Genomic DNA, 72,089 nt, shown 5'->3' with positions numbered 1-72,089 from the left:
GGAGCGTTACTGGAAGTATGGGAGCGAGGCGCCTTAAGTAATATAGAGTACCAGTCGGAAACTAGAAAACGGAGTGTCGGGGTTTATCCGGCTGCCCACCGAGTGGTATCCCTAAGATGGTAGGTTTTGTGTTGCGGTGCGCCAAGATCAGGAACTCGAAGGTGCAAACAACACAAGATTTAGACAGGTTCAGGCCACAATATGCGTAACGCTCTACGTCTTGTATGATGGTTTCTATTTCCTTGGATGGTGATTGATTTGAGGGGGTCCCTGTCCACCCTTATATATCCAGGTGGGCAGGGTTACATGAATCCTAGCCTGATATTAGCCTACGAATCATACTCAAATACAACTCGAATAGTTTCCTTCTATATCGACTAGTCCTACACCGCATGCGGGTAGAATACAGTACTAAGGTATAGGACACGTCCTATCCCCTGGTCCAATATGGACTCCTTGATGTTCACAGCCCCATGGCCCCGGGTCTGACAAGCCCTCGAGCTCTTCGTAGCTGAGTACCGTAGGCTCCTCGAGTACTTTTGAAGCAATCTTCGACTTCTTTTCAAAACTCCATCTTGAAATTCCTCTTCGAGTACTCTTTTGGCTGCATCAAAGCTATGAGGTGCTCATGCCCCAAATTTCTTCTTTTTGTATGGGGTCCGACGATTAGTCGCACTCCATATGGAGTAGCCCCCGAGCCTTAGGTTGAATCGAAGAATCAGGCTGAGGGTCAAATTAGTCTTGAGTCTTCTTTTCTTATCCTTCGAGTACTTTTGAAAAATAAGTAGTCGATACCACGTGTCCCACAGCCCCCGAGCCTTGAATCCAAATCTCTGGAATTTTGGAAAAAAGGATCCAAAGATCGTGGCATGCAGTGAAAAAATGTTCCTTTTGAGAAAATATGTAATAGGATGGTGTAATCGGTAGAATTTGAACTTGAAATTCGAAAAACCCCTTTTTTCGGGACAATTAACCCTGAAAAAATGGTTAATCAAATAACTACCCAAAAATCCACCAAAAAACCGCTCGTATTCCGAATATTCCCCTTCGACAACGCTTCATCTTTCGCACAGTGAACCACTGCCTTACCGCTGGCTATTTAACCCCGCAGTAAGTTAGGGTTTCACCCGTGCCTTCAGTCCTCAATCCGCCGCCGGAGAAAAATCTAAATCCTCAATCTGCCGCCGGAGAAAAATCCAAATCCTCAACTGAAACTTCGCCCATCCACCAATCCTCCGTAGCCCAAATTAGTCGAAATCCTTCAAGCCCATAGCTATAGCCCCCGAGCGTTCACGAACAACTCGTGGCATAACAGATCCGAAATGGCGCCGAAGAAAATCAACCAGAAAGACCTGAAGGAAGCGCAAGCAGCGACCAGCGAATGGACAATCAGTAAGTGCTCCCGCAACAACCTCACGCATCTGGTGTCGGAGGGTTGCTGCAGGACAAAGATCTTGTCAACTGGAATCCTTCTTTGCGTGACCCCTTCCCGATGGAAAATATTGATGAAATTGTTTTGTTTTATGCTTTTGCTGAACGGGGTTTGGCCCTCCCCACTTGTTCCTTCTTCCGAGGCCTTCTCTACTACTACGGGATTGAGCTCCAACATCTCAACCCGAATTCAACCTGCCACATCTCCATCTTTATCCACTTCTGTGAAACCTTCCTTGGAATTGAGCCCCACTGGGCTCTCTTCCAGTACCTCTTCCGCATGAAACCCCAACCCACCGCAAAAAATCCTTCTACGATAGGGGGTGCTGGCATCCAGTTGAGGCAGCATGCCAGTGACAAATATATATCTTACAAATTCCCATCCAATATCCCCGGGTGGAAAACCCAGGGGTTCTACATCGCGAACCATGCCCCCCAACTCCCAGTGCGATCAGGCAAGCTCCCGGTACAACGCTCTGAATGGATTTCAGAGCCTGTTGCCGCGGACATGGACCAAGTAAAGGAGTTGTTGGACCTGATTGCCATGCACAAGGAGGCGGGGGTAACCGGGGCATCAATGATGATGTCATTCTTCAAGCGCCGAATCCAACCCCTTCATCTGCGTCATGCCCCGGGTTTCGAGTACAGGGGTACTGAAGACCCTTCTCGGATGTGCGCAGAGCAGATGGGAAACAACGCCGCGCTTGTCTGAGTCAAGCGGATACTCCTGGATGTGGAAATTGTCCCATACGTTCCGGCAGGATTCACAGCCCGGAATCGTCCACCACCGGTAAATCTTCGACTGCTCGACTTCTTCTCCGATATAGCGAGTTGCGGCTGATTGGTAAATTCTTATGCAGGATCATACGGCATTGTACCATAGTTATCCGCCACAACCCGAGGTTCCGCGACCATATCATCTACTCCCCAGCGCCACGGCCGAAGCGCAGAGAGCTGAAGCCTTGGAAGAGGAATCGACCGAGGACGACAGAGCGGCCGAGGACAGGGCAAGGGCGAACAACTCCTCCGAGTCGTCCGTGGAGCTATCCGACGACATGCCGCTGATCCCTCGGCGGCGTCGGGAGATGCGGAAGCACAAAGCAAGCGTCGCTGATCTCGCCGGGTAAGTGCAACTCAAGCCTTAAAAGTATTGAGTTGCTTTCAGAGTGCTAATATAAAATCTGTCTTGCAGTCCTTCGACTTCTTCTCCCCACCCCCAGCGACAAAGGGTAGCCGAGACACCCTCGACCAGGGATGATGTGCCAGCAGCAAGGTCCACGGGAGCTGCTGGGATGGACCCGTCTTCGTCTCCCACAAATGTCATAACCATCACCGTGGCGGGCACCGTGCCGGGGCAACTCTCGCCCTCGGCTGGGGGCACCCTGCCACCAGTGATGAGTGCTGTGGCGATCGCTGCAGCGGGCACCACGCTGGGGCCACTCATGCCCTCGGCTGGTATGCCCTTGCCGCCAGCGATAGGCACCACGGTGAGGAAGCCACGAAAGCTGATGTTGAGGGGACCAGCCACAACTCGATCCAAAGTGTAAGTATTAATCCATAGCTGAACTGCAGTGCACGACTTGTTTTAACAGTAGAATAAACTTATCTTGAACAGGACGACGACGGCGGTGGCGTCGAACGAGCCAGAAACCGAGTTGGCACTCCCAGCCCCCGAGCCATCATGCGAGCAGGCCGGGGCAGAGGAAGCACCACCAGCGCCGTTGGTCAAGGCAGGCGCGGCCTTGCTAGACTCACCACCTCCCGAGCCGCAGCAAGCCGAACCTGAGGCCGGTGGTGGAGAACAAGTCGAGGCCCCCGATACTGTGCCCGCAGAAATTGCAGGTAAATGTCCAGCTCCCGCCTATTGTAGACTTCATCAGCATAACACTTGTCTTCTTGCAGGGGCCTCGCAGCCACCAATCGTAGAGGCTGCAGGTACGTGTGGCGAACCTGGCGTGCTGTCGACCCTTGGAGGAGAAGTCGATGACATCCGCAAGATTATGCTCCTCCCAGGGGACAAAGTAAGCCGCATGCGGCAAGTGTTCAAAGCGCTCGACGAGATTGCCCTAGTAAGGCTCGACTGCTCCACTGATGTTTGTGTGGTCGAGCCATCGTTCTCAAGTTTTCACGTATGTGCAGGATATGAGCAGGAGTGCCGAGGACAAATCCGCAAGGCTGGAAGAATCCGCAAAGCGCATCGACTAGCTGATGCAGGAGCGGATCAGCTTCGAGCAGACCATTGCCGAGCTCCGGGGCCAACTCAAGGACCAGAAGAGAACGCATCAAGGTACGCTGAATCTCATATTCGAGTTCTTGTCCTTAGTCGATGGCCTCGTGTTCTGAAACCTGCTCACCAATGCAGAACTTAAGAAACTCTTAAGTTATAAAGAGGAGTTACTTATTGATGTGAAGAATATGCTGAATCGCCGCACAGATAACGTCAAGAAGCTGCGGAAGGTAGTCACCGACACAGAACAACAGTTCGTGGACTGCCTTCAGCAGATCAAGACGCTTGGCGAGGAAAGAGAGCAGCGCCAAAAGGAGCTGGAAGACTTGAAGGCAGCAGCCCAAGAGCTTGTCGAGATGGTGGACCCTCAAGAAGACGACGCAGAAGGCGAGCCACCACTGCTGGATCGGCTTCGCGGAGCACCGCAGAAGATTCTCAACTTTGTCCCCGAAGCCATCACGACTTATGTAGGCCATGCGCTAGGCCTTGTAAAATCCTTTTGGCCAAAGACACAACTAGGAGTACTCGCAGGAGGTGTAGCTGCCGACTGTTCAGATGAAAGTTTCCGCGAGTACCTGCTAGAAGCCCGGCCAGTAGCCGAGAAAATTGTAGAAAACATGGTCCAAGACTGAGTCCTCGAAGGAACATGTACTTATGATCTTCTGTAATATAAGTAGCCATGTTGCTGTTTATGCAGCCTTATGAAATCTGCGAATACCTTCCACATAAGAGTGGAAAGATACTACTCTGAGTGTGGAGACTCAGAAAGTAGTCAAAGTAGCTCTTGTACGTGAGCTCATCGGGTAAGCTAGACAGGACCTGATCGAGCGGATCCAACTTGCCCGGAACACGCGGTTCGCGGCGCGACGACTAGTATGCCTATGGCAAATAGCCGAAAACCACCCTGGGTACGGTGACTCCAGGAGTAGTCGACATAGCCCATCATGTGGACTCATCAAACGAGTTAGATAGAATCCAATCAAGTCGGGCCTAACCAGTCTGGAAACAACACGATTATCATCATGACGACCCAAATGCGTGTAGCAAGAAGTCGATTTTGAATAAAACTTGGGCGTGGCCATAGCCTCCGCACTGTAAGAATGTACATTTCGGGCCATGTGGCACAAAGCCGCCATATTGACCTAGGAAAGAAAAAAATGGCCTTGGCGCGTACAGGAATTAGAGGCAAAAACAAGTCTTCCTAAGGGTAGAACCGTCGCAGGTTTTCAATATTCCATGAATTGGGCACCTCCTGACCGTCGGAGTATTGTAGTCGATCCTGGTCTTGTAACCCTCTTGATGATGAATGGTCCTTCCCATCATGAATTAAGCTTGTGTAAACCCGACTCGTCCTGGACACGACGAAGGACTAGGTCGCCTATGTTGAACGACCGTTCCTTGATATTACGATCGTGATATCTCCGGATCCCCTGTAGGTATCGAGCTGACTGAACGAGAGCAGAGCAGCGAGCCTCTTCGACAGAATCCAGCTCAAGCTGTCATGCTTCGTCTGCCTCACCTTCATTGTACATCTCAACCCTTGGGGATTTTCACATGATGTCGGCTGGAAGAATCGCCTCGGAGCCGTAGACAAGAAAGAACGGGGTCTGTCCTGTGGCCTTGGACGGTTGAGTCCTGAGCTCCAGATGACATGTGGTAATTCGTGTATCCACTTCCCGCCATTCTTGCTATTGGCATCGTAAAGTCTTTTCTTAAGGCCGTCAATTATCAAGCCGTTTGCTCATTCGACTTGCCCGTTTGCCCTTGGATGTGCCACAGATACGTACTTGATGTCAATGGACGAATTCTCACAGAACTCTCAGAATTGGTTAGCTGTGAAATTTGATCCCAAGTCTGTGATGATGGTGTTGGGGAAGCCGAAACGATGCAAGATGTCGGAGATGAAGTCGACCACCCTATCCGAAGTAAGCTTAGTGATCGGCTTGTACTTGATCCACTTAGTGAACTTGTTGATAGCCACCAGAACGTGAGTAAAACCTCCTGGCACCATTGTAAAGGGCCCAATCATGTCAAAGCTCCAGCATGCGAACGGCCAGGAAGGTGGTATAGTGATGAGAGTGTGAGCCAGTTCTGACATCGTCGCACCAGATCCTCGGCGTCGGACATGGGGGTGGGCCACCAGAAATTGGCTCTGTATGCTTTGCCGACCAAGGTCCTTGACGCTGCGTGGTTGGCGCACACTCCTTCGTGTATCTCCCGCAATATGTCCTGGCCTTCGTCTGTTGTGAAGCACTTCATGAGAACTCCAGATCGTGCGCCGCGCCGATATAGCTTGTCTTCGACTAGGACGAACCCTTTGCTCCGTCGCATGACGCGGGCAGCAGCAGCACTTTTGGGATCCATCCCCGCCGGCAGTACATGGTCCCGGATGAAGTCGATGAACGGCCCTCTCCAGTCATCACCAACCAAGAAAACCTCCCGGTCGGGCTGCACAGAGTCAGCACCGGTGGTAACTTGTGGTGAAGACCTGATGGAAGGCTGCTTTAGCTCCTGCACAAAGACTCCTGCTGGGACTTGCGCTCAGGTTGAACCCAATTTGGACAGGGTGTCAGCAGCAACGTTATGCTCCCGTAGCACATGATGAACCTCTAAGCCAGAGAATTTATTTTCTAGCTTGCGTACGTCTTGTACATAGGCTTCCAAGGTTTTCTTGATGCAGTCCCACTCCTTGTTGACTTGCTGGACGACCAATAGAGAATCGCCATAAACAAGTAGTCGCTTGATCCCTAGTGATATCGCCAAACGAAGCCCGTGAAGCAAGGCTTCGTACTCGGCTTCATTATTGGATACCTCCCAGAGGATTTGGAGGACATACTTGAGTTGTTCGCCTCTTGGGGATATGAATAACACTCCAGCGCCACCGCCGTCGAGCTTGAGAGAACCATCGAAGTACATGGTCCAATGCTCTAGCTTGTCGACTGGAATTGGAACTTGATTTTCCCTCCACTCTGCCATGAAGTCGACTAGAGCTTGGGACTTGATCGTAGTGCGTGGCTTGAAGTCTATCGACAAAGCCCCCAATTCCACTGCCCACTTTGAAATACGGCCCGTGGCATCCTGATTGTGTAGGATATCCGCCAACGGGAAGTCTGTGATCACGGTGATCTGGTATTCTTCGAAGTAGTGGTGTAATTTCCTTGAAGTAATTAGTATGCCATAAAGAAGCTTCTGGACCACCGGGTACCGCACCTTAGACTCCGAGAGGACCTCGCTGATGAAGTACACAGGCCTCTGCACGCCAAACGTGTGGCCCTCCTCGGAGCGTTCGACGACAATGGCACTGTTGATAACGTGAGTTGTCGCCGCAATGTAAAGTAAGAGAGTCTCACCCGGCAATGGTGTTGTGAGGATCGGGGGCAACTGTAGGTGTTGCTTGAGATCCTACAGGGCCCGCTCGGCTTCCTCTGTCCAGTGAAACTTGTCCTAGCGCTTCAAAAACTTGAAAAAAGGTAGTCCTCTCTCCCCGAGTCAGGAGATGAACCTGTTAAGAGCTGCCATACAACCTGTAAGTTTCTGCGCATCTTTGACTATGGCAGGTGCCTCCATATCAGTGATGGTAGTGATCTTTTCAGGGTTGGCTTGGATGCCCCGGTTACTGATGATGAACCCGAGCAATTTTCCCGATGGTACGTTGAAGACGCACTTGGTCAGGTTGAGCTTCCATCAGAATTTCCTTAAGCTAGCAAAAGTTTCTTCCAGATCCGTGATCAGGCCCTCGGGATTTCTGGTCTTGATGACCACGTCGTCCACGTAGGCCTCCACGTTCCGGTGTAACTGATCAGCGAAGCACATCTGGATTGCACGCTGATAAGTAGCTCCTGCGTTCTTCAACCGGAAGGATATAGTCTTGTATGCGTAAGTTCCAAACGGGGTGATGAACGCGGTCTTGATTTGATCTTCTGCCTTGAGCACAATCTGGTGGTACCCTGAATAACAATCAAGGAAGCAGAGTAGTACGCAACCTGCAGTTGAGTCGACTACCTGATCGATGCGAGGTAGCCCAAAGTGAACCTTCGGGCAATGCTTGTTGAGACCGGTATAATCGACACACATTCTCCATTCATTATTTTTCTTTTTTACAAGAACGGGATTAGCTACCCACTCTGGATGGATCACCTCTTTAATGAATCCAGCCACGAGGACTTTTGCTATTTCCCGTTTTATTGCCTCCCGTTTATCAGGGGCAAAATGATGAAGTCGTTGCTTCTTTGGTACAACTTGTGGATATACATTAATACTATGCTCGATCAACTCCTTGGGCACCCCTGGCATGTCTGATGGTTTCCATGCGAATATGTCTCGGTTAGCCCTCAGGAAGCTGGCGAGTGCGAGTTCCTATTTGTCACCCAAGCCCGCGCCGATGATGGCGGTCTTGGATGAATTGCCCTCCTGGAGCTGGATCGTCTTGATAGCCACGTCGCCCGTCGACTTGACGCTTGACTGGCTCGCCTTCCTCATGGGGATGTCCAGCTCGGCCTGGGAAAGTTGCTACATGGCCGCGAGTACTTCTCCTGAAGCATCTGGCACGCGTGAAGTCGATGCATACTGGATGGCCTCTTGGTTGCAATCATAAGACTTCTTCAAGTCGCCCCAGAGCGTGAGCACACCACCGCATCCTGGCATCTTGAGAAGTAGATAAACATAGTGTGGCACTGCCATGAACTTGGCGAGCGCCGGCCTCCCCAGTATAGCGTGATAGGAAGATTCGAAGTTGGCCACCTTGAACTTGATGAACTCGGTTCGGTAGTTCTCCCTCGTTCCAAAGGTGACTCGGAGAACAACCGTTCCAAGTGGGTGCGCGGCATTGCCGGGGACAATACCGTACAAAGGAACTTTGCTCGGAACGAGCATGTTGGTCAGGTCCAAACCCATCTTCCTCAGAGTGCTAGCGAAAATAAGATTAAGTCCACTCCCGCCGTCAATGAGTACCCGAGTGAGCTTGACCTCTGCTACCACGGGATCCAGCACCAGTGGAAATTTCCCGGGCTCGGGAAAACTAGTCCACTGGTCGTCTCGGGAGAACGATATGGAGACCTCCGACCATCGGAGTGGTCGCGGTACCGCCGGCTCGATGGATAGAATCTCCCGTAGCAGCAGCTTTTGTTCTCTCTTGGAACAAAATTCCTCATCACCACCAAAGATTACGTTGATGGTCTTGGAGGCGTCCTGGAACTTGGCTGTGTCGAATTTATCTTCTTGATCATCATCTTCGGGCTCCTTGCCCGTTGACTTGTTTGTCTTGCCGTTGCCAGGAGTACCAAATGTGCGCCAGAGCTGAAAGCAGTTGATTGCTGCATGCTTGGAGTTCGGACACCACGAGCACTTCTTCTGCAAGAGCTTCTCGAATTGCTCCTGCGTGGTCGACTTCTTGCCCCGCGGAGGATGTTCCACAGCTGTGATGAGATTGTCTGGCTTGCGTTTCCGGGAAGAACCCGAAAAGTCCCGCTGGCCCTTGTCAGCCCGGTTGTCATTGTTGCGCTTCTGGTTAAGGTCACTGCGCCTTGGAAACCTCTCGCACATCTTCTCTTCTTGCTTGGACCAGTCGTGCATCATATCACGTAGTCCGGCAACTATCTTCGGCCTGTTGCGCCCAAAGTCATGATAGATACCTGGGTTCGTGAGGCTGTTGTAGAAGCAGTTGATGATGTCCTCCTCGAAGATGTTGGCGATGGTAGCCCGCACGTCGAAGAAACGGCGAGTGTACGACCGAAGGAGTTCGTTTCATTCCTGCTTGCATTGGGCGAGGTCGTGTTGAGTACCTGCACGAGTAATCGCCCCCTGGAAGTTGTCGATGAAAACCTTCTTGAGGCCCTCCCAGGAGTCGATGGAGTCGTTGGCGAGGCTCTCCAGCCAGGTCAGCGGCGCAGGCTCTAAAGCCATTGGGAAGTAGACGACTTTGGTAGTGTTTGAGCCGCCTGCCACCTCAATAGCGGTGGAGTAGCAGCGAAGCCATTGTTGAGGTGCCTGCTTGCCATCATATTTGGTGATGCCGATCGGCTTGAAACCATCTGGGTACTTGTAGCTGTTAAAGTGCGTAGTGAACGCCAGAAAACGATCACTGTAATCAGTATCATCTCGCTCGACTACTTCACGCTCCCGTCACCTGGAATCGATGATGGACCGGACATCACGCCCCTCGTTTAGCTTCTGGCGGAGGTCCGGTTGTTGATTTGGACGGTTGGCTTGCCTCGGATTGTTCCCCGGAGGTGGCAGCTGCCTCCCTCCGGTGGCCTGGCTTCCACCTGCACCATCATTGTTGTTGTTCTGTTGGGGCCGTGGGTGACCGCCTGTTGTTCGACTAGGGGCCTGGCTTCGGCTTTCGCCTATGCGCTCATCCCCAACGAGTGACGCCGAGACTTGCTGGTCCAGCTGGATCCATGCCCTTTGGGCGTAACAAAGTACCTGTCGAACGGTTGGGTCGTTGCTTCGCTCGAGTAGTACTGTTACCCGAGCAATGTTGGCCACGGGAGTCCTGAAGCCTCGTTCGCTTGCAGCAGCGAATTTGGCGTTGAGCTCGCGCTGCGCAGAACGCATGCGCTCGTTGGCCCATCTCCTTCGGATTGCACGAGCCATGTTCCTTGCACGCCGCGCGTCGCGCTCGGCGTCATTCTCGTCGCCAGCGTCAACGGTGTCTTCATCTTCGAAAATCCTGTGAGTGCACCGATGGGGATGGGGGCGTCGTCTTCCCCCTCTTCTGCCATCAGTACTTGGCAGGTTGCGAGTTCATCAGAGGAGGCTTCGACTAGTTCAGTCAAGCCTTCCGTGATGGTAGCCAACGCCCTGCCTTCCTGGAAAGGCAAAGGCTTGAGGGGGAAGACTCAAATAAGGTAGTTTCCTTCTGTATCGACTAGTCCTACTCCGCATGTGGGTAGAATACAGTACAAATAAGGTATAGGACACATCCTATCACTGGTCCAATATGGACTCCTTGATCTACACAGCCCCATGGCCCCAGGTCTGACACGGAGCGCTATTGGAAGTATGGGAGCAAGGATCCTTTAGTAACATAAAGTACTAGTCGGGAAATAGTAATAAGTGATATACTGGAAGTATGGGAGCGAGGCCCTTTTAGTAACATAGAGTACTAGTCGGGAACTAGTAAATGGAGCGTTACTGGAAGTATGGGAGCAAGGCCCCTTTAGTAACACAGAGTACTAGTCGAGAACTAGTAAACAGAGCGTTACTGGAAATGTGGGAGCGAGGCCCCTTCAGTAATATAGAGTACTAGTCGGAAACTAGTAAACGGAGTGTTATTGGAAGTGTGGGAGCAAGGCTCCTTTAGTAACATAGAGTACTAGTCGGAAACTAGTAATAAGTGTGTTACCTGAAAGTATGGTAGCGAGGCCCTTTTAATAACATAGAGTACTAGTCGGCAACTAGTAAATGGAGCGTTGCTGGAAGTATGGGAGTGAGGCTCCCACAGTAACATAGACTACTAGTCGGCAACTAGTAAATGGAGCATTACTAGAAATATGGGAGCGAGGCCCCTTCAGTAATATAGAGTACTAGTCGGAAACTAATAAACGGAGCGTTACTCGAAGTATGGAAGCAAGGCCCCTTCATAACATAGAGTACTAGTCGGGAACTAATAAATGGAGCATTACTGGAAGTATGCGAGCGATGCCGCTTCAGTAACATAGAGTACTAGTCGGAACTAGCAAACTGAGCATTACTGGAAGTATGGGAGCGAGACCCTTTCAGTACTATAAAGTACTAGTCGGGAACTAGTAAACGGAGCGTTATTGGATGTATAGGAGCGAGGCCCCTTTACTAACATAGAGTACTAATCGTGACTAGTAAACGGAGCATTACTGGAAGTATGGGAGCGAGGCCCCTTCAGTAATATAGAGTACCAGTAGGAAACTAGTAAACGGAGCATTACTGGAAGTATGGGAGCAAGGCCCCTTTAGTAACCTAGAGTACTAGTCGGGAAGTAGTAATAAGTGCGTTACTGGAAGTATGGGAGCGCGACCCCATTAGTAACATAGAGTACTAGTCGAGAACTTGTAAGCGGAGCGTTATTGGAACTATGGGAGCGAGGCCCCTTGAGTAATATAGAGTACTAGTCGGAAACTAGTAAACGGAGTGTTACAGGAAGTGTGGGAGCAAGGCCTCATTAGTAACATAGAGTACTAGTCGGGAACTAGTAATAAGTGCGTTACTGGAAGTATGGGAGCGAGGCCCCTTTAGTAACATAGAGTACTTGTCGGGAACTATTAAATGGAGCATTACTAAAAGTATGGGAGCAAGACCCTTTTCTAACATAAAGTACTAGTCGGGAACTAGTAATAAGTGCGTTACTGGAAGTATGGGAGCGAGGCCCTTTTAATAACATAGAGTACTAGTCGGGAACTAGTAAATGGAGCATTACTGGAAGTATGGGAGTAGTAACAAAGAGTACCAGTCGGGAGTAGTAAACGAAGCGTTATTGGAAGCATTACTAGCAAGGCCCCTTTTGTAACATAGAGAACTAGTCGGGAGTAGTAAACGGAGCGTTATTAGAAGTCTGGGAGTGAGGCACCTTCAGTAATATAGAGTACCAGTCGAAAACTAGTAAACGGAGCGTTACTGGAAGTATGGGAGCAAGGCCCCTTTAGTAACATAGAGTACCAGGCGAGAACTAGTAATAAGTGCGTTACTGGAAGTATGGGAGCGAGGCCCCTTTAGTACCAGAGTACTTGTGCGAAACTATTAAATGGAGCATTACTGGAAGTATGGGAGCAAGACCCCTTTTGTAACATAGAGTACTAGTCGGGAACTAGTAATAAGTGCGTTACTGGAAGTATGGGAGCGAGGCCCATTTGGTACCATAGAGTACTTGTCGGGAACTATTAATTGGAGCAATACTGGAAGTATGGGAGCACGACCCCTTTTATAACGTAGAGTACTAGTCAGGAACTAGTCATAAGTGCGTTACTGGAAGTATGGGAGCGAGGCCCTTTTAATAACATAGAGTACTAGTCGGGAACTAGTAAATGGAGCATTACTGGAAGTATGGGAGTAGTAACTTAGAGTACCAGTTGGGAGTAGTAAACGGAGCGTTATTGGAAGCATTACTAGCAAGGCCCCTTTTGTAACATAGAGTACTAGTCGGGAGTAGCAAACGGAGCGTTATTGGAAGTCTGGGAGCGAGGCACCTTCAGTAATATAGAGTACCAGTCGGAAACTAGTAAATGGAGCGTTACTGGAAGTATGGGAGCAAAGCCCCTTTAGTAACATAGAGTGCCAGACGGGAACTAATAATAAGTGCGTTACTGGAAGTATGGGAGCGAGGACCCTTCAGTACCACAGAGTACTTGTCGGGAACTATTAAATGGAGCATTACTAAAAGTATGGGAGCAAGACCCCTTTTGTGACATAGAGTACTAGTCGGGAACTAGTAATAAGTGCGTTACAGGAAGTATGGGAGCGAGGCCCCTTTAGTACCATAGAGTACTAGTCGGGAACTATTAAATGGAGCATTACTGGAACTATGGGACCAAGGCCCCTTTTGTAACATAGAGTACTAGTCGTGAGTAGTAAACGGAGCGTTATTGGAAGTCTGGGAGCGAGGCACCTTCAGTAATATAGAGTACCAGTCGGAAACTAGTAAACGGAGCGTTACTGGAAGTATGGGAGTAAGGCCCCTTTAGTAACATAGAGTACCAGTCGCGAACTACTAATAAGTGCGTTACTGGAAGTATGGGAGCGAGGCCCCTTTAGTACCATAGAGTACTTGTCGGGAACCATTAAATGGAGCATTACTGGAAGTATGGGAGCAAGACCCCTTTTGTAACATAGAGTACTAGTCGGGAACTTGTAATAAGTGCATTACTGGAAGTATGGGAGCAAGGCCCTTTTACTAACATAGAGTACTAGTCGGGAACTAGTAAATGGAGCGTTACTGGAAGTATGGGAGCGAGGCTCCTTCAGTAACATAAACTACTACTCGGCAACTAGTAAACGGTGCATTACTGGAAATATGGGAGCGAGGCCCTTCAGTAATATAGAGTACCAGTCGGAAACTAGTAAACGGAGCGTTACTGGAAATATGGGAGCCAAGCCCCTTTAGTAACATAGAGTACTTGTCGGGAACTAGTAATAATTGCGTTACTGGAAGTATGGGAGCGAGGCCCCTTTAGTAACATAGAGTACTAGTCTGGAACTCGTAAATGAATCAATACTGGAAATATGGGAGCAAGACCCCTTTAGTAACATGGAATACTAGTCGGGAACTAGTAATAAGTGCGTTAATGGAAGTATGGGAGCGAGGCCCCTTGAGTAATATAGAGTACTAGTCGGAAACTAGTAAACGGAGTGTTACAGGAAGTGTGGGAGCAAGGCCTCATTAGTAACATAGAGTACTAGTCGGGAACTAGTAATAAGTGCGTTACTGGAAGTATGGGAGCGAGGCCCCTTTAGAAACATAGAGTACTTGCCGGGAACTATTAAATGGAGCATTACTAAAAGTATGGGAGCAAGACCCTTTTCTAACATAAAGTACTAGTCGGGAACTAGTAATAAGTGCGTTACTGGAAGTATGGGAGCGAGGCCCTTTTAATAACATAGAGTACTAGTCGGGAACTAGTAAATGGAGCATTACTGGAAGTATGGGAGTAGTAACATAGAGTACCAGTCGGGAGTAGTAAACGAAGCGTTATTGGAAGCATTACTAGCAAGGCCCCTTTTGTAACATAGAGAACTAGTCGGGAGTAGTAAACGGAGCGTTATTAGAAGTCTGGGAGTGAGGCACCTTCAGTAATATAGAGTACCAGTCGAAAACTAGTAAACGGAGCGTTACTGGAAGTATGGGAGCAAGGCCCCTTTAGTAACATAGAGTACCAGGCGAGAACTAGTAATAAGTGCGTTACTGGAAGTATGGGAGAGAGGCCCCTTTAGTACCAGAGTACTTGTGCGAAACTATTAAATGGAGCATTACTGGAAGTATGGGAGCAAGACCCCTTTTGTAACATAGAGTACTAGTCGGGAACTAGTAATAAGTGCGTTACTGGAAGTATGGGAGCGAGGCCCATTTGGTACCATAGAGTACTTGTCGGGAACTATTAAATGGAGCAATACTGGAAGTATGGGAGCACGACCCCTTTTATAACGTAGAGTACTAGTCAGGAACTAGTCATAAGTGCGTTACTGGAAGTATGGGAGCGAGGCCCTTTTAATAACATAGAGTACTAGTCGGGAACTAGTAAATGGAGCATTACTGGAAGTATGGGAGTAGTAACTTAGAGTACCAGTTGGGAGTAGTAAACGGAGCGTTATTGGAAGCATTACTAGCAAGGCCCCTTTTGTAACATAGAGTACTAGTCGGGAGTAGCAAACGGAGCGTTATTGGAAGTCTGGGAGCGAGGCACCTTCAGTAATATAGAGTACCAGTCGGAAACTAGTAAATGGAGCGTTACTGGAAGTATGGGAGCAAAGCCCCTTTAGTAACATAGAGTGCCAGACGGGAACTAATAATAAGTGCGTTACTGGAAGTATGGGAGCGAGGACCCTTCAGTACCACAGAGTACTTGTCGGGAACTATTAAATGGAGCATTACTAAAAGTATGGGAGCAAGACCCCTTTTGTGACATAGAGTACTAGTCGGGAACTAGTAATAAGTGCGTTACAGGAAGTATGGGAGCGAGGCCCCTTTAGTACCATAGAGTACTAGTCGGGAACTATTAAATGGAGCATTACTGGAACTATGGGACCAAGGCCCCTTTTGTAACATAGAGTACTAGTCGTGAGTAGTAAACGGAGCGTTATTGGAAGTCTGGGAGCGAGGCACCTTCAGTAATATAGAGTACCAGTCAGAAACTAGTAAACGGAGCGTTACTGGAAGTATGGGAGTAAGGCCCCTTTAGTAACATAGAGTACCAGTCGCGAACTACTAATAAGTGCGTTACTGGAAGTATGGGAGCGAGGCCCCTTTAGTACCATAGAGTACTTGTCGGGAACCATTAAATGGAGCATTACTGGAAGTATGGGAGCAAGACCCCTTTTGTAACATAGAGTACTAGTCGGGAACTTGTAATAAGTGCATTACTAGAAGTATGGGAGAAAGGCCCTTTTACTAACATAGAGTACTAGTCGGGAACTAGTAAATGGAGCGTTACTGGAAGTATGGGAGCGAGGCTCCTTCAGTAACATAAACTACTACTCGGCAACTAGTAAACGGTGCATTACTGGAAATATGGGAGCGAGGCCCTTCAGTAATATAGAGTACCAGTCGGAAACTAGTAAACCGAGCGTTACTGGAAATATGGGAGCCAAGCCCCTTTAGTAACATAGAGTACTTGTCGGGAACTAGTAATAATTGCGTTACTGGAAGTATGGGAGCGAGGCCCCTTTAGTAACATAGAGTACTAGTCTGGAACTCGTAAATGAATCAATACTGGAAATATGGGAGCAAGGCCCCTTTAGTAACATGGAATACTAGTCGGGAACTAGTAATAAGTGCGTTAATGGAAGTATGGGAGCGAGGCCCCTTGAGTAACATAGAGTACTAGTCGGGACTAGTAAACGGAGCGTTACTGGAAGTATGGCAGCTAGGCCCCTTGAGTAACACAGAGTACTAGTTGGGACTAGTAAATGGAGCGTTACTGTACGTATAGGAGCGATGCCCTTTCAGTAACATAGAGTACTAGTCGGAACTAGCAAACTGAGCATTACTGAAAGTATGGGAGCGAGGCCCCTTTAGTAACATAGAGTACTAGTCGGGACTAGTAAACGGAGCGTTATTGGAAGTATGGGAGCGAGGCCCCTTCAGTAAGATAGAGTACCGGTCGGAAACTAGTAAACGGAGCGTTGCTGGATGTATGGGACCAAGGCCCCTTTAGTAACATAGAGTACCAGTCGGGAACTAGTAATAAGTGCGTTACTGCAAGTATGGCAGCGAGGCCCTTTCAGTAATATAGAGTACTACTCGGAAACTAGTAAATGGAGTGTTAAAGGAAGTGTGGAAACAAGGCCCCATTAGTAACATAGAGTACTAGTCGGGAACTAGTAATAAGTGCGTTACTGGAAGTATGGGAGCGAGACCCCTTTAGTAACATAGAGTACCTGTCGGGAACTATTAAATGGAGCATTACTAGAAGTATGGGAGCAAGACACCTTTTGTAACATAAAGCACTAGTCCGGAACTAGTAATAAGTGCGTTACTCGAAGTATGGGAGCGAGGCCCTTTTAATAACATAGAGTACTAGTCGGGAACTAGTAAATGGATCCTTACTAGAAGTATGGGAGTAGTAACATAGAGTACCAGTCGGGAGTAGTAACCGGAGCGTTATTGGAAGCATTACTAGCAAGGCCCCTTTTGTAACATAGATTACTAGTCGGGAGTAGTAAATGGAGCGTTATTGGAAGTCTGGGAGTGAGGCACCTTCAGTAATATAGCGTACCATTCGGAAACTAGTAAACGGAGCGTTACTGGAAGTATGGGAGCAAGGCCCCTTTAGTAACATAGAGTACCAGTCGGGAACTAGTAATAAGTGCGTTACTGGAAGTATGGGAGTGAGGCCCCTTTAGTACCATTGAGTACTTGTCGGGAACTATTAAATGGAGTATTACTGGAACTATGGGACCAAGGCCCCTTTTGTAACAAAGAGTACTAGTCAAGAACTAGTAATAAGTGTGTTACTGGAAGTATGGGAGCGAGGCCCTTTTACTAATATAGAGTACTAGTCGGGAACTAGTAAATGGAGCGTTACTGGGAGTATGGGAGCGAGTCTCTTTCAGTAACATAGACTACTAGTCGGCAACTAGTAAACATTGCGTTACTGAAAGTATGGGAGCGAGGCTCCTTTATTAACATAGAGTACTAGTCGGGACTACTAAACAAAGAGTTACAGGAAGTATGGGAGTGAGGCGCCTTCAGTATGGAAACTAGTAAACGGAGCGTTAATGGAAGTATGGGAGCAAGGCCCCTTTAGTAACATAGAATACTAGTCGGGAACTAGTAATAAGTGCGTTACTGAAAGTATGGGAGTGAGGCCCCTTTAGCAACATAGAGTACTTGTCTGGAACTAGTAAATGAAGCGTTACTGGAAGTATGGGAGCAAGGCCCATTTAGTAACATAGAGTACTAGTCGGGAATTAGTAATAAGTGCGTCAATCGAAGTGTGGGAGCGACGCCCCTTTAGTAACATAGAGTACTAGTCGGAACTAGTAAACTGAGCATTACAGGAAATATGGGAGCGAGGCCCCTTTAGTAACATAGAGTACGAGTCAGGACTAGTAAACGGAGCGTTATTGGAAGTATGGGAGGGAGGCCCCTTTAGTAATATAGAGTACCAGTCGCAAACTAGTAAACGGAGCGTTACTGAAAGTATGGGAGCGAGGCCCCTTTATTAACATAGAGTACTTGTCGGGAACTATTAAATGGAGCATTACTAGAAGTATGGGAGCAAGACCCCTTTTCTAACGTAAAGTACTAGTCGGGAACTAGTAATAAGTGCATTACTGGAAGTATGGGAGCGAGGCCCTTTTAATAACATAGAGTACTAGTTGGGAACTAGTAAATGAAGTATTATTGGAAGTATGGGAGTAGTAGCATAGAGTACCAGTCGGGAGTAGTAAACGAAGCGTTATTGGAAGCATTACTAGCAAGGCCCCTTTTGTAACATAGAGTACTAGTCGGGAGTAGTAAACGGAGCGTTATCCGAAGTCTGGGAGCGAGGCACCTTCAGTAATATAGAGTACTAGTCGAAAACTAGTAAACGGAGCGTTACAGGAAGTATGGGAGTAAGGCCCCTTTAGTAACATAGAGTACCAGTCGGGAACTAGTAATAATTGCGTTACTGGAAGTATGGGACCAAGGCCCCTTTAGTATCATAGAGTACTTGTCGGGAACAATTAAATGGAGTATTACTGGAAGTATGGGAGCAAGACATATTTTGTAACAAAGAGTACTAGTCGGGAACTAGTAATAAGTGCATTACTGGAAGTATAGGAGCGAGACCCCTTTAGTACACTAGAGTACTTGTTGGGAACTATTAAATGGAGCATTACTGGAAGTATGGGAGCAAGACCCCTTTTGTAACATAGAGTACTAGTCGGGAACAAGTAATAAGTGCGTTACTGCGTTACTGGAAGTATGGGAACGAGGCCCTTTTAATAACATAGAGTACTAGTTGGGAACTAGTAAATGGAGCATTAGTCGAACTATGGGAGTAGTAATATAGAGTACTAGTCGGGAGTAGTAAACGGAGCGTTATTGGAAGCATTAATAGCAAGGCCCCTTTTTTAACATAGAGTACTAGTCGGGAGTAGTAAACGGAGCGTTATTGGAAGTCTGGGAGCGAGGCACCTTCAGTAATATAGAGTACCAGTCGGAAACTAGTAAATGGAGCGTTACTGGAAGTATGGGAGCAAGGCCCCTTGAGTAACATAGAGTATCAGTCGGGAACTAGTAATAAGTGCGTTACTGGAAGTATGGGTGCGAGGCCCCTTTAGCAACATAGAGTACTAGGCGGGAACTAGTAAATGAAGCGTTACTGAAAGTATGGGAGCAAGGCCCTATTTAGTAATATAGAGTACTAGTCGGGAATTAGTAATAAGTGCGTTAATCGAAGTATGGGAGCGAGACCCCTTTAGTAACATAGAGTACTAGTCGGAAACTAGTAAACAGAGCGTTACTGAAAGTATGGGAGCAAGACCCCTTTAGTAACATAGAGTACTAGTCGGAAACTAGTAAACGGAGCGTTACTGGAAATATGGGAGCGAGATCCCTTCAGTAATATGGAGTACTAGTCGGAAACTAGTAAACGGAGCGTTACTGAAAGTATGGGAACAAGGTCCCTTTAGTAACATAGAGTACTAGTCGGGAACTAGTAATACGTGCGTTACTGGAAGTATGGCAGCGAGACCCCATTAGTAACATAGAGTACTAGTAGGGAACTAGTAAACTAAGCATTACTGGCAGTACGGGAGCGAGGCACCTTCAGTAACATAGAGTACTAGTTGGAACTAGCAAACTGAGCATTACTGGAAGCATAGGAGCGAGGCCCCTTTAGTAACGTAGAGTACAAGTCGGGAACTAGTAAACGGTGCGTTACAGGAAGTATGGGAGCGAGGCCCCTTTAGTAACATAGAGTCCTAGTCGGGAGCTAGTAAACAGAGCGTCACTGGAAGTATGGGAGCGAGACCCCTTCACTAACATAGAGTACTAGTCAGAAACTAGTTAATGAAGCGTTACTAGAACTATGGAAGCGAGGTCCCTTTAGTAACATAGAGTACTAGTCAGGAACTAGTGAATTGAGCATTACTAGAAGTAAGCTAGTGAGGCTCCTTCAGTAACATAGAGTACTAGTCGGGAACTAATAAACTAAGCGTTAGTGGAACCATGTGAGCGAGGCCCCTTCAGTAAAATAGAGTACTAGTCGGGAACTAGTAAACGGTGCGTTACTGGAAGTATGGGAGTGAGGCCACTTTAGTAACATAGAGTACTAGTCGGGAACTAGTAAACGGAGCATTACTGGAAATATGGGAGCGAGTCCCCTTCAGTAATATAGAGTATTACTCGAAAACTAGTAAATGGAGCGTTTCTAGAAGTATGGGAGTAAGGCCCCTTCAGTAACATAGAGTACAAGTCTGGAACTAATAAATGCAGCGTTACTGGAAGTATGGAAGCGGTGCCCCATCTGTAATATAGAATACTAGTCGAAACTCATAAACTGAGTATTACTAGAAGTATAGGAGCGAGGCCCCTTCAGTACTATTGAGTACTAGTCCGGAACTAGTAAACGGTGCATTACTGAAAGTATGGGAGCGAGGCCCCTTGAGTAACATAGAGTACTAGTCGGGACTACTAAATGGAGAATTACTGGAAGTATAGGAGCGAGGCACCTTAAATAATATAGAGTACCAATCGAAAACTAGTAAACGGAGCATTACCGGAAGTATGGGAGCAAGGATCCTTTAGTAACATAGAGTACTAGTCGGGAAATAGTAATAGGTGCTTTATTAGATGTTTGGTAGCGAGGCCCCTTTAGTAACATAGAGTACTAGTCGGGAACTAGTAAATGGAGCGTTACTGGAAGTATAGGAGCCAGGCCCCTTTAGTAACATAGAGTACTAGTCGGAAACTAGTAATAAGTGCATTAATAGAAGTATGGGAGCGAGCCCACTTTAGTAACATACAGTACTCGTTGGGAACTACTAATAAGTGCGTTTACTGGAAGTATGGGAGCGAGGCTCCTTCAGTAATATAGAGTACTAGTCGAGAACTAGTAAATGGAGCATTATTGGAAATATAGGAGCGAGTCCCCTTTAGTAACATAGAGTACTAGTCGGGAACTAATAAACGGAGCGTTACTGGAAGTACGGGAGCGATGCCCCTTCAGTAACATAGAGTACTCGACAGAACTAGTAAACTGAGCATTACTGGAAGTATGGGAGTGAGGCCCCTTCAGTACTATAGAGTACTAGTCAGGAACTAGTAAATGGTGCGTTACTGAATGTATGAGAGCGAGGCCCCTGTAGTAACATAGAGTACGAGTCAGGGCTCGTAAACGGAGCGTTACTGGAAGTACGGGTGCGAGGCCCCTTCAGTAATGTAGAGTACCAATCGGAAACTAGTAAACGGAGCATTACTGGAAGTATGGGAGGAAGGCCCCTTTAGTAATATAGAGTACTAGTAGGGAACTAGTAATAAGTGCGTTAATGGAAGTATGTGAGCGAGGCCCCTTTAGTAACATAGAGTACAAGTCGAAAACTAGTAACCGGAGCGTTACTGGAAGTATGGGAGCAAGACCCCTTTAGTAACATAGAGTACTAGTCGTAAACTAGTAAACGGAGCGTTACTGGAAGTATGGGAGCGAGGCCCCTTCAGTAACATAGAGTACTAGTCAGGACCTAGTAAACGAAGCGCTACTGGAAATATGGGAGCGAGGTCCCTTCAGTAATACGGAGCGTTACTGGAAATATGGGAGCGAGGTCCCTTCAGTAATATGGAGTACTAGTCGGAAACTAGTAAACGGAGCGTTACTGGAAGTATGGGAGCAAGGTCCCTTTAGTAACATAGAGTACTAGTCGGAAACTAGTAATACGTACGTTACTGGATGTATGGGAGCGAGGACTCATTAGTAACATAGAGTACTAGTAGGGAACTAGTAAACTAAGCGTGACTGGCAATATGGGAACGAGGCACCTTCAGTAACATAGAGTACTAGTGGAAACTAGCAAACTGAGCATTACTGGAAGCATGGGAGCGAGGCCCCTTTAGTAACATAGAGTTCTAGTCGCTTACTAGTAAACGGTGCGTTACTGGAAGTATGGGAGCGAGGCCCCTTTAGTAATATAGAGTCCTAGTCGGGAGCTAGTAAACAGAGCGTCACTGGAAGTATGGTAGCGAGGTCCCTTCACTAACATAGAGTACTAGTCGGCAACTAGTTAATGAAGCGTTACTAGAAATATGGAAGCGAGGTCCCTTTAGTAACGTAGAGTACTAGTCAGGAACTAGTAAGTTGAGCATTACTACAAGTAAGGTAGCGAGACTCTTTCAGTAACATAGAGTACTAGTCGGGAACTAGTAAACTAAGCGTTAGTGGAACCATGTGAGTGAGGCCCCACCAGTAACATAGAGTACTAATAGGGAACTAGTAAACTGAGCATTACTAGAAGTATGGGAGCGAGACACCTTCAGTAACATAGAGTACTAGTTGGAACTAGTAAACTGAGCATTACTGGAAGTATGGGAGTGAAACCCCTTCAGTAAAATAGAGTACTAGTCGGGAACTAGTAAACGGTGCGTTAGTGGAAGTATGGGAGCGAGACCCCTTTAGTAACATAAAGTACTAGTCGGGAACTAGTAAACGGAGTATTACTGGAAATATGTGAGCGAGGCCCCTTCAGTAATTTAGAGTATTAGTCGGAAACTAGTAAACGGAGCGTTAGAAGTATGGGAGTAAGGCCCCTTCAGTTATATAGAGTACAAGTCTGGAACTAATAAACGGAGCGTTAGTGAAAGTATGGAAGCGATGCCCCATCAGTAACATAGAGTATTAGTCGGAACTCGTAAACTGAGTATTACTGGAAGTATGGGAGCGAGGCCCCTTCAGTACTATAGAGTACTAGTCGGGAACTAGTAAACGGTGCGTTACTGAAAGTATGGGAGCGAGGCCTCTTGAGTAACATAGAGTACTAGTCGGGACTACTAAATGGAGCGTTACTGGAAGTATGCGAGCGAGGCGCCTTAAGTAATATAGAGTACCAATCGGAAACTAGTAAGCGGAGCGTTACTGGAAGTATGGGAGCAAGGATCCTTCAGTAATATAGAGTACTAGTCGGGAAATAGTAATAACTGCTTTATTGGAAGTATGGTAGTGAGGCCCCTTTAGTAACATAGAGTACTAGTCGGGAACTAGTAAATGGAGCGTTACTGGAAGTATGGGAGTAAGGCCCCTTTAGTAACATAGAGTACTAGTCGGGAACCAGTAATAAGTGCGTTAATAGAAGTATGGGAGCGAGGCCCCTTTAGTAACATAGAGTACTCGTCAGGAACTAGTAATAAGTGTGTTTACTGAAAGTATGGGAGCGAGGCTCTTTCAGTAACATAGAGTACTAGTCGGGAACTAGTAAACGGAGCATTATTGGAAATATGGGAGTGAGGCCCCTTTAGTAACATAAAGTACTAGTCGGAAACTAGTAAACGGAGCATTACTAGAAGTATGGGAGCAAGGCCCCTTCAGTAACATAGAGTACTAGTTGGGAACTAATAAACGGAGCGTTATTACAAGTATGGGAGCGATGCCCCTTCAGTAATATAGAGTACTGGTCGGAACTAGTAAACTGAGCATTACTGGAAGTATGGGAGTGAGGCCCTTCAGTACTATAGAGTACTAGTCGGGAACTAGTAAACGGTGCGTTACCAAATGTACGAGAGCGAGGCAGTTCTACACTACAAAAGAACAAATAAAGCATGTGCCTCGATTTTGTGGGACCTAAAATCTCGCTTCCTTGCCTGCATGGCTGCATCTGAATTGGATAAGCATACATACATGATAGAAAACCCTCAAGTTCAAATCATTTGGCCTATATGACCCTTGTACGGTATGAAGGGAAGAAAGCAATTTGGAGCGAATCAGAGAAACAAATAACAGGCCAATAATTAAATCAGGTGGAAATATGAACGCAGGAAGGATTGTAGTAAGGCTTACATCGGGTTACATCTAGCGGTTTGCACAACCCAAAATCTGACATTCTGAAGTGACTAAACTTATCCAGTAGCAGGTTATCAGGCTTGATATTTCTGAAAATTCAGGTTCTTAACTCATCAGAACACCACATCAGCAGCAATACTGAACCCGATTAGTTTGCTCCGTACCTGTGGATGTAGTTGTGCTTGTGGATCGCTTCGATCGCAAGAACTGTCTCGCCAGCATAGAACCTGGCCTCATCTTCAATCAGTGTGTCTTCCCTCCTGAGCAGCATCATCATGCCACCTCCGGGGAGGTAGTCCATGATCAGGTACAGATACTCACTGTCCTGGAATTAGCAGTATAGTTTGATAATGCAGTGGTGATCCACTTCAACAAGAAGATTTCTTTCAGCTCTGACATGCTCAACCTATAAAAAAAATTACAAAAATGTCCTGAAAAATCACTCAGAGAAGGAACATTATGTGTAAACATGAATCAGAACTTTAATAAGAAAATAGCTGTACCTGACCTCGACAAAGCATTTCCGACTTTTTAAGCTTCTTCATTGCATAAACATTTCCTGTGGACTTCTCGCTGCAGACTCTGACCTAGAAGAAAACTATTGCATTAACCGAAACATAAAGATAATGGGATACAGAATGGTCGCATATTTGCAGGTAGGTTTACCTCACCAAATGCCCCCTTGCCTATAACTGTTAACAAGTCAAAAATCATCGACGCTCATTTCATGCCTTGGCAAACGCATTTACTCCATCTCTTTCTTCTCAAATTTCTTCAAGATGTTGTCCACCTCCTCCTCGGACACATCGGCATCTCCTAATTTCTTTTCTGGACTACACCATCTCCTAATTCTTCATTTTTCCCTTCATCAGTAGGGGTGGATCGGCGGAGGATGGGAGCATGGTGCGTGGGGAGGGGCGGAATCAATGGGATCGCCCGTTGCGTGGGAGGTGAGACGCGTCGGATCACACCAGGACCGTGATCCGCGGGCACGATTGATGGGAGCGGGATTAGCGACGGGAGGGTACGGCGGGCGGGTACGCGGAGAGCGCGGTGAGAAAAAACAGCCGTAATCGGCTGAAACAATTTGCTTCTAGCGATTCTTTGACTACGAGGATCCTGTCAGACTTTTGGTCACACCTTTTTAGCCTGCGCGGTGGGTCCGCTGTGAGGGGGTAAAAATAATTAGTTGAGTAGAATGTGATTTCAAAAGTTTTCGTTGTGGTATAGATAAATATAGATAGATAGATAGATTATCTAGTATCATATTTTACTGCCCCACAACCAAATAAACCTTTGCAGGAGGAAAATAATTTGAAATGCATGGTTGTTTTGATTGTAGAGGAAAATATTATATATATATGATAAGTTATTATTCAACAAAAAAGAATTATGGAGAAATCTATATCTAATGTGTTAATCATCTATCCAAATTGTCACTCATATAACCTCTTCTTTGTGTTGCTAATATAAATATATTAAACCTGTTGCTAGCAACACAACCACTTACTTTGTTGTTGTACCATGGTTGTAAGTCATAATTATAGCCCTCCAATCGCTCTGACTTCTGAGCACGCATATTATCGAGGAAATTAGTTGCATATGAAATTTAACAAGTAACTATCTTTGTACCGTTACTAACGTGACTGACATGTTAATAATTTTCCACATAGTAAGTTACGGTTGTAGCCATCTCAATATTATATAATGTGAAGTGAGTGGCTATGAACTTGTTATATCTTATCAATATCATAATATATACATATATATATATATATCACATTGTGAGCAACCCACCGCGACCCAGATCATCACCAAGTAATATCGTATATGTATAAAACCACTTATGATCGGGTAACTACACATCTACATTCTAACTATTGCCGAGAACGTGCCATCCACTCACCCTTTATCATACCCATCATAGTTACCGTATATTTGACGTTATAGCACATGACTCTTGGAGTGATCGGCGCTTGATAGCAATAGCAACCTATCACCGATTTTGCTTTAATGCTAGATACGAGAAAGTAAATTTACGGATCCTATAGCTTTGCATGTATAGGTACGGTATATGTTAAGTGTGACACCCGGTCTAATTTGGATGTGGTCCGGTAGTGGCCTATAAGCGCTGCGTGCGCATGTTTAGTACCACCTTGCTAGTTGAGCAAGGGTGGATCCAACTTATAAACCTTTATCCTCCAATTATAGCATCTTCGGATTGATCCTTTTACACGAAGCGATGATAAAAATGTAAGCAGGGTACTGTGTGTATGCGAGCCTACCCCTTGGAAGGGCTGGACAAGGTGTGACATTAAGGTAAATAACCTTTATCCACAATTTTTAGCTTTTATCATAGCATTTGTGTTTTTTGACTAGTTAGCATGCTGCATACATCACAAGGTAATATGGTTGTCTAAATTTATTGCTATTAACTTCGTTGCTAGGCTCATACATGTCACTTTAGATCTTATAACTTTGCGTGCATCTATGAATCTAATGATATGTTGTTTTCTACCACTAACCGTTGCCAGCAACCCGCGCCACAAGCACCTATCATTTTTGTCGTGTCGAGATAGTAGATCCACCACTGAGCGTGTTGTCGCCGCAGGATGGATCATGTGACCAAGTATGAATCTCGAGGTGGTGTGATATATATAAGCAAGAAAGAAAGGGAAAACATTTTTTCCCCTACAAATAAGAGATTCGTGAAATGCTGTGAAGTGTGCTAGAGAATAGAGAGGCCAAGGTAAGTGGCTGCACGGCCGTTCTTTACCCCGCGCCGTGCACGCGTCCGTCCGCTCCCCCACCCAAGTCGCCGGCGCCACCACTCCAGTGACGCCGCACATGACCGACGAGCGGGCCACACCGCCAGCGACGCTGCAGGTAAGCCGCCGACGCTGATCCCGACCCATCATCCCGTGCGTGCGTCGCCGCCCCAAGCAACCATCAACCTTCCCGCCTGGCCTCCCGTTGCTGGCTCCCACTTGCCTGCGTCCCGTCGCTGTCCGCCAGGGACGGCGGCGAGGGAGATCCTCCTTCCTCGCGCTCGCTCTCGCTCCGCTCTCCTGGTCCCACGGCGCCCGGCCCCGGAGGCCACCAAGCCACACGGCGACGCGGAGGCGGCACGCACAAGCTTGTCCGCCCCCTTGCTGCCCTGCCACTGTTGCGGGCGGGCGGCTCGCTTTCGCCGTCGCGGCCGCACAGCGCACAATTAATATCGGCGGCCAATAAAACAATTGCGCTTGACCCTTCCGCCCCCTTCCTTCGCCCCCGCCACGACCGCGGCCATCGCGCGCTCCCTCTCCTTTCCTTCACGCCCCGCGCTCGCACGCGCCCACGCCACGTCCACACAGTCCCATCCCCTTTTCCAAGATCCGACCCCGGGGCCAGCCCGGTCATGATCTGATCGTTTCCGAGAGCCTCGCAGGAGCAGATTGCAGGGAGCCCCGAGAGTTTCTGGACTGCGATGGTGGCGGTCGCGGCGGGGAGGCGGGCCGGGGCCGTGGGCGGCGGCGGCCGCCGGCGCGCGGGCTGCGGCGACCAGTCACAGGCGCAGCAGAGGCTGCTGGCGGTCGCCGTCGCCGCGCGCTTCGCCGAGGCGGGGCCGCCCCAGACCGCAGAGGCCTCCGCCGGCGGCTGCTGCGTCGAGCTCCTCGAGTGCCTGCTCGGGGCGCTGGGCGTCAGCGTCACCGCCGTCGCCCCGGCGCCCGCGCAGTACAGGTGGGCCGTGCGCTCGATCCGGCGCCGCCGGCCCCGCGGCGCGTCCGCAGAGGGCCGCCGCGCAGGGGCCGAGCCCCCGGCCCCGGGCCGCATCGCGGGGAACGGCGCCTCCGCCTCCGCCGCGGCGTCGCTCTACACCATGCAGGGCAAGAAGGGCGTCAACCAGGACGCCATGGTCGTCTGGGAGGTAATACCACCACCACCATTTCTCTCGCCAGTAAAGAAATTATTTTTATCTCCCAATTAGTTTTAGTTCCATGGGCAACTTTTTCATCCTATTCCTCTGCGTCATGTGAAGCTCGTATCGCGGACGCTCTGGAAGCAGGTTTCTGATACGACGAAAACGAAACATGTTCATGGTTTGTTGAGCTCTGCTTTGGCCAGATGTGATGTTAACGTGCAAAAGCAGAACTGTCTGGCTTTTACACTATTTTTAAATAGGAGTTCTTAGGTATGCTCGAGCTGGCCCGGACAACGAAAGATTTTAACTTTGACACGGGACGTACATGTGTCATCTTGTCCTAGAATGCCTGCCTCATCCCCCTACATCGGGATCAGAATACCAGTTCGATGCGTCTCCCCTTACCGAGCTTCACATGGATTGCCATTGGATATTGCCGGTCGAGAGTGGTTTACTTAGTAATTTAATCAGTGCTTAATAATTGCTCTCCTGATGAAGAAACCTGGAAGCAGGAAGGGGCTCCACACGGTTCTCATCCTTATCCTTAGTGTTTCTGTTTATAGACAGTCTTATCTGCTTGATGTACTTGTGGGATTTAACAGATGGGACTTGGGACTTTCCATTTCAGTATTAAGTTATTTGGTTATCTATATGCCACATGTGATGTTCTTACCTATTTAGATTTAGGTTTCTCTACAATCTTTTTCACAGTTCACTGATTTTGGCTATCTATCTCTAGATGCCACATAAGTTGTTCTTATATCTTTCAATTTAAATTTCATTAGAATCTTCTTCACAGTTCACTGAAGTTTAAATAGTTGTGTCATATCTTGCTGCGGCTGCCAGCTAACCATGTGGATCGGAACATGTTAATGATGCAGCCGGTAAAATAACAGCCATTTGCATGCATTGCTATTTGAAATTGATGTCCATTATGTGAAACAAGAGTGTAGTTTTATTTTTCAACATTTTTAATCTCAGCCCCTGCTTTAATGAGGTGAAAGAGGTCAGATGATTATAGCATGTCATATCCTTGGTCATTTTCATCAACTTTTTCTTGAACCTAGACTTTCGAAGTCTATGCATGTGATGGCTGTGGAGGAAGCACTTTCTAATTGTTAATTCGCTTAATTGTAAACTGCAACTAGAATTATTGTGCAATCTTCATTTCCATATTCAAGGATCTCCTTTCTGGTATTATATAGTTGGCTCCAAGAATAATTCTTTCTTTTCACTTGCAGAATTTTGGTTCAAAAGATGATACCGTGTTTTGTGGTGTTTTTGATGGCCATGGACCAAATGGACATTTGGTTGCCAAGAGGGTCAGAGATCTTCTCCCTGTAAAGTTGAGTGCAAATTTAGGAAGGAATGGGGTCGCTACAGGAGGTACAACTCCACACATGGTTGAAGATACTGATGCTTCCCTTGAAAAGGAGGAGAATGACGAGCCACCAGAATTTTTCCCAGCACTGAGAGCTTCATTCTTGCGGGCATTTTATGTTATGGACAGGGATCTGAAATTACACAGAAATATTGATTGTGCATTCAGTGGAACAACAGCAGTTACAGTAATCAAGCAGGTAGAACTACACCTATTTTTCTGGTCAAGACTGAATCTTTTTATGATCTTTCATGCCCTTTCTTTATTAAAAAGCTACAGTTGTTTCTTTTCAAGCTCTAGCACATTTATCTTTTTGTTTCTTCAGGGACAAAATCTTATAATTGGTAACTTGGGGGATTCTAGAGCTGTCTTGGGCACTAGAGATGAAGAAAATCACCTAGTTGCCGTTCAGTTGACGGTGGACCTCAAACCTAGCATTCCAAGTATGATTCATCTGCACCTAGTGTATTATTACTTTAGAAGTCTACTGTAGCTGAAAAAGATATTATGTGCTTGGTTGTTTTCTCCACAATTTTGGCATAGATCAATTTTTCTGAATCTGACAGTTTAGTAAGCATCATCTCGCTAGAATGTGATTCATACATGAGGCATTTAATTTTTTTTTTAGATGCTGGTATACTAACATTTTTATTTCCTTTTAAGCATTTGTGCTTAGAGGTATCATAGGATAAAAACAGATCATTATTGCAGTAAAAGTTAGGTATTAGTGTCTAGCAGGGTATTCTTGTTCAATAAAAGTACTTCTACACTGCCTCATTTTCAGGCAGGCTTAATTTCATTTACCTAGACCATAGTATAATTTTCTGTTTTTTGGATGCACTATAGTTTTAAATACTCAGTGTATCCAAAAAATTTGAAGGCTCCTTTCATTATTGTGGTTGTATTAGGATATCTCATTCTGTGGAGTCCCATTTTTTTATAAGCACTCATCCAAGACTATTAATGCTCATGCATACATCCTCTGAAAAGGAAACAGTATTCCTTAAACTTTCTGTATTGATATGTCAATTACAGCTCAAAAGTCACATTGTGCTTTTGTGTCAAATGATGGTGAAAGAACACACCAATTGGCTGTTTCCTTCTATTAGTTTCCTTTGTTAGCATGAAGTGATTTTGGTGCTGTGATTGCTAGATATTATCTGAAATAAAGCCAATTGAATCTTTACAGGTGAAGCAGAGCGAATCAGGCAGCGAAGGGGTAGAATATTCTCTCTTCCAGATGAGCCGGATGTTGCACGTGTGTGGCTTCCCACATTCAACTCACCAGGACTGGCCATGGCAAGATCATTTGGAGACTTCTGTCTAAAGAATTATGGTATTATTTCAATGCCTGATGTTTCATACCATTGCATCACTGAGAAGGATGAATTTGTTGTGTTGGCGACTGATGGGGTGAGCACAGATTTACATAAACATCTTGGTTGCTGCATATTTGTAGAACTAGTTATTGTTAAGAGCTATGAAGATTTTTGCTATATTATTGTCTGGGTTTCATTGATGAATGTAGGTATGGGATGTACTTTCCAATGGTGAAGTTGTTAGCATCATCAGCAAAGCCCCTTCACAGGTCTCAGCAGCCCAGTTTCTTGTGGAATCGGCTCAGAGGGCATGGAGGACTCGGTACCCCACATCAAAGACTGACGACTGTGCTGCTGTCTGTCTCTTCCTGAATACAGAAGCAGCAAGTACATCCTCCAGTTCTGGAACCAAAGATTTGACGAACGTAGAAGCAAGCAGCAGTAAGCACTCATTGACTGTTAAGTCAAGCACTGCGGTTCCTGCAAACCTTGTTACTGCATTGGTAGAGGATGAAGAGTGGTCTGTTCTTGATAGTGTCTCTGGGCCTGTCACTCTGCCAATTTTGCCAAAACCTACTTCAGTTGTGAAGGAGAGCACAAAAGATTGAGGTGGCCCAGCAATTGAGGTGGCACCATTTTTGTTGAGAGTTTTTCAGCTTTGCTGTGAGTTTCGGTACATTGGATTCATGGTGAAGCCAAGATCAGTGCCAGTTTTGTTGGCGTATTGGGGGAAGTTGTTTCATGCTTTATTCTGCATGATGGTGTGGGTAGGACTGCACCTTTCTTTTTTCTGTACAGGATTCAACCAGTTTAGTGTGGTCAGTTCATAGTAATAATAGTTATTATAGTAATAATGTACCAACTATTGATGGATGGGTGATCAGATCCATGCATGGGATGAAGTTTCTCCCTTATTTTGTAATATATTCTTTTGGTTTTCGCAGAATAAGAAGTTCTCTGTTAGGTGATAGATGCTTTGTCCATGTCTTTGTTATACATTTCCTTTGCTGTAGTTAGGGCAGTTCTAGAGTACTGGTCTGGTGGAATATAGTTTTGAAAGGTGCACACACACACACTGATCGTGTGATCATTAAGTGGAGATTCAAAATGAGGATAGAAAGGCTAACTTTTATAAAACTACAAGTAGATTGGCCATGCTACCGGAAAACTACATACTTATGATGTTTGGTAAACTGCAATTTACTTTTATTGTCAATGCAGGGTTGTACCCGAGAATTTCATGGTCTTTTGCTATAAATAATATTTGACCCTGAACAAAAGAAAAGCTTAGGAATTACTTTCTCAATTCAAATTGCAACTGTAACATAGTTTAACCTACGGTTCTAAGAATCAGATGATTTTTCTTAATCAAAGGACCTCTTTCAAGTGCTAAGCCAACGTATCAACAGCTGGTGTTCCTTGATGGAATAAAATTTTCACTTATGATCCGGTACTACTACTTAATCATCACAAATATTACTCTTGCCACAATTCAAATTAGTGTACGTACTTATCCAAGTCTACTGACACCTAACTATTTATGGTGGACTATTTCACCCCCAAATTGGATATTCTACCCTCTAAACTTTTCAAAATCAGTCAAATAACCTCCCAAGTGGTTTTGGATGGTGGTTTTGCTACAGTGGCACGGTTTTATCTTTTTATTTTTTATTTATTTTCGCTGAATCTTTAAAAATTATAGTAAATTATAGAAAAATCATAAAATGGAAAATCCAATTTTGTTGGACTCCACATGAGTAGATCTACACAGTGAATATATAATATGGTATTCATTAGTACAAAGTTTTTGCTGTAGTTTTAGATCTATATTTTTATGTAATTAATTGGGATAATTTATAACTGCAGCTTCTATGGTACAATTGTAGTGAAATTTTTAGGTGGAAAAATTATTATATGCTTGAACTGTAGTAAAAATTTCATATTTATTGAATCATGTATAACTTAGTTAGGTTTATCCTTGTTAAATCTATGCTCCGAATCTATGCTTTATCTATGGATTTATTTAGGTTTATACTTGTTAAATCTATGTTCCGAATCTATACTTTATCTATAGCTAAGTTATTTATAGTTTAGGGGGTGAAGTTAGTTCGGAGGAGTAGAACTGAGGGACAGCTCCTGTGACACCCTAGGTGTTAAATATAGCAAGCCAATAGGAAGAATGTTTTGTATGTTTTTAATGGTGTGAAATTTGAGTAAAGTTATGAAAATAAGGGTATTTCTGTAATTTTACAAAAGTACAAGTTCTTTTATGCAAGTAGTTGAATTACAAAAGTAACTTTCAAAGTTACTAAGGGCTAAAGTGTAAAAATGCAAGTCATCATGACATTGCAGGAAAACTTGCAATTAGGTCCAAAATTGTAAGAAATTTACCTTAATAAGGACAAAACTTTAATAAGTTTGATTTGAGTGCAAAGTTGTAAAATAAAGCATTGTACTTTAGGTTTTTGAACTTGAACCCTAAAGCAATGTTGTAGGGTTTGAAAAATTCTACAACTTCTATTTTGATCATTTTCTCATTAAGCTTTTGGATCAGTGGGAAATTTGAGTTTACTGTGGGGTCCCTGGATTTCTCTATTTTTGCAAACCAGTCCCTCGGACCCCCTTCTCTCTTTCTTCTTCCTCTGGCGCCCCTCCTCTGCTCCTCTACTGCTGCGCCGCCGCCCGCTGTTTCCGGCCGCCCCTCGCCACCTCCTGCTGCGTTTCACCTCCACGCGTCGCCCCCAGCTCGAGCGCCGCCCTAGCCTCCTCTCTTCTGGCCTCCCCGCGCTTGCCACGCCCTTCTTCTATCCTGCCCGAGCTCCCGCCGAACGACACCTCGCCGCCGCCGTGGCAAATGCCGGCACCTCCTCCCTCCCCTCGTTCCTTCTTAGTTGCCGTGAGTTTCTTCGGTTCAAGCCCTTCCCATTCCTCTCCTTTTCCTTTTGCCGCGCGCACCCCGAGCACCGAGCACCATCGCCGCCCCCTTCCTCCACTCCGGCGACCCCCTGTTCGCCGTGGGCTGCCGCCGTCCGCCTCCCATTGCCCCCTACAACCCCCTGGGGAGCTTTCCCTCACCTCACTAACACTCCCAGGCCACTCCTCGTGGCCGGATTTCCACCGGAACCACCTCGCCGTCGTTCCCTTCCTCTCCGGTGAGCTCCTATCACCGTCGAACCCCTTCCTCCGCTCCTTCTCCGTTCGATTCAACTGCACCAATAGCTTCCTCTCCTCTTGTTGCAGCTTCTGGACCGGAGCATTGCCCCACTTCCTCGCTGGAACCCTCTCGCCGACGAGCTCCTCTCCGCCGCCACCTCGGCCGCTGTGGGAACCCCACCTCCGGTCATCCCCTCCCCTTCCCAAGACCCCCAGAAGGTGCGTCTTGATCTCCTGATGCTCGCTGACCACTCCTTCTCCACCCCCCGCCGCCCCCCTTGCCGAAATTTGGCCGGCGATGTCCCTGCCTTCTTCCCCGACAAGCCAAGGGCTTATTTGAAAGGATTTAAAAAGTTCCAAGGGCCTTCCTGCAAGATTCCAGAGCCCCCCCCCAATTCAAAAGCTGTGAACTTCAAAAATATGTAGAAAATTTTAGAAAATTCAGAAAAATGTCAAACCAGTTGGGTTTGAATTCTCATGTTAAATACTACAACTTTTGTATTATGACCATGAGATGAATATGTGTACTTTGTGCTGTGATTAAATTAGTAGATAATGGATACTTTAATTAGATCTTTTAATCCATAGCAGTGCTAAGGCTCAAATTTTAAACATGAGATGTGTGTGCCATAAGTAGAGTTGTGTAAAAATTGGAAGTTCAAAACATCCCTCTAGCTAGGATATTTAAATAACTTTGCTTTATGTTAATAAAAGTTTCATGATTTAATTCCAGGTGCATCTCTTCATATTTATGGCTGAAAATTTTACCTTAGCTTTGTTTCAGCATGCATAATCCAAGATAAAAGTTTGAGAGTCAGAATCCTAGTGTAACTTCAGTAATGAATTTAAGCTTAGATTCAAAGGAAATTCATGAACAATAGCTCTAGTTCATGAAAAATTATGAAAATATTTTGAAGTGTTGCTCTTGAGTAGTGTGACATGTCCACAAATTTTAAACCTATGATCAGGGGTAGAACAACCAGAATAAATAGAACTTGGTATGATAATGATATATTCCTAACTTAGGGTTTATTTAATTAGTCAAAGTAAGTCCATAATTAAATAATAACCTAGGGTTATTAGAGATAATTAGCTAGTCAAATAAATAAAGTTGTTAAATATAATTAGTTTAAATTATTTAAGATAACCAAACATGCTATCTAATGCAGTTAGTTTAAATGTTTAGGGTAAACAATTATGTTACTTAATGTAACTAGGTAATTTAGTTTATACTCGATAAATGACTGCCCAGTAGAAGAGTGAATGATATGTTTGATGAGTGAACTATGTTTTCGTTGGATTGCAACTTTATTGTGAAATAGAATAAAAGTCAATGCATCTTCTAAACTGCATCGTTTACATCACATGTAGACTCAACGCTTCTCGCCAATGGAGATTATCAGATTCTGCCGGAGCCTGAAGTGGAAATTTCTGAAGTCCCCGAGAATGTCGTCGGAGATTTAACTGAAGCTTCGAACCTAAGTTCGGAAGATTTTATTAACGTCTCTGACCCCAACCCCGCCAGTGAAGGCAAGCCCCGGTGCATAATCCAGTATTTTAATTTGCTACAATTTTATGCTTATATATATATATATTATATTTTGCATTAAGTCTAGGAGTTGAAATGGAACCCTAGATGCATAAACCCTAGGAACCTATGTATTGTACCTGAGTCCTTATCGCATAGATGCTCTACTAATAGGACCGGTAGAAGTCGAGTGATTTCCTATCACTCGCGCGATATAGGAATTGGTTGCTTACAATCCTTCAATCACTATAAGAATGACGGACGGGGTTACGTGTAGTATCATGGAAAGGAATGATACCCCGTCTGTGTTGATGAATTTGGTTAAGGTCGCAGTGTGTGGTAGTGGTAGTTAAGCGTTTGAAAGTACTAGCCACATGCCGTGAAATATGGTAAGTGGTAAGCCTAGTAACCAATCGGCCCGGGAAGTGGACTCGTTCCCCACCACTCGACTTTTAATTTATGTTTATACGCACCGACGTATAGCAGTACGTTCTGCAGAGCAGACGGGAATACGATCATACAGTCGCGCTGTAGATGTATGTCCTGCACATTGGATGTGCGTATGGTCCGCAGTCGCTTGTGGTGGCATTGTTCCACGACCCGAAATGAAAGGCAAACGGTTGCTTCGGAACGACCTGTCGGTGTTCCAAGCGTGTGAGTTAGGTTTACCTTGTAAGGGTTGAAATTCGATTCAGAATCGTCCGTTTCTCGCGGAGATTGAGACTACTTAGTACTTCTGCCACATAGAGTAATAAGAGCAACTTAATGATGATGAAAGATGATGTTTGTTGAGAAAGTTCTACCATGTTTGAGTAGTTATAGTTGCTTACTTAGAATGGAGAATCAACTAGAACCTGAAAGCTAAAATTTGGAATTAAGGATCTACTTTTTGTTGCTTTTTAGCTGAAATTAAACGTAGAACCATTATAAGCCTTCATAAGTCTAGTTACATGGCTAAATATACCATGAGACGGGTAAGCCTTGCTGAGTATTAGAGTACTCAGTCTTACAATATGACTTTATTTCAGGTAATGTCTCTGAAGACCCTACTCTTACCATGCCTTGGCCTCATGCTTTGTCTGATGGTTGGTTCGTGGAGTAGGACCCATCCCCGGCCAACACTGATCATACCGAATGATGTTATGCCAGGGCTTAGCATGATATCCGTACTGGCGACATGTATAGTTGTCGTATTTTAAATTCCGCTGCCGTGAACTTGAAACTTTAAACTAGTTTGTAATGATTTCTATCAGTTTGGAACTTATGCTACTTTTGGAAACTCTTATAATATAAATACCTGTGATGTAAAATATGATGGCGATTGTATCTCTGGACTCGCTTTCGTGCGAGGTACCTTGTTTGATCCTGCTTTTGGTGGTTTATCGGGATGTTACCAGACAGGCCAAGGGGTTACACCGTTTAAAGTACGATTGGAACCCTTGAAAGTGGACTTGTGTACTTGAGCCGGTGTAATTCAGATTGGTTCTACCACAGCTCCAGTGTTCAAACTACTTTTAGTTTGGATCTTATTAGAGTGGTAGAATTGAGGTGCTAGTGTTAGTTCACGCTAGTCAGTCCCCAATCTTTTGGGCAGAAAGCTGTGCATTAGGATTGAACATGTTGTATGATAATTCATCATTTAAAAATTCCCATCTATAAACTATTACTGTATTATGTTATCCAGTGTTCCACAACATGTAAAAATTTAAAACATATATTAGGAAACGCCGAGAAAGTTCATTTTCTCATGAATAGAAATTATAATATTCAAAAGCTTCTTGCGAGTAATATCATACCCCTGCGGGATCATATCTCTAAAAGGCCCGCGATTACATTATGTCTACATATTATTATGCTAAAAGGCCCGCGATTACGTAATTCAATCAGATGCCATCCATCAGCTAAGCAGTTGCCGTCTTGCTGCCGTGTAACCAAACAAACTCCTTGTGTCGGTGGCCGCCTGACACGTGGGCCCTCGCCCCCGCCGCTCGGGGTGGGTCCCGCCCGGGGCCCGAGGGACTTGGACAGTATTAAATATTCGCCACTGCTGCCTGCTTGCTACCTTGCTGGTCTATGAGCACGCACACACGCACTGCTGCTTCTGTTCTTCATGGCCTTCTCCTCCCTCTCTTCCCCTCCTTGTAGCCGCCGCGCTCGTCCTCCGGCTCGCCGCCGCGGCGCCGCAGGAGCACCTCGTCACGCGCCTCCCGTGCTTCCATGGCGGCGCCAGCAGCAGCTTCCCCTCCAGGCACTACGCCGGGTACGTATAATACGCCAATCTCCGGCCGATTTCATCATCGATCAGCTGCTGATTCTTCTCGCCCTGCTCGCGTGCATGCGATGCGATCGGGACAGACGGGCAGGTACGTGACGGTGGACGGGGCCAGCGAGACTACCTCGTGCTCTCGGAGCGCGACCCCGCCGCCGACCCCGTCGTGCTCTGGCTCAACGGCGGGCCTGGCTGCTCCAGCTTCGACGGCTTCGTCTACGAGCACGGGCCCTTCACCTTCGAGCCCCGCCGGAGCACGACGCCGGGCGGCCTGCCCAGGCTGCGCCTCAACCCCTACAGCTGGTCAAAGGTAAGGAATAATAAGGATGGTGTGGTACTTCCTCGATTGATCGATCGATCGATCGGTGCTTCACCGGCATTGATCATGAACTAATTCCAGGCTAGTTCTTCAGACTTGGTCGTATTGAGAATCTATCGACTCCTTTTCGTGAGAGAATTAAGCATCGTCATGTGTCGTCGTTCAGGCTAGCTCACTTTCTTATTAATTTCTAAATGGTATCGTCAGAACTTGGTGCACCCTCCATGAAGAGATAATGTAAACAAAGTACGCCGGGAACTCGATTCTATTAAAGGAAACGCATGACCACTAGCTCCGATTTCGGACAATGCATCCGACGTCGTTGCAGGCGACGACACACCGACCCACTAGCGCCAGACCATAGGCATCTGATTAAGATTAAATCATGCAAATTTAGTATTATTGATGAATTTATATATAAATTAGCAAATATAACTGTGCTTTGCTACCGGTAAAAAAATAGATATATCATCGCACTATAATGGTAAATATATTTCTAAAAATGTGTGATCCCATATGTACCATGTTATGCTATACTTTGGATAATTAGAAGAGTAATAACTACAGTTGAATTTTACATTAAAATATTGTAATTTATGCTAGCAAATATTTATTTTGCGCATGGACTATATTGCCTTCGGCTCTGTGCCCCTGACTTTTTGGAGTTGAGAACAAAGCGTAATTAGGATTTGCAGGATGTTGGCATTCCGTAGATCTCCGGATACACATAGTGGTAATTCATTATAAAAAAGTATTTGTACTGACGGTTAAAATGTATTTATACGGATGGTTTTGACACCAGCCAACACAAATCAACATTTGTGTTGGTGTGGTCGGCTTAAGCATCTGCCAGCACAAATCAATTCCAATCATTTTAAAATTTTAAAATATTTTCATACTTCAGTAGATATCTACACCCAACTGGCCATAATTTGACACAAGTCCCGTATTTTTTCGAGCATATGTGATGCACGTGGTACGTGGTTCGAACCCAAAACCTCTGCTTCCTTACCATCTCACCGACACACTATATCTTCTCTTTTGAAGGTATGCTATTCTTTCAATATCACTTTTTTGATTCTTATATCATGTCTTTGACACTCTAAATGATCTTAAATTAGATCTCATCGAGCACTATAACTTTGGCATAAAGTTCATATTCATCCGAGTTTGTTTAAAAAAATTGTAAACTCAAATTATCATTTCTAAAATTAGATTTAAATATGTCAATGAATATTTGGTCTAGTAAATGATCTTGAATAAAAAAATTGTCAAGTACGAAGTTTTAGATCTTATCAAACTTTATAATTTGGATATAAGGTTTCTTTTCATATTAGGTTATTTGTAACTTGGATATAAGGTTTAAAATTTGATTTTAGAAATGGTTTGAATATTTGACCCAATAAACGGTCTTGAACAAAATATTATCAACTATAAAGTTTTAGATCTCATCGACTCTATAACTTTCATATAAAATTTGTCTTCATCCAACTTCATATAAAATAATTATTTATTTTTATTAAAAAATGATTTGTGTTGGCTGTCGACATAAGTGACTGCCGGCACAAATACCCGTATTTATTCTAGTGGTTGCTTAAGCCAACCGCCGGTACAAATCAATTTGTGCTGGCTGCCCTTTATGTCGACCACCAGCACAAATACAGAGCACTTGTGCTGATGGTTGGCAAATGCGACCGCCAGTCAAAAAAATTGGGGTGCCAACGGAAATGCTTTGTGTACTAGTGATTTTTGGATGTTACAATTGTCGAGAAATACAAAATCTTGAAGATCCAACATTATCTATATCCATATAAAAGATCTTAGCCAAACTTCAACAAAATTATGAAACTAATTTGTCATCAAAGCTCTATTTTTTTCTAGAATTTAGAGTTTGTTTCTATTTGTTTTGGTTTTGTATAACACTATAACATAAAAAAGATACTAACCAAACTCCAAGAAAATAAATAAGAAACAAATTTTCCGTTAAAGCTCTTATACTCTATTTGTTTTGGTTTTTACCAATATGTTATCTTTTCTGAAAATGCTAAAAATTTAGAAATTCCTTTTTTCCTGGACTTTTTTTTGACAGAATCCTTTTTTTCCTTTTCTCTCTCTCCTGGCATGCATCAACTAGGAAAAGGAAAAGGAAAAGAAAATTTTGACAAGGAAAAGAAAATTTAATTAGTAAATGACAAGAAATGCATCAACTAGGATTCCGAAGAGTCCCACAGATGGCATCGGCCAAGGAGTCCGATACACAGATTGAGCCATCGATAATAAAGCCAATTCATAAGAGCAAATAAAGCTAAAGATAAAATCTATCAAATCTTGATAGTGGTACTATCGAATCTTTACTAGTGGAAGCGTCAATAAATCGGACGTGGAAGCTCTCTCTCTCTCTCTCCTTCTCGCGTTATCGTTGGAGCCCTCTCGCAAGCTTGCAAGAGTCAAACATCCTAACTTGATAAGTTTGTAGATGAGCTGTTAGAGTTCCTCATATGATAGTGGATCTCCTGGTTTGTCTTATATAGACCACTCCCATCGTCTTCACTAGTGGTGTTATTTCACAACCATGGCAAGCATTTGTAGTAACAAATATGGATCTATCACTCGACCCAACTCTATCCTAATCACCTAGAAAGCTGCACACTAAACCTAAACTAGCACTACTTAATCATAATGTTGTGCTAATTTTACTTGATCATCAATACCATCACTTGCCAAGAACTCTCAAATATGTCATGTATTCTTGAATATTGGACTTGAATATGAGAAGGACACTATGCATCAAATAATTTGAATTAGCTAGGTAAGATTTCATTTAGATAGTTGCATCCTCCTTAGACCTAGTCGATAGACCATATTTGAGACGCGAGATAAATTTCGGCCCAACATGGTAAGTGAAGTAGAACTTTTTTGCCCTAAGTATTTATAAGTTCACTAAAACATTAAAAATTCAAAATAAATCTAAAAATACAAAAATGAACTGATGGAAATTTCATGTAATGAACTTTGAATTTGGGAGAAATTTTAGAATTTTTAACAACATCTAATTATAGGTTTTCAACTTGAAATAATCCACAAAACTTTTAAATTTTTGTGCTTGTAGTAACAAATTCAACTTAATTAAAAACATAAAGTGTAACACTAATTCATTCATTTCTATGACTTTATGGGACTATCTATCAAATTTTCTATCTAATATTTTAGAATGTTGTGTAATTGAGTTCCATACATAAGACATTAGCTATTTAGCTACTACACCTATATCTGTGGTTCTACTTTGTTTGTTCGAGCATAATGTAGTTGGAAGTTGAACTTGTGAATGGTCGAATTATCATAACACATGTGTTATGTATAGTGTTACTTTTACTCAATACCTAAAAAATAATTTTGTGACCGACATTGTTTTTAATCAAATTTGATACTAGTCCATTTGTGTTCTTAATTAAGATCAGCATCTGTATGCGGCCCTATCCTTGTCCAACATCGAGAAAACAAAACATGAAATAGAATATGGGGTCAGCGATATCCATCCGTACATGATCCGATTGCACCCCCACTTTTGAGGTGTTTTGATTCCCCAAATTTATCACCTAGAATCTATGGGACTGAAACTTTATACACTAGGAAACTTATTAGTCCCAATATCTATATCATGATAACCCTTTAAAGTTTGATAAACCAAATTCTAAAGCATCATAGGTTCCTATAATGGAGGGAATAAAATCAAAGAAAGTACATTTTTCTTTTTAACATGTTTGTACTCGTTTTCATTTCTTGATGAATAAATTTTTATGAATTTTTAATTTACACTTTCCTTTTAAAACATTTTCACAAAATTTGACATCCTCAATATTTTTGGCAGCTAAGAATAAGCAAGCTAAGTGACCCATTAATTTGTCACTCGTAGGTCTCAAACATCATGTACCTGGACTCTCCTGCTGGTGTTGGGATGTCATACTCGTTGAACAAATCGGATTACACGACCGGAGACCTGAAAACTGCAGCTGATGCACACAAGTTCCTTTTGAAGGTCCACACTCTGTTTCAGCTGTAGCTTTGCTGTCTATCTTTTCTACTTCAACTGTGAAATCCGATGTCAACCCCTTGCTGTTGCAGTGGTTTGAGCTGTACCCCGAGTTTCAGTCGAACCCCTTCTACATTTCTGGGGAGTCATATGCAGGATATTATATCCCCACACTCACAGATGAAGTTGTCAAAGGTTTGATACTCTGACTAACAACGATGTAAACTGCATACCTTCCATCATCCCAACTCTGAACCATAATGTTTGTATACCTTGACAGGGATCTTGAAAGGTGTGGAGCCAAGGATCAATTTCAAGGTTATTCCTTCAGTTTCATTATTTTGCGATCCGTTGTACAATTGTGCAGGGCAAGTTCCTAAGCATGTCTGCATTGTTTATTCAGGGCTATCTGATAGGCAATGGAGCAACTGATGTGAACTATGATTACAATGCCTTTGTGCCATTTGCACATGGGATGGGCCTCATCTCAACTGGCATGTACGAGGTCTGTGGTTCAGCTCATGTGCTAATACTTACTAGCTAGCACACTTGCTCGTAGTAGAATCAGACACTTCAAGCATCTAGGTGATGGCAGAATATATTTATGGCAGACAAAGACCGATTCTGCATATAGTTTCAGTTCTGACCAGGCACAAAACTTCAAGTTTCCTGATAGGATTTGTTTCAGGATGTCAAAGCTACATGCGGCGGCACATTCTGGGGTAAGGTAGATGATCTGTGCCAGGAGAACATAGAGAGAGTGCATTGGGTAATGTCTTTTGGGTCAGAACATACAAATAAATCGCATAGCGTAATCTTGTTGGTGCTGTAAAGGCTCATTTCTGGTATCTGCAGGAACTAAAAGACCTGAACATGTACAACATCCTTGCACCTTGCTACCACCATCCTGAAATGCAAGAGGTAGAGTTCATCAACAGCAGCTTGCCATCGAGTTTCACAAGGCTGGGAGAGACTGAGAGGCCATTTCCAGTGAGGAAGCGAATGGCAGGTCGTTCTTGGCCCCTCCGTGCTGCTGTTAGGAATGGACACATTCCGATGTGGCCAGGACTGGGTGGCAGATCACTTCCCTGCACGGTATGAAAATTAGGATGATGTCCTACTTTCACTGATCATGCTATTGTCACACTGTTCCTCTAGCATAAAGCAAATATTCAGTCCTACTCAAGTTTTGTTTCAATAAGCAGGGCTAGCTAATTATCAATCAATGTCCCTATCTTAGTTACAAATTTCATTGATGCTGTGTTTCTTCTGAATTTTTGAAGAATTGTGGTGCTTAGTTCATCTTTGGGCAACTATGACTGACCCCTCACACCGCAGCCCCCTTTTATTCCATTTCATATTTCCATGTGCTTGTAGAGTGATGAACTTGCTACTCTATGGCTAGACGATGAAGGTGTGAGAGCTGCAATTCATGCCAAACCAGTACGATGTGTGATAAATCAAAACTTCTATTATTGGAGCCTGAGGTAACACTAAACAAAAGTCAGCACTAACCTTCTCTTGTTTTGGGGACGATCTTAGAAAAGCTTAATTGGATCATGGGAACTATATACCGCAAGAATAGACTACACTCATGATACTGGAACAATGCAGAGCTATCACAAGAAGTTCACCGCGATGGGGTATCGCGTGCTAATTTACAGGTACAAAATAAACCAGTCTTCTTTTGGAAATGTTAGATCTGACTAAAGTTTAGAGTAATGTTTACCTTTGTTATGTTGTAGTGGAGACCATGAGCTGTGTGTTCCTTTCACTGGAACGGAAGCATGGGTAAAATCAATAGGCTACCAAGTTGTTGATAGGTGGCGGCCATGGTACTTCGGAAAGCAAGTTGCTGGGTGTGTTCTCCGTCTTTTCTTCACATACTTTACCTTAGAATCACATTCCAGTACATACCAACACTAATTAGTTTCAATTAAATGCTGTTTTCAGTTCTTCAATAATCTATTTTACACAACTTAGAACAATCAATCAATGCTGCCAGAATTCAAAAACAATATTTTAAATTTAATCAGTGCATATAAAATTGTGAGCTTGTGAAAGTTTGCACTAAAGTCGCGCGAGTGGTTCAGATTTGTAGCAGGAACTAGAAACAAGATTAACATATGCCTCATTTTTTTATCATTTCAGATATACACAAGGTTATGATCATAATCTAACCTTCCTCACAATAAAGGTATGTACCCCCAACTCCGTTTCCTTCATCTCTTCTACTCGCACCATGAAAAAATTGTGAGCTTTTAGCAAAAGAAGTATTCTTGAAATACATTAGCCTTATTAGACTTCTTGTCCTAACATATATGTAAACTAAATTCATGAAACACTGTTCAGTTTCCTTGCCTGAATTGAACGAGAATATTAACATAACGCCCATCAGCTGCTAAATATTTCCCCTTTTCAATTGAATTTACAAGAATTTCCACTTGTGATTGGGATTAAGATTTTAAGATGTTCGTTCCAGGGAGCCGGCCACGCTGTCCCTGAGTACAAGCCCAGGGAAGCGCTCGCATTTTACAGTCGCTGGCTTGCAGGGAAAAAGATCTAAGGCACTCCAGATATGTTATTGCAGAATATGAAATTTATCAATTTTTTCATCAAGTTCGAACGCACTTCTCCCATAAAAAATAATTTGAGCTCCCTTTCTATACAGCTGAAGAGATTCTTCTATAACAGTTGAGAAATGATTTGGGGGCGCATGATACCTTAGGGCGTGCGAGAAGTTCAATTGTTCCAAAGATTGGGTGCCGCACTGTAGCATCCGGGCCGTACATGAAAATCGGTTTCCAGGTATGGCACATGAGGCCAACCATCCATTTCCAAGAGCCGACCAAAACACGGACCGCCCATAGAAACAAGGATTTCTAGGGGTAGTTCGGACCTTGGTCCACGGTCCACCCATGGAAATCGTTGCTTTTTCACAAAGGTGGAGAATTAATTAATGATTATGAAGCCATCGTTGATGGTATCAATGTGCTTTATGAAGAATATGTACTTATTTCTTTGAATCAAAATGTTTTTCTTGTAGTTTTTATTACGATATATTTAATTTATTAATAACTTATGTATATGCTAGTGAATTATTATAAAATTTGGCAGGATAATAGCTGAACACGTAGCAGGAATCAAAATTTATACACTTTGATGAGAAGCATTTTAAAAAGTCAGCGGAATCGTTTATGGGGGGAGCTGGCCAATGGAAATGCATTTGCAATAGCAGCTTATGGCTTCACCCGCCCCTGTAGAATTCATTTTCAGGGGCGAATGAAGCCATTAGTTGCCTTTGTAAATTGATTTTTAGGTGCGGATGATGGCATCACCGTTCCTGCAAATGCCCTAATTTTTAGCTAAAAAATAGAGGTGAGCCGTCGCTCGCCTATAAAATTTTTTTATCCAGGAGTGCCATATCCCATATGTATGGGAATAATACAAACTATTTTCCTTGCATTCAAACAAGCAAAGCTTGCAGACATAAGGCTAAGAAAGTCAAATAAATAGAGATTTTGATCAGGGGACTTCATCTGCTACCCTATGAACTGTAAAGATATTAATTATGTCACGGATAAAAAAATTGCTTCCAACTAGACCAGAGCATATCATATCTGAAAACTGAGTAAATAGACAATCACAGTATTAAATTCCATATGAAATAAATTATGATAAGCACAACAACTAGCATGCATAGATCTAACATACTAGACAGTATAAACAGCATAGCTAGCATCTCAGTATACATGCTTAAAGAACAGATCAGATAACAGAATACGTACTGAGTTTTGGCTGGAGTTGGAGGGTTGACAATGATGAACCGCTCCTGCTGGAGACGACGAAGGCGGTTGTCCAGTGAGGTGAAGGAGTTGAATAGAAGACGCGTCGTGGTGCATACCTTGAGCAGACGTGCATGAAGCGCTTCCTAAAAATCTTATTCGCCCTCTCCCGGTGCAGGATCCAAAGACAAAGGATTTTGGATAAATGCTCTCTTGTTCGCCAGTGCATGCCGGCGATCAGGATGGAAAAGACTACAGTGACGACGCAACAACAAGAAGAGAAAAAAATAATAGGTTTTGATATATAGGAAGCTAAACCCATCCTATTTATGTTGTTCATTCCACTCCTCCACTAGCAATGCGGGACTAAACTTGCACCATTTTTCTCTTGCTTTCATGGACCTTTGAATTTCCTAATGGGCCAAACTTAATTTGGGCCCAAAATTTTAGCAATCCCCCACCAGAACCCGGCGAGGCGTACATAGTCCCACTAGCAATGTAGGACTAAACTTGCATTATTTTTCAATTTTTCTCTTGCATACATGGACCTTTGAGAGTTGTAAATTTTTAATTTTTCTAATTGGCCAAACTTAGTCAGGGCCCAAAATTTCAGCAATCTCTCACCAGATCTCAAATGCACATTCAGAGTACTGCCTTTCTCACTAGTACATAACTGCCACTAGTCTACCCCATGGGTGAAGCATATCTGTCGTCCTCCTTGATCTTTTCAAAGATCACCCAAATCTCATAGACTGCGACGTTTAACAGTCAGGCTCATATAGGTTTGTTCTTTCAAGGATGCTCTATAGGATAACACCTTTGCTTATCAAAGCCAATAGAAACATATTAAGGCGTCTAGCCAACTGCCTTCTCTCCCCAGCACATAGTTTGGAGGAGTGGAAATAACCTCTATATTTATGTTGGTCATTCTACTCCTCCGCTAGCAAGGTGGACTAAATTTGCATCATTTTTCTCTTGCATACATGGTCTTTGAGATTTATAAATTTCTGAATTTTCTAATGGGCCAAAATAAATTTGGGTGCAAAATTTCAAACAAAACTACCCGTCATCGGTGTGGTGTAGAGGCAAGGGGGTTCAACTTGACTCACCAGGGTTCAAATCATAGTGCCTAATAATTACAGGCATGCGAGTGCTTTAAGCATTTTATTTATAGGCGTGTAATAGAAGCTGCACTCGTGGTTGTGACGTTGTGTGAATGTGGTGTTGTGTGTACATGTACACCATTCTTTAGAATAGGAAAAAAACACTATGGCCTGGGGCCAAAGCCTGGCCTAGAAAAGCCACTGTCTGAAAAGCATTATTTTTCATTGAAAAAGTCCTAGCTATTTACCTCCCAAAACTATGACATGAGTTCGAGTCTACTCCTGAGTCAATCACATAATCAGATGTAAGTTCTCCATCAACTGTTTTAACCATGATGCAAATATCCCCTAGATCATCCAAAGGTAGTTTTATGTTGGTGTGGTGTTGTGTTAACAGTTTTGCCACGTGGACATGTTGCCAGAGACGTACTCAGAAAATAAATAGACAAAAAACGAAATAAGTCATGACTGCAATAGTAAAGCTAATGGTGGACTTATCCGGTTGACTGGTTTGCAGTGTCGAGGGAGGAGATTCCACCTCAACCATGTTGAGAAAGGTAAATACAAAATTTTCCAATTAAAAATAATATTTGTCAGGCCAGGAAAGCTTGGAGTCATACTCTTCAATACGCAAGCAACACAAATGGAAGCTCCAGCTACTAGTTATTTAACCGCGCGGTGACTTAGAATTTACTCACCCTTTCGCTTGCACTCTCACGGTAGTAGCCTTTCGTCTTCCTCTATCCTGCATCCTAGAATTAGATCTAAGTTATTCCCAGCTCCTCCCCTATGCAGAAAGTAGTTGTTGAGGGTCCCTGCTTCCCTAGAGTGCGTCTCGGCCACCTCCATCGTTAGCCCCTGAGCGTATGCGAGTGAAACAGCTCGTGACATCAAGAATGGGGGGCAAGAAAGGCGCGACCAAGGAGAAAGGGAAGGAATCCATGCCCGCCACCACCGCTAGGGACGGGTGGAGAACAAATAAGTGCTCCGAAACCGATCTGCAAATGATGGTAGATGAATGTCTCCTGCAGCCTAAGGAGATAATCTAGTGGTGCTCCGCCACTGGTGACAAGAGACCATATGAAAGGGCTGAGGAGATTGTTTTGTTTCAATATTTTATTGAGCGTGGATTGACCATCCCCGCATCTGATTTCTTTCACGGCCTTCTCTTCTATCATGGTGTCCAACTCCATCACCTCAACCCCATTTCTATTCTCCACATTTCCATCTTTGTTTATTTTTGTGAAGCCTTCTTGGGGATAGAACCCCACTTTGACCTCTTCTACTATCTCTTCCATCTCAAACCATAGCCTAGCGAGAGTAGCATGTATGATGTCGGTGGTGCCAGATTGCAATTGAGGCAGGGGATGGAAAAGAAGTACATCCCCTACAAATTCCCAACTAGTTTGTCTGGATGGAGGGAGCGGTGGTTCTACATTGGAAACCATCATCCCTCACTTCCCGAAAGGACCGCCGGGGCACTCAGGATCCATGGTGAGTGGACAATGGCGTGCCATGACATGAGCCAAATTAAGGAGCTGCTCGGAATGATCAAGAAGCACAGAAATGCTGGAGTTACTAGAGTGTCAGTGATATACACGTGGCTGGGTAGGCGGATCCAGCCTCTGCAGAAGCGCACACGCTACCTTGGCATCTTAGATCCGTCTCAGTTTTCTGCAGAGCGTATTGAGAAAGGTGAAGTCTTGCTGCGAGTAATCCGGGTGCTCATGGGCGCTGAAACCATCCCATATGTATCGAGCCTGTACTCGGCAAAAAATCCTCACAACAGGTAGGGGTAAGTAGTCGTATCATTCTGTCGAGTACCCCTGTTATCCTTTAATCTATTTTTGCAGTGGCAAATCTTGGAATATTACTGCACGATGATGTAAATGTGTATAGCAGTATGCCTCCTATGCCAAACATCAAGCACCCAAGCCACTTGATGCCTTCCACCCGTCCTCTTGCCACCACAGCATCCGGCGAGGAAGAGGACGGTGATGAAATTGACTCTAACCGCACCCTGGCTGAGGTGATCAAGAGCAAATCCATGAAGACCTCCCAAGAAGGCGCAAGCTCACCCGGTGGTAATCTTTTGCCAAGTCACCCAAAGAAGCCGCGGATTACTGCCCGAAAGCGCAGGCCAAGTGCTTTGCCAGGTGGTGATGATGAAGAAACGCCCAAGTAAAAGCTTTTCCTGAACTTTTGAGTACTTTTGCTCAATTTGCAGTTGCTGAGTTTTGTTGAATTCTCCCTTTTCTTGATTATGCTCTGCTAGCTCCTCAAACCCCAAGCTCTCGAAGTGAAGGGTCGAGGATGCTGCCAGAGATGATACTGTGAGGGAGCAGAGCGTGCCCTCCGTCATAGTGGACCCGTCGTCATGCTCCGCTCGGGCCACGCGGGGGCAATCACTGCCCGCGGCTGGCGAAACCGCGCGGCAAGTGCTTTAGGTGCTGTCCCAGCACCTAGACCACTCAAAAAGAGGAAGTTAGGAGTAAACAAGTTCGCACTGTAAGTATCCGAGTGCTTTCACTTGCAAATTGTAGGCTTATTGTCATAAATGATAGAACATCTTGCTGCTTCTTGTATGTAGCCCTTCCTCTACTCTGGGCTTTGAGGAGCCTGGCATTGCCATGGAGACTCAGGCCCCCAAGCCAGAGCACGAGTCAAATGTTGCGGCGTCGAGTGCGGTACCAGCGACAATCATGCTTGTCGAGTCAGCGGTGCTGCGGGAGCCCTCAGAGCCTATCGTCGCAGAAGCCAACATTGAAATCGAACCACCCATGGGGGAGAGGACCGAAGCCGAAGAGGAGTCCCTAGAGATTCCCACGGGTAAGTTGATTTAGCCACCCTTGCACGTAAGATAAATTTTGCGTGAACTCTTTTGATTACTACGGGTGAGGTGACACATGTCCCATAGCAGCAGCCTGCACCAAAAGGACAAGATGCTGCGAGTACTTCTTTGGACGGCATATTGGTCACTCCGCCGAAGTGACACCATTCCGCTTGAACTAATTGAAGATCCTATGCTTACATTGGCAACACTGAAGCAGTTCTAGGACATCTTTAAAGATCTATATAAGTTTTCCATGGTAAGCGTCCTGGACTAGAGATGATTGCCTTTGTCAACTAGATTGATCTTGTCTAATTGTTTCCTTTTGTTGGACCGGAATTGGCCAACCGTTCCAGGAAGAAGTTGGACAAGCTCCGAGCGAGGTGATACTCTGTCAACTGCTTTATCTTGTTTTGATGTACGCGGAAAGTAGTATCTGAACTCGTACGAGTACTTCTTCATCTCCTTTTGCTTGCAGAACTTAATAATATTATAAGAAATAAGGATGATGAGATCACGGACTTGAAGAATCTTGTGTACCATCGTTCAGATGATGCAAAGAAGTTTATTAAAGCGCTCCAAGATGCAAATGTGCAACTCGTAGAGTGTGTGACATAGATCAGGAACATGGCCGCTGAGAAGCAGCTGAAAGATAAAGAACTTGTAGAGCTTAAGAGTGCAATGCAGGTAGTCGTAGATACGGTGGATCCTCTAGAAGAGGGGGTAATCAGCAAGAAGACGCTGCTGGAGCAACTCCATGAAGCCCCACAGAAGATTTCTGGATACATCTCAGAGACCACCAAAACTTATGTAGCGCATATCCTTGGGCTCGTAAAGTCCTACTCGCCGAAGGCCAATCTGAGTCCACTGGCAGATGGCATGGCAGCCGACTGTTCTTAGGAGAAATTCTCAGAATTTGTCGAGGAAGCAAAGCCGGTGGCTCAAAGGTTGATAGATAGCTTGGAGCATGAGTAAACATGATATGTAATCGCTGAACAACCTGCCCGTGTATCCAAACATGTATATATGTTTTATTTGTTGTTGCCTGTTGATATGTTCGATGTGCTTACTAGTAGAGTAATACCAAAAAATCGTAGGACTTAGACAGAGAATGTGGGACGGCCAATAAAGAACTGCTCAGAAGGCCACGTATCTAGAAGTAGTCGATGACCTGGTGTCCAGCGTAAAGTCCCATATAGGGAGAATAAGCGAATCAGGATTTACTCGCACTGTGCGATACTCTGGATTGCTTTTATAGACATGGGAGCCTCTTTGACTTTCTTGCTGTGAAGCAGTCAGAGTTGATTGCAAGCAGTCTTTGCGCTTCGGCTCATAGGGCAAGTGTGAAAGTAGTCGTTCAGAAAGGACTCGTGGCGGCAGCCCCCGAGTACTTCTAGTGATTTAGCGTAGTTAACGTGTTCTTAGTACTCGTGGCCGAAGTCCCCGAGTTCTATAGTCTAGCTTAGAGACAAAAAGTAGTCGTTTGAAGATCAAACCAACTCTTTATTGATAAACATGCTGCACTGCCAATGGCAACTTTGTGTATAAAAGGGCCCTTCATCATCACCAAAGTTACACGACCAGGGTCGTACCGACTGCAAAACTCCGATGGCCAGGAGATACCAAACTCTTGGAACATCGAGCACCTACACCGTTTCTATCACTAGATAACGAGTTGAGCTTGTGCAGCTCTATCTCATCTTGGATGCGATGGAGGACCAAATCACCGATGCTGAAGGACCCCTCCTGTACGTTGCAGTCGTGGAAGCATTGGATGCATTGTAGGTAGCGAGCTAACTGTAACAAGGCGTTGCATCTGACTTCTTCTGTTGAATCAAGCTCCAGATGTCTTGCTTGATCAGCTTCACCTTCTTCATACATCTACAATCTTGGAGACTTCCACATGATGTCCGCAGGGAGGATAGCTTCTGACTCAACGTGAAAAAATGGCGGTTGATTTGTAGCTTTGCTTGGTTGAGTGCGAAGCCCCCAAACAGCTGAGAAGAGCTCATAAATCCACTTGCCCCCCCTTTTTTTGTTGTTCTTGTTGTAGAGTATTTTCTTTAGCCCATCAAGGATTAAGCCGTTGGCACGCTCAATCTGGCCATTGGCCTGCGGGTGAGCAACCGAGACATACTTCACCTCAATAGAGCTATTCTCGCAGAATTCTCAGAACTCATGCGTGTGGAAATTAGATTCTAGATCTATGATGATAGTGTTGGAGAAGCCAAAGCGGTGCCGGATGTCGCAAATGTAGCTGACTACTCGATCCGTAGAGATCTTTGTAATTGGCTTGTACTCGATCCACTTTGTAAACTTGTCGATGGCCACCAACACATGGGTAAAACCTCCTGGCGCCGTAGTCAAAGGCCCAATCATGTCCAGGCCCCAACAAGCGAAAGACCGGGATGGTGGTATGGTGATGATGTTATGCACCGGGGCGTGAGCCTGCCTGCCAAAGAACTGGCAATTGGTACATCGACGAATGAGATCTTCGGCGTCAGCCAAAGCTGTTGGCCAGTAATACCCAGACCTGAATGCTTTCCCGACTAGCGTCCTTGACGCTGCATGATTGCCACAGACTTGTTCATGAATTTCTTGCAGTATTTCTTTGCCTTCCTCAACGAGAATGCACTTAATAAGGACGCTTGTTGATGAACCACGTTTGTATAACTTGTCGTCGACCAGAACATACCCTTTGCTCCGTCGGATGATGCGTGCAGCCTCAGCGCTTTTTTCGTTAACGCCTAGGGGTAGCTTCTGGTCTTTGATGAAGTCGATGAATGGTACCCGCCAGTCAACCTTGATCATCATGACCTCTTTACTAGGTTCTGACGAACCTTGATCAATGATCATAGGATCTGGTTGCCTGATGGACGGGTGATGTAGTTCATGAACGAATACTCGTGGCAGGACTTTTGCTCAATTGGAGCCCAACTTCGAGAGCACGTCAACCCCCACGTTATCATCCCGTGGATGATTTCCAGGCCTGAGAACTTGTTGTCCAATTTGCGTATCTCAGCAACATATGCATCCATGGTTTTTTCGTTGATGTTCCACTCCTTGTTGACTTGTCGGACTACCAGCAAGGAGTCGCCATTGATAAGTAGATGCTTGATGCCAAGACAGACTGCCAGGCGGAACCCATGTAGTAATGCCTTATACTCGGCTTCGTTGTTGGAGACCTTGAATAGTATCTGGAAAACGTATTTGAGCTGTTGGCCTGTTGGAGATATGAAGAGAACTCCTGCTCTGCCACCTCCGAGCTTGAGGGAACCATCAAAGTACATGACCCAATGCTCGGGCATGTTGGCTGAAGCTGCAGCTTGATTTCCTCGCCACTCTGCCATGAAATCGACTAGTGCTTGTGATTTGATGGTGGTGCGAGGTTTGAAGTCAATGCTGAGAGCCCCCAGTTCCACTGCACACTTGGAAATGCGTCCAGTGGCATCCCGATTGTGGAGTATATCCGCCAATGGAAAATTAGTGATAACATAGATCTTGTATTCGTTGAAGCAGTGGCGAAGCTTCCTGGAAGTGATGAGTATAGTGTAGAGAAGTTTTTGAGTTGACGGGTAACGAACCTTAGATTTAGAGAGGACTTCGCTGATGAAATACACCGACCGCTGCACACCAAATGCATAGCCTTCCCCGAGGCGCTCCACCACTAACTGTGTTGATGACGTGAGTAGTCGCGGCAATGTATAGTAGTAGGTTCTCGTCTCGTAATGGAGCCGTGAGGATGGGGGGCGACTGCAGATGATTCTTGAGATCTTCCAGCTCCTGTGCCACCTCCTCTATCCACTGGATTTTGTCTTACTACTTTAGAAGCTTAAAGAAAGGTAATCCTCTATCCCCAAGTCATGAGATGAATCTGTTAAGGGGTTTCATGCACCCTGTGATTTCTGGACATCCTTGATCATCTGTGGAGCTCGCGTGTCTGTGATGGCAGTAATCTTCTCTGGGTTGGCTTCAATTCCTTGGTGACTGATGATGAAACCGAGTGGTTTCCCTTGCAGTGCGCCGAAGACTCACTTGGTTGGGTTGAGCTTCCACCAGAACTTGCACAAGCTGTTGAAGGTTTGCTCGAGGTCGGAGATGAACTCGTCGTGGTTTCTGGTCTTCACGACCCCGTCATCCACGTAAACTTCAACATTGCGATGTAGCTGATCAGCGAGGCAAAGCTGGATGGCTCGCTGATATGTAGCCCCTGCGTTCTTCAGCCCGAAGGACATAGTCTTGTAGGTGTATGCTCCAAACTGGTGATCAACGCTGTCTTGATCTGATCCTCTTCCTTAAGGGCAATATGATGGTAGCCCGAGTAGCAATCAAGGAAAGAGAGTAGGATGCAGCCAGCCGTGAAGTCGATGACTTGGTTGATGCGTGGGAGCGCAAAAGAATCTTTTGGGTAGTGCCTGTTGAGATTGTGTTGTCGATCGAAACCCACCGGCGAGCAGCGACAGGCAACACGAGGAGCCGGGAGGCTTTCGGGACGGCTGGCGGGCCCCGGTCCCTCGGTCAACGGCCCAGCGATCTGGCGCACACCCTGGCTTGGAGTTGCTAGGCGTGCCACCTGATCCTGTACCTGATCAGGAAGGTGTGATTCGTGAAATTCCTGTAAGCACAGATACTTGTAAAGATTAGTCCGAGCCGTGATCGGCTCATTACTCCTCCCCGGTATCGGCTGTAGAGAGCCGATTGCATCGGTACCGGATCGGATCTTCAGGTCAGATAACATATGTATACAATAATAAGATGAAACTCGCTTTAAAGATATTAATCTAATCCAAACTACGACAGCTAAGCCCTCACTACACGATCGGAACATCCTACACGTGATTGAGCCTAACTAATACGCAAAGCATCAGAACGAACAACCCGAACAGAGACCCTAAGAACAGCTAAAGAGCCGATTCCTAAGGAACCCCCTACGCAAGCTAAGATCCGATACTAACATACTGCCGGAACTTTCAACTCGTTTGCAAGGCCTAATCGTGCACATATTGAACTAAATTCCTAATAGATAGAAACTAGCCATAACAGATTGGATCTATCAACATAAACAAAGCAAGGTGTGATCATTACATCCATGGTCGGGCATAATGATCGCGGAGCGCGCAAGAACAATGGACAGGGCAAGATCATAATACAAAAATAACATTGCTCCATGCACGCTATGATAACTAATGCTACTCGCCATCTACAAGGCTTCAGAACGAGCAACATATGAAGCAAACAAGCAAGAGTTCTGCGCCCCCTGATCACGCGAAGCGTGATCAGGGGGCTACATGGCACTTACCCGATGGAAAAAACCCTGGAACAGGGGAGGCGATGCGCCGTGAGTTGTTGATGAATGAATCTCCCTTCTTGTTTATTCATGGTACATATTTATAGTCCGTAGACTTGTTCTCCTTAACTAACCCTAACCAAACACGATACGAATCCTAACTGCCTAAGCCTGAGTTTACACGGCCTTACCGGCCCCAAACACCCGTACGGGACCCGATCTGTAATCCTGCCATCAGCTTTCCCTAGGCCCGTCTTGCTCCTTGGCCCACTTTTGGCCCGTCCAGAATATGGCGATAACACATGCCCCCCTGGTTTCGGCGATGGTAATTCCGAAATCATTTAAAATTACCTCGACCCTTCGGCTTCCGATCCACGCCTTTCCGACTTCCAACCGATACGACTGCTCTGTACCACTCTCCTCGGGAACCGTCACAATGCCGATTCGCTCCACCCCTCGATTTATCTTTATAAACTCTCCTATGGCTACTTCCCCAATCGTCTTCCTCTCGCAGCCATCACCAATTACTCCCTTCCTCTTTTTTACCATGGCCTCTTCCTCTTCTGCCTCCTCCGTTATTTCTTATGAATCCGAATCCTCCCGAGAACCAACTCCGGAGTATGATCCGATCGCCGCCTACGAAGCCCGTGCTCCCCTGCATTGGGATGAAGAGGAGTGGGACTTCCGTTACCAGTCAGAGGATGATGAATCCCTGACTGATGGCGAGGATCTCGCACTCCTCCTCGGAGCCGAGCTGGAGGAGGATGAAGACGACGCGTCTTGGGGGGAAGACCTTTCTTCCTCGGAGGAACGAGCCGATTCCTTCTCCTCCGAAGAAGATCCGATGGCAGGTACCTTCCTTCTTAGCGGGTCATCGGATGATTCTTCCGACAGCAGCGAAGGAGCCGAAGGCGACGACAACTTCACCAGCAACGATAGCGGGGACGACAACGACAGTGGCAGCGACACCGGCGACAGTGGCCCAAGCATTGCTCCATCACCCAAGCGCCGCAAGACCTCCGGCGTGTACTGGTGGTAGACTGTAGTGTCCTTATTAGGCCATCTTTAGGAGCAGTTATCTCCTCTTTTGTATTTGCTGTCTCGCTGTTAATAGAATTTTCTTTTGTACTGGCAACTCTTCTTAGGCGCAATCATCTGTCTCAAGAGCCGATGGCAACGCATCGGCTTCAGAATATACCGATCCGGATCTGAAATGACCCTTCAATTTACTTTACCCTTCCACTGGCCTTTCACCTGACACAAATCTCCAAGGATTCTGGGATCCAGATCAACTCTGATCCCCTTTGCTCACAAACCCTAACCGCAAGATCCCCTCTGGCCCTTGAAACACATATCCGATCTCGCGCCGCCAAACCTAGATCCGCCCTCCAGGATCTCGATTCAAGATTCCCGATGGCAGAGTCTTCGCGCACCGCCGCCGATGTCTTTGGTCTGAAGGTGAACTCCGACCCCCCATTAATTTAACACAGCATCTGCAAGTTTTACTGCGCGGTTGATTAATTCCCCCTTCGGCAATCTTGTTTTTCTTGGGATTTTTTCAGGCTTCCGATATCTTCTTGCCGCACCCTTCTTCCCCCAATTCTTTCTGCCTTGGGCCTCGTTCCTATGAGAAACCCATAGATTTGATTTCATGTGAAGCCAATTGAATCCCCTTTGTGAGTCAGGATATAGACCTTGAATCTTGGTCGGACAGCCTCCGCGCTTGGCCAAATCCACCTGAAAACTGGATAGTTTGGTACAACAGAGTAGCGAGCGCCTACCAGCCCTTATGGGAATCCATCGGGATAGCCGATGCTCTGTCTCTGTCTCTCTCTCCCCTTGAAAAAGACGAGAACCTTCTGAAGACCATCGGCTATTTCTGGTCTGACGCCTTGAATTGTTTTCTCTTCGGGCACAGCCCATTATCACCAACATTGCTAGATGTTATGATGATTACCGGTTTGGACATATCATCAACCTGCCCCTCTGCTTACAGCCTCCCTGTGGTCCCTTATAAACTGTCATCCAAAACCGAGTGCACTAACTGGAGCACATACTTGAGCCAACACCAGAAAAGCAAGGGCCCTGTATCTGAGAAGGAGCACACAGCCTTTCTGAACCTATGGCTCGAACATTTCCTCTTCTGTGGCCCTTCTCTTGCTCCAACCAAGAACTACCTATCCTTGGCTTATGAACTGGCCAGGGGTCAATCTGTTGGCCTTGGTAGGCTATTTCTCGGGGAACTTTACAGATATCTCCATTTGATGACTTCTAGCCTTCTTTCTCAGAAGAAAATCAGGACCGGTGGCCCATGGTGGTTTATCCAGTTGTGGGCTCGTCTTTATTTCCAAAGTTCTGACCCTGATTTCCCTTCCTTAGTCGACAATTCCTTCCCTGATCTGAGTGGGAGACAGATTAGGTGCACTAGTTTTGGGCAGGCCTTGTATGGTCTCCCTGGCGGGAAACTGAATCCTTTAGATGCTTCCCGTTGGTTCAAGATCTTCTATAAAGGCCTTGACAACCCAGACTTCCTTCCTTATGCCGATTCTGAGCTCTTTGAGAACCCGGCTACCTTCCGATTAGCCGACATTGCCTATGATGCTGACACCAGGCGCCTTTACTCTATCATGGTTCGGCCCTGTCTTCTCCCGGTTGGCATGAGTACCTCTAACCGGATTCTCAAGCCTGGTTATGAGTTTTATCAGCCGGTCGTAGCAGCCCGGCAGTTTGGCCTTGCGCAGGTGCCTCCCCACTTCCTTCTCCATTCGTTGACATCAAGCAGGGTGGACCTTCCTGACGCCTTGACCACCCAAAGGTGCTACAGCCTGTTCGCCGACCTCCCCTTATCTGTTCCCGCCAATCTTTCCTTTACTTCTTCGGTCGTCGGCTTCGAGGGATGGTGGTCAATGTGGACAACTCACGTTTTCCGGAGAGCTCTGGGCCCAATGCTGCAGCAAATCCATCCTGAGTACGATATCCCCGCCGGAGAGGTATCGTCTTTAATCGACATCTCTTCTCTTAACTCTTACTGGGCTCCTCTTGAATCCTTTTCCTGTTTCTGCAGCGAGAAGACGGCCCAGAGCCGATGAACGACGATGGATCGCCTTTTTGCTTTCTGGCGGTTGCTCCTGTGGTCCTCTTCGGCAAGAATGCGCCTCCTCCATCAAAAAGCGTGATGCAGATTCAGCCGAGCGCCGTTAAATTGACTCCCAAGCGGAAACGACTCTCAGAGGCCGTTGCCCCCCAAGCTTGCGCTAAGACGAGGAAGACTCTTGTCAGAAAGGTCCGGAAGGAAATTACATCGTCCTCTCCTGTTCCGCCATCTCCAGTCGTCGCCCAGGTTTGGCCCCTCCTCTCGCTTTGCAATCGGACCTTTGTTCATGTCTCCTTTAACGGCACACTCTTCTCCTGCAGCCTGCCGTTGTAGAAGTCTCCAGCGAGGAGGAGCCCCCATACCAGAAAGGTTCATCTTCAGAGGCGCCAGAGGACGTGAATGCGCCTATCAGGGCCCTGTTTGCTCTCCGTGATCCGGGCGCAACCACCTTGGAGGATCCTTCTGCGTCGACTGTTGTCCCAGCTGCCTTACCAAGCCCGCAAGCGCCGATCGTGACTTCATCCCCTGCTGGCCCCTGTTTGGAAGGACCCTCCGCTGCTTCGGCTACTGCTGTCACACCCGGTTTTTAAAGACAAAACCGAATGCATAACTATATGTATGCCAGGATCAAGTTCCATACATATAGTGACTTCATTAGTGAATAATCAGCAACAGTATCACGAAAAGAGAATTAAAAGACTATAAAGATTATCAGAGTTATACAGCTTATCCTGGAAACGAAGACTCCAAACTTCACAGGCAATCGACCGGGGGTTGCGCAAGCCTAGAACTCAGCATCATCTTCAAAAGACTTCACATCACTTTCTCCTCTGAGCAGTAATTATAACAAGCGTGAGTACACTTATGGTTGGTACTCAGCAAGTGTTGGGAAATATATGACATGAAGGCCAAAAATCAAGGAAAGGCTGACTGGCTTACTGCGATAAGCAATTTTAGTTGGTCAAGTTTTATTAGCACCTGATTACTAAGGTATAAGTTTATACCAAAACCCACATTAAAAGAGATAGAAGAGATACAGCATAAGCATAACCATAACCATAAACATGGTCCACATAACCATGATCCACGATTTAATTCATCTTCAAGTTCAATTATCATGTGAGGGTCCAAGCCGCTCTTAACCGTGAGCACGGCTGATATATCAGTTTTCACTCTGCAGAGGTTGTACACTTTACCCACAGCTCGTGTTTCCCTTTATGCCCGGGTTTGCAAGGCCCTTAAACACTTCCGAGGTGAGTGGCAGGGATTCACTACGAGGCCTTTACAAAGATTCCCTAACTCATGATAATCCGCTAAGGTTTCAAGTCAAAGCGGTCATAACCCTCCCTATTGAGGAAAATACCTTAGCCAAGGTTCACATAGCTATGTGCCTCAAAGGACCGAGCTATACCCCGTCAATGCAACCCCTCTTGCCCTTTCGGTAAGATCATCACAAGCTAAGGTTTCTAATTAATTAGCCAAGACCAGAGCCATATAGTACTGTGGTTGTACTGTTTTCCTGGGTGGTTCTCCATGTTCCGATTAAACATATAATCTTGTGATTAACAACACAAAGAGCATGAACATGGATAAAACAGGTGTAGCATCATCATTATCATCATCATGGTTATATATTACTCCCGAACCGGAACCAGTTATAGCAACTAAGCAATAGCTACCCAACAATAAAGACAAAACCCAGGTTGACAAGGAATGATCATAAAGACTAGGCATATCCTTAATTAGGATCCATCAAAATTAAGACACATGCATGCATAAAGAAAAAGTTATATTTATGGTGATTATTAGGACAAAAGCATGATCAAGGAAACACTTGCCTTTCTTTTAGAGAATAGCTGCTCAGAGTCTTCAATTCTTGTTCTTGAATCTCTAAATCTTCAAAGTTCTTCGATCGCACTCCTTCTAACGTCACACAAGCAACGGGCCCAAAACATACAAGCAAGCAAACAAACAAGAACGACTAAGAATAGATACAACAAACAAAAGAAAAGCTTTACAAGAGCGAACTAAAGGATAAGGCTCGCTGCTACGGTCACGAGGGCGAAAGGAACGCGGAAAACGGAGCTAGGGTTGAAAAGATACAGCTATCGGGAGATTTATATTATAAACGAAATAAAAGAACTATAGGCTTTCATTTATTTTAATCCAGAAAACTAATGTAAAAGATATTCAAAAGAGAATATCCCTAATTATAATTAACTCATATTATATTTGCATTTATAAAGGCGAAGTAGAACTTAGTCAAATTTTATATACAATTCTCTATGTACAAATTACACTAATTAAATAATTAATTAGAAAAGAAAACTTGTGAGAACATCTAGACGCATAACTTTATGATTCGTGTTGAACTAAACAAATTAAATTACAAACATATTTAAGTTGATATTAATCAAATTAACATTAATTATGAAAACCGGAGAAAAGACTTAATTGGATTTTATTTCGGAAAACTAGATGAGAGGGTATTATTCAAATTAAATTGATATCTAATTTTAAAAACAGAAATTATGGTACAACAACACTGCTAAACGATAGCTTAGGGTTTTAGAAGACTAACGCAAAAAGAACGGATCGAAACGGATCTAAAACGCGGAAACTACGCATAAAACAAGGCTGAAGGACCTATACGCAATTAACTATAGACTTTAAGGGTTAGCTGAAAAGAAATACAAGACACAGAAAATAGTGCTTGCAAAACATGAAAAGATTAGGGTTAGATCTGAAAAATTCCATGGTGGGGCTGGATTGAAAAGATGGAAAAGATATAGGGGGTTTTCTGCAAAATCTGCAAGACACAGGAAGAATAGGAAAATTACATCTTTCTCCAGGGACTGGATTGCAAAAGCTCGAGTTTCCTCCATGGCTGCTGCACGGGAGCTTCCTGCCGGCCAAAATTGGAGCGATTTAGACCATGGGAGAGCACGGGAATTGGGGGAAAAGAAAGAGGAGAGGGAGGGGGTTCGATTCCATGCCTTACCCGCAGCGAAGATGCATCGTGGTGATCGAATTTCGCGGAGGAAGTTGCAGAGGCGGGTCTGTTCTGTTCCTGAGCGATTCTGTGCGGTTTCTGTTCTGTTCGTTGTGTCACCTGGGCATCAGGGGGCGGGGCAAGGGTGGCGCACAAGGGAAGGCAGGGCGCTCAGGTGACGCGCACGGGCACAGGAGCATGCAGGAGAGGGAGGGGCGGCGCTAGGCGGGTCTGGGCGCACAAGATGCAGAAAGACGACATCCTGGTGGTGCGCTGGGCGATGCAGGGATGCGAGGAGGAAGACGCGCTGCAGGGCACGGTGGCTCGGTGCAGAAGAAGTAGGGCGCGATGGCTGCGGTCCTCCGGATGGTGCGCACGGCACATGGGCGGCGTCCAGGGCAGCAGAGGCTCGGGCTGGCGGAACGCGGCGTCCTGGCGGCGTTTGCATGCGAGCAGGAGAGGAACGGGAGGGGGGCCTGGGCGCTCGGTGATGCAGGAAACAGGGAGGAGGCGACGGCGGCATGGTAGGGTACAGGCCTGAGGGTTTTGGCTCGGCCTTTATAGGGGTGCTGTGCGGGGAGTCCGAGCTCTCCCGGTGCACAGGTTGGGCCTGAACAGAAAACGAAACCGGAAAAGAAGATGACAAGTGGGGCCGTGATGTCGTAGAGAAGGATCAGGGAAAGGAGCGACTGTCTGCAGGAACTCGGGGGTGATGCAGAAGGAAGGTCGCACGGGCGCAACGGTTCGGGCGCTCGGCCTTGCGAGCAGGAGGGTCGCGCAGTCTCAGCGCTCGAGACTTCTATCATGGGCACACGGTCTCGCAAGCAGCGGCGGCGCTGCGAGCGCGAGCTCGGGTGAAGGCTGAACAGGGAAAGCGAGCTGACAGTGCTGGTTAAATGTGAACCATTTATTCGGAAGCGCGAAAAGACAAGGAAAAGATCAGGCCGAGTCATTGGGGCTGATGATGATCAAACATCGTCGGAAAAACACCGAAGACGTGCCACGAGATGTCATTTTGAAGCATGACTTGATCGGGGGAAACGGTTAGAGGATCGTGAGCTCGACGGAACTTCTTAATGATTCGGAGAGGATAAGGTTAAAAGGATATACAACAAAGATACGGCTCGGTCCGACTGCGATGAAAATCAAAATAGAAATATTTTCTAGAACATATTTTTAAGTTCAAAATAAATCTGGAAAAGTCCAGATAAATATTTCAAACCAAGAAAAAAAATATATCCGGAAGAATCCCAAAAATTTCCGAGAAAACTCAGGAGGTAATTTGGGTCACGAGGATTCCAAATAAAATATTTGGGACTCATGAAAAAGAATTTTAGAGCTTTCCAAGTATTAAAATAAATGGTTCTAGCTCTAGGATAAATAGAATAATTGCTAGAAAAATCTTTAAAATTCTCGGAAAATCCTATTGATAGATGAACACATTGTAAAAGATAGTCACATCCTAAAATTGAATATTTTAGGGTGTGACAACTGCCAATTCCCCTGCACGAGAGGTACGTCCCGCGGAGTCGACTGCCATCTCATCGGCCATCCCTCTCGCAGAGCCGACTGTTGCCCTGTCGGCTGTTGCCTCTTCTTCCGAGGGTACGGTTCAGATGGCCTCTGCTGCCATCGTTCATCTTCCGGAAAGGGTGCACCCCCGGGAGTCGATCGCCCCTTCGTTGGCCATCGCTACTTCCTTCTCAGGACAGGTATGGCTTTTTTTCTTTTCCTTCGCAATTGCTTTGGTCTCCTCCCGCGATACTTTGCTTACCCTCTTCTCCTCCAGAACCTGGATCTTTCAGAACTCCTTGCGTTTGATCCCGCCACGATTGGGTCGACCATATTGGAAGCCGACGACTCTCCCTCAGGCCTGCCCAGCACTGCCGATCGGCTCCTCCGCGTGAAGGAGCTTCTGTTGGGTCCGATCCCCGTCCTGATTCAAGATTCCAGTGCAGTTAAGAAGATCCTTGACGAGGTCAGCTCCCAGCTCCCGGTGAGTCTCCAGGCCAAGCTCTTGCCGGCCGGATACCTTTCTTCCTTCCAAGCAAAAGTGGCAGAAGCTCGCCGCAGGATCGAGACTCGGCGTTCCCAATCACTCCTAAGGACCATCATCGCTGAGATGTGTCAGTCGATCAACAAGAAGAAGGCCGCACTCGACGCGAAAGTTGACACGTCTGCTTCTGCCCATCGGCTTTGACTTTTGGAGAAAGAGCTGGAAGATCTTGAAGCCAAAGTCCAGGCCACCAAGCAGCGCATCCAGGAGGAGAAGGATCTCATTGCGGGTTCTAAGCAGGAGGCGGGAGCTTTGACTTCCGAGCTGAAGGCGGACTTAGCCGAGCTGGGCAACTTGAGCAAACAAGTGGTGTCGGGGGCGGACAAAGATGATGAGGCGGTATTTGCTGAGGTCGACCGTATCCGCCTTGATGCTATCGCTGCTATAGACGCCTTCCTTCAGTAGTTCTGTTTAGGATAAACTTTGTATCTTTATGTAGCGAACCTAAAGTCGATGGTGACACATCGGCTGTCTGATAATTTGTGATGCTTTGATTGCCATAAGCGAAAACTTCTAAAGTCGATGGCACCGCATAGGCTGTTCTAACGCTTTCTGTTATTGTACGGGCCGATTAGCGCTCATCGGCCTTTTTCCCGTTTTCCTGTCCTGCCAACGCTAACGTCGTCGACTCAGCCTTCACCCCCCTTCTTAGCCTGTTGGTTGCATCGGCTTCTTGCCTGATGGGTGCCATCGGCTTTACTGTTCGTCAGCCCACATACTTGGGAAATATTTCTTTAGGTGTTGGCCGTTTTACTGTTCGTCAGCCCACATACTTGGGAAATATTTCTTTAGGTGTTGGCCGTTGACTGCTACTGGGAACTTGACGCCGTCCAATTCTTCAAGCATGTATGCGTTCCCGGGTAGGGCCTGGTCAACCCTGTACGGTCCATGCCAGTTTGGGGACCACTTGCCATATGCTGCATCTTTGGTTCCCAACGGTAATACTGCTTCCCAAACCAAGTCTCCTACCTGAAATTCCTTTGGCTTGACCTTTTTGTTATACGCACGGGCTACTTTAGCCTTATTCTCCTTAATCTTCTCTAATGACCATAGCCTGAGTTCCGTGAGGTCCTCCACATTATCACTCATCAGAGTCGCATATTCTTCAGCGGACAGGTCATTCTGGAATTCTATGCGCCTGGACCCGGCTGTAACCTCCCACGGTAACACGGCTTCCTGGCCGTAGACCAAATGATAGGGGGAAGTTTTTGTTGCCCCATGACAAGATATACGGTATGCCCATAATGCTTCCGATAAGACTTCGTGCCAGCGTCTGGGGTATTCATCGATCTTCCTCTTGATCAACTTGATGAGGCTCTGGTTGGATGCTTCGGCTTGCCCATTCGCCTGGGCGTAATAAGGAGACGACCTAATCAGCTTGATACCCATATCGGTAGCGAACTTCTTAAATTCTTCTGAAATAAAGACCGAGCCACCATCTGTTGTTATAGTCTGTGGAATCCCAAATCTGTGAATAACATGTTCTTTGACGAACTGAATCACATCTTTGGATGCTACTGACTTCATTGGAACAGCTTCTACCCATTTGGTAAAATAATCTGTGATAGCTATGATGAACTGATGACCCTTGCTAGACGGAGGATTGATTTTGCCGATCATGTCCATGCCCCAGCCTCTGAACGGCCACGGTTTAACAATGGGATTCATTACTGACGCTGGCACCATCTGGATTTTTTCGAATCTCTGGCATGCCTGACACCCTTTATAATACTTAAAACAATCTTCCAGCATGGTGGGCCAGTAGTATCCTGACCGCCTGATTAGCCACTTCATCTTGTGAGCTGACTGATGAGTCCCGCACGTTCCTTCGTGAACTTCATGCAAGAGCCGATTGGACTCGGTTGGCCCTAGACATTTGAGCAACAGCCCTTCCAAAGTCCTGTAAAACATATCATCTCCTATTAGGACGTACCTCATGGCTTTATACCGTATCTTCCTGGGTGCCCCCCGAGCCGAATCCTTCAAGTAGTTGAAGATATCGGCTCTCCAATCTCCCTGGTCCAGGAAGTATACTTGATGTCTGGGCCCATCGGCTTTGTATCCTGAAGCCAGCTGCGCGAGATCATTGGCCTCTGCATTCTGAGCTCTGGGTATCCAATAAAAATTTATATACCTGAACTGGGCTATCAGTTCCTGGCATTGCACCCACAATGGGAATAACAACTCACTTTCACACCTGTAGTCCTCGATGAGTTGGGAAATTACCAATTTGGAGTCTCCGAAGACCTCCACAGCTTCGGCTCCGGCTTCCAGAAGCAATTCCATGCCTTTACGCACCGCCTCATACTCTGCAAGGTTATTAGTACAAGTGGCCAGTAACCCAATTGAGAAAGAGTATGTTGCCCCCCGGGGCGATACGAGCAAGATGCCGATTCCACATCCATCTCCACAAACGGATCCATCGAAGTACATGGCCCAGGCTCGTACGGAAAGCGCTGCTATGTTGGTATTAACCCTCTCAGCAATGAGGTCTGCCAATGCTTGCCCTTTAACTGCCTTCGCAGGTTGATATCGGATGTCGAATTCGGATAACGCAAACATCCATTTTCCTAATCGGCCTTTCAACACAGGAGCCGATAGCATATGCTTTATAACATCCGATTTGCAGATGATGATTACCTCAGCCGATAGCAGGATGTGACGAAGTTTGGTGCATGTAAAAAATAAACAAAGGCAAAGTTTTTCCATGTCGGAGTACCTTGTTTCGGCGTCCAACATCCTTCTACTGAGATAAAACACCACCCTCTCCTTGCCATCGTATAATTGTACTACCACCGAAGCAATTGAGGTGTCACCGACCGATAAATATATGTAAAATGGCCTGTCTTGCTGTGGCGGCATCAACACAGGTGGTCTCGACAAATAGTCTTTGATTTCTTCGAATGCCCGTTGTTGTTCTGCCCCCCAGCGGAACTCTTCATTGGTTTTGATTTTTACCAATTCCATAAAGGGTTCAATCCGCCCAGATAAGTTAGAAATAAACCTCCTGACGAAGTTAATTTTGCCAATAAGTTGTTGGAGCTCCTTCTTGTTAGTGGGCGGCACCATAGTGCGCACGGCCTCCTGACTTTTTAGGCCGATCTCTATTCCTCTTTCATGGACCAGGAAACCCAAGAACTGCCCAGCTGTTACACCAAAAGTGCATTTTTTTGGATTCATCCTGAGCCCGAATCTTCTGGTTCGTTCCAAAACTTGCCGTAGATCGTCTAGGTGCCCTTCAACCGATGCTGACTTGACCACGACGTCATCGATGTAGATTTCTACCAGATTGCCGATTAAGTCATGGAAGATGTGGTTCATGGCACGCTGATACGTTGCCCCGGCATTTTTTAATCCGAAGGTCATAACCACGTACTCGAACAGTCCCACCGCTCCGGGTACTCTGAACGCCGTTTTGTGTATGTCTTCAGGAGCCATGAAAATCTGATTGTACCCAGCATTGCCATCCATAAAGCTCAAAATCTTGTGGCCGGCAGCCGCGTTGATCAATATTTCTGCCACAGGCATCGGATATTCGTCCTTCGGAGTGGCCCTATTAAGATCTCTGAAATCCACGCAAACCCGCCACCGGCCATCTTTCTTCTGCACGGGTACAACACTTGAAATCCACTCAGCATATCTGCAAGCCCTGATAAACCCGGCTTCTATCATTTTCTCTATCTCTTTTTTTACTTCAACCAAGACATCGTCTTTCATCTGACGTATCCGCTGTTGGAACGGTCGAAATCCACTTTTGAGAGGGAGCCGATGCTCCACTATGCTCCTATCGAGCCCAGGCATCTCTGTATAATCCCAGGCGAAGCAATCGGCATACTCCTTCAATAGAGTTATCATCGGCTCTCGCAATGACGGATGCAGTTTCTTACTAATGAACGTTGGCCGCGGCTTATCCCCGGGACCAATATCGATCTCTTCAAGTTCATCAGCCGATGTGAAGCCATACCCTAGCTTCCCGTCCTCCGTTAGATCAATGCTGTAAATCGGAAAAGAAGATAACAAAACGATCTCCAGCCTATCGGTGGTATCGGCCGATACACATATCTCACTATTTTCCAAGTGTTTAAGAAAAGAATCAGGCCGGCTGTCGAAGCCGGCCATCTCATAACAGCTACGTAAAACACTTGCCACCAAAAATTTATTTTTTTGGGGCCGATTGCACGAATCGGCCTCCATGGGTACATCATTGCGACTTCCTTCATGCAACTCTTCTACTCTGTAAGGCCAGTGGATAAGACCAGCCTCACTCCGTTTTTTGTAGCCTCGATGCGGTCGCACCCTTCTAAGCTTATCCCTGAAATCGGCTCTTGGTCCTCCGCATCCCAGATATTCATGGCAGCATGTGAAATCTCGATTGAGTCGTCTGCCTGGACTACCTCCACTTCGTCTCCATCCCATTGGATCAAACATTGATGCATTGTTGAGGGGATACAACAGTTGGTGTGGATCCAGTCCCTGCCAAGTAAGATATTGTACGTGCTTTTGCTGTTGACGACGAAGAAGGAAGTCGGGACGGTCTTACTCCCGATGGTGAGATCCACACTGAGGACGCCCTGCGCTTCTGAAGTTTGCCCGTTAAAGTCACTTAACGTGACATTAGTCTTGATCAAGTCTCCAGTGGATCGCCCCAATCGGCGCAGAACTGAATACGGCATAATGTTGACTGCCGCTCCCGTATCCACCAGCATTTTATTAACGGGCTGACCATTGATATACCCTTTGAGATACAATGCCTTCAAGTGCTTGTAATTCTTGGCTTGCGGCTTCTCGAATATCACCGGTCGTGGTCCCAAATCAAGCTGGGCTACAGATGGCTCCTCGTAGGTCCGAGCATGAAATTCTGCAGGAAGCACAAAAACCATGTGTGTATCAGCCGATACCTTCTTCTCGGCTATTGTTGACTTAGGCCGCCATTCTTTCCTTGAGGCATGCGGCTTCTTTTCCTGCTCATAACGAATTTGTTCTGCCAGATCCGGTCGCGCTTTTCTCAATGTCTCGATGTATCTGGCCTCGGCTTCCTCCAAGCTCCGTAGCCTCTGAACCCGACGCTTCTGCGAACGATTTAATCCATCCGGGCACCAACGTGGGCGATGATACCTATCCTCCTCTTCATCTTCTCTTCGTAGTGGTTGAACCCGCTGTTGCTGAGTTGGCACAGGTCCTAATCGCCCAAAAACCGATTCCCTTGCCTCCGTCTTCATAGGTGCACATTCTGGACAGTCCTTAACAGTAGGCAATCGGCTCATACCGGAATCCCAACAGTACCTGAAGAATGGACAGTGCCAATGATCACGAGCATCCTCATGCTTCTTCAAACGCTTTCCGGTGCGATGCTCATATTCTTCGTCTTCAGACTCCCGCCGGAGGCGCTTCTGGTACTGATACTCGTATTTCCTGAGAAGGTCAGAAGAAGTTGGACGTTGATTCCTGACATACCTTACTCGCTCTTCCGTAACATATTCTTTTTTCGCTTTTTGGGGCCGATTGCTGGAATCAGCCTCTTTATTGTTAACCTGGCGTCGCGATGCCATTCCTGCCATGTTTATGCCGAGCGCGAAGTCCAGCTGCCGCCTTGCAGACCGGTCATTTTGTTCCACCACGTTTACACCAGCAAAGGGCTGAGTGTCTACCTTCATGGCAGTCTTCCCCAAGATCAATCGGCCCTGCTCAATAGCCGATTGTATTTGCCGACGGAGCTCCTTGCAGTCATTCGTGCCGTGGGTAAAGGAATCATGCCATTTGCAATATGATCTTCCTTTCAACTCCTGTACGGTGGGAAGTTTATGTCCCTCTGGAAACTTCAACTGCTTTTCTTTTAATAATAAGTCGAAAATTTGTTCGACTTTACTCACATCAAAGTCGAATCCTTTTGCAGGACCAGTTTGCTTCAGCCACTTACAAGGCACAGGGTTCGCGCCACGAGCCCACTCTGCAACCGATACCTCCATGTCTTCTTCAGAGTCATCGGCTTCCTCCGTGTCAGCTACCGCCACCTGACGCTTAAATTTATCTTGGTATAACTCAGGATGACGCTGCTCATACGTCGACAGTTTCTGGACCAGATGCGCCAAAGAGGTGAATTCCAGTTGAAAAGCCAGATCTCTGATCGGCTTTAATAATCCCACCGATGCTAATTCGACAGCTTCTTTTTCTGAGATTCGCGTTGAATAGCACCTGTTCTTCATTTCTCTGAAGCGTCGAATGAACTCTGCTACAGTCTCTCCACGCTTCTGTCAGAGCTGTGCCAGGTCGGCAATTCCTGCTTCCGCGGCTTCTGAATGATACTGAATATGAAATTGTTCTTCCAGTTGCTTCCAGGTGCGGATGGAATCAGGACTCAATGATGTATACCATCCAAAGGCTGGTCCTGTGAGCGACTGCGAGAAGAACCTTACTCGCAACGGGTCTGACACAGAAATCATACCCAGCTGAGCTAAATATCGGCTCACATGCTCGATGGAGCTGGATCCTTCTGCCCCACTGAATTTGGTGAACTCGGGGAGCCGATACTTGGGTGGTAGTGGGATTAAATCATAATCTCCTGGATACGGCTTAGTATAGCCGATTGCCCTCCTCTTTGGTAAGATGCCGAACTGATCCCTAAGGATAGCGCTGATTTGATCCGCTGTTTGTGACCCAGGGGCCGAGTGCATATTGTCATGACTTGGCCTGGTAGCATAGGTCGCTAGCCACGCTTGTTTATCTGCGTCGGCTCCAGAAACTCCCCCAACTGTCTTCTGTACAGGATGTACCGGATTATTACTGTCCGGTATATACATACACACATAACCATGTGGGATCTCCTTAGGTGGCTCGCTGAAAAACTGGTGATCCATGGGATCACCACCTTCTTTATAAACTACATAAGCTGGAGCACCATGGGACTCTGCAGCTACAAGTGTATATGGTAGTGGTGGTCTGGTTTGGAACGGCAATTCTCCTCTATGACTTCCCAAGGTAGGTCCAGTTGGGGAATGTTGATGCTTCATAATCTCCTGGACCACACGCAGGGCCACACGCTCAAAAGCATTAACCAAACTTTCCGAATGTCGGTGCAATGAATGAGCCACCGCATAATTCACTTCCTGCCGCAGCGCTCTAGTACGATCTTCAGACGGAATGGATAAATCCACCCCATCAAGAGCACCTTCAGGTGAAAATCCCTTCCACCTGACACCATGGTTGCGAGTCCTTTCGAAAGAGCCGATGAGATCGGCTTCGAACTGAGTCTTGATTTCGTCATACCTCTGCTTGTGTTCAGCAGAGAGCTCGTCGTAAGTAATCGGATCTTCCCTTGCCATCCTGTTGATCACCGCTAACGGAGTCGACGAAGACGACGGAGTCGATGAAGATGATGCCGATGACGATGACGAAGTCGATGAAGAAGGTCCCACTGGGCGTGCCAGAATGTGTTGTCGATCGAAACCCACCGGCGAGCAGCGACAGGCAACACGAGGAGCCGGGAGGCTTCCGGGACGGCTGGCGGGCCCCGGTCCCTCGGTCAACGGCCCAGCGATCTGGCGCACACCCTGGCTTGGAGTTGCTAGGCGTGCCACCTGATCCTGTACCTGATCAGGAAGGTGTGATTCGTGAAATTCCTGTAAGCACAGATACTTGTAAAGATTAGTCCGAGCCGTGATCGGCTCATTACTCCTCCCCGGTATCGGCTGTAGAGAGCCGATTGCATCGGTACCGGATCGGATCTTCAGGTCAGATAACATATGTATACAATAATAAGATGAAACTCGCTTTAAAGATATTAATCTAATCCAAACTACGACAGCTAAGCCCTCACTACACGATCGGAACATCCTACACGTGATTGAGCCTAACTAATACGCAAAGCATCAGAACGAACAACCCGAACAGAGACCCTAAGAACAGCTAAAGAGCCGATTCCTAAGGAACCCCCTACGCAAGCTAAGATCCGATACTAACATACTGCCGGAACTTTCAACTCGTTTGCAAGGCCTAATCGTGCACATATTGAACTAAATTCCTAATAGATAGAAACTAGCCATAACAGATTGGATCTATCAACATAAACAAAGCAAGGTGTGATCATTACATCCATGGTCGGGCATAATGATCGCGGAGCGCGCAAGAACAATGGACAGGGCAAGATCATAATACAAAAATAACATTGCTCCATGCACGCTATGATAACTAATGCTACTCGCCATCTACAAGGCTTCAGAACGAGCAACATATGAAGCAAACAAGCAAGAGTTCTGCGCCCCCTGATCACGCGAAGCGTGATCAGGGGGCTACATGGCACTTACCCGATGGAAAAAACCCTGGAACAGGGGAGGCGATGCGCCGTGAGTTGTTGATGAATGAATCTCCCTTCTTGTTTATTCATGGTACATATTTATAGTCCGTAGACTTGTTCTCCTTAACTAACCCTAACCAAACACGATACGAATCCTAACTGCCTAAGCCTGAGTTTACACGGCCTTACCGGCCCCAAACACCCGTACGGGACCCGATCTGTAATCCTGCCATCAGCTTTCCCTAGGCCCGTCTTGCTCCTTGGCCCACTTTTGGCCCGTCCAGAATATGGCGATAACAGATTGGTATAATCCACACACATCCTCCATTCATTATTATTCTTTTTCAAAATGAGTACAAGGTTAGCTAGCCACTCTAAGTGGTAGACTTCTTTGATAAAACCAGCCGCGAGTAGTTTTGTTAACTCTTTTTTGATGGCCTCCCTCTTGTTGAGGGAGAACCGGCGTAGTCATTGCTTCTTGGGGTTGGCTTTCGGATCGACTTTTAGACAATGCTTGATCAACTCCTTGGGCACCCCTAGCATATCTGCTGGTTTCCATGCAAATATATCTTGGTAAGCCCTAAGGAAGTCGACAAGCGTGAGTTCCTATTTTTCATCCAGCCCATCACTGATGAGTGCTATCTTAGATGAATCGCCCTCCTGCAGTTGGATGGTCTTTACGCCGACGTTGTTGGTGTTAGGCTTCACCGTCGACTGACCCAGTTTCTTCTATGGAGGTATAGCTGGAATCACCATCTCCGACTAGGAGAGCTGTTGTGCAGTCGCGAAAACTTCAGATGAAGGTTTTGGCACGCCTGTAGTTGAGGCGTACTCGATTGCCTCTTGATCGCAGTCGCATGACTTCTTTAAGTCGCCAAGGAAAGTGAGTACCCCTATCTTGCCCGGCATCTTGAGAAGTAGGTAGACATAAT

At 45.8% G+C, this 72,089-nt stretch overlaps 2 protein-coding genes and 1 pseudogene across 2 annotated transcripts; 2 read left to right on the top strand and 1 right to left on the bottom strand.

Annotated features, from left to right (window-relative positions):
• Positions 1–23,735: 23,735 nt before the first annotated feature.
• Positions 23,736–26,666, bottom strand: LOC112900584 (annotated as a pseudogene).
• A 317-nt stretch (positions 26,667–26,983) lies between these two features.
• On the top strand, positions 26,984–31,391 carry LOC112901096 (probable protein phosphatase 2C 38). The gene is made up of 5 exons (XM_025969928.1): positions 26,984–27,727; positions 28,963–29,301; positions 29,428–29,545; positions 30,292–30,515; positions 30,631–31,391. Exons 1-5 carry the CDS (start codon positions 27,287–27,289, stop codon positions 31,027–31,029), a joined length of 1,521 nt encoding a protein of 506 aa, XP_025825713.1. The 5' UTR covers positions 26,984–27,286; the 3' UTR covers positions 31,030–31,391.
• Positions 31,392–36,172: 4,781 nt separating this feature from the next.
• On the top strand, positions 36,173–44,765 carry LOC112900582 (serine carboxypeptidase 1-like). Its single transcript, XM_025969428.1, has 14 exons — positions 36,173–36,187; positions 37,181–37,366; positions 37,466–37,681; positions 41,604–41,726; positions 41,813–41,915; positions 42,001–42,038; positions 42,124–42,225; positions 42,409–42,489; positions 42,576–42,815; positions 43,098–43,163; positions 43,263–43,384; positions 43,466–43,579; positions 43,872–43,917; positions 44,203–44,765. Exons 1-14 carry the CDS (start codon positions 36,173–36,175, stop codon positions 44,284–44,286), a joined length of 1,536 nt encoding a protein of 511 aa, XP_025825213.1. The 3' UTR covers positions 44,287–44,765.
• The last annotated feature ends 27,324 nt before the right edge of the window (positions 44,766–72,089 follow it).

This window comes from Panicum hallii, chromosome 7, assembly GCF_002211085.1.
Source record: "Panicum hallii strain FIL2 chromosome 7, PHallii_v3.1, whole genome shotgun sequence".
NCBI classification, from domain to species: Eukaryota; Viridiplantae; Streptophyta; class Magnoliopsida; order Poales; family Poaceae; genus Panicum; species Panicum hallii.
Note: the sequence above shows the minus strand (reverse complement) of the source record. Positions and strands in the feature narration are given on the sequence as shown.

Coding starts and splice junctions, on each gene's coding strand:
- LOC112900582 (XM_025969428.1), top strand. Junction 41,727..41,812: donor CACACAAGTTCCTTTTGAAG/GTCCACACTCTG, acceptor TTGCTGTTGCAG/TGGTTTGAGCTGTACCCCGA. Junction 42,490..42,575: donor ACATAGAGAGAGTGCATTGG/GTAATGTCTTTT, acceptor TGGTATCTGCAG/GAACTAAAAGACCTGAACAT.
- LOC112901096 (XM_025969928.1), top strand. CDS start 27,287: ATGGTGGCGGTCGCGGCGGGGAGGCGGGCCGGGGCCGTGGGCGGCGGC. Junction 29,302..29,427: donor CAGTTACAGTAATCAAGCAG/GTAGAACTACAC, acceptor TTGTTTCTTCAG/GGACAAAATCTTATAATTGG. Junction 29,546..30,291: donor CCTCAAACCTAGCATTCCAA/GTATGATTCATC, acceptor GAATCTTTACAG/GTGAAGCAGAGCGAATCAGG.